The sequence below is a fragment of the Urtica dioica genome, chromosome 11 (genome assembly GCF_054948205.1).
Source record: "Urtica dioica subsp. dioica isolate 48M chromosome 11, U.dioica_male_clone48M_v1_H2, whole genome shotgun sequence".
Lineage (NCBI taxonomy): Eukaryota > Viridiplantae > Streptophyta > Magnoliopsida > Rosales > Urticaceae > Urtica > Urtica dioica.
Genome location: NC_142766.1, coordinates 9,161,905 through 9,222,689, shown reverse-complemented (window position 1 = coordinate 9,222,689; position 60,785 = coordinate 9,161,905). Strand labels below are relative to the sequence as shown.

The 60,785-nt window shown below is 37.5% G+C and overlaps 4 protein-coding genes across 4 annotated transcripts; 1 reads left to right on the top strand and 3 right to left on the bottom strand.

Moving 5' to 3' along the window:
- Positions 1–5,150: 5,150 nt before the first annotated feature.
- LOC149381058 (18.5 kDa class I heat shock protein-like) lies at positions 5,151–5,902 on the bottom strand. Its single transcript, XM_089630439.1, has one exon. It carries the CDS (start codon positions 5,782–5,784, stop codon positions 5,314–5,316), a length of 471 nt encoding a protein of 156 aa, XP_089486565.1. The 5' UTR covers positions 5,785–5,902; the 3' UTR covers positions 5,151–5,313.
- A 13,577-nt stretch (positions 5,903–19,479) lies between these two features.
- LOC149381057 (18.5 kDa class I heat shock protein-like) lies at positions 19,480–20,341 on the bottom strand. The gene has a single exon (XM_089630499.1). The coding sequence runs from the start codon at positions 20,174–20,176 to the stop codon at positions 19,706–19,708; it is 471 nt and encodes a 156-aa protein (XP_089486625.1). The 5' UTR covers positions 20,177–20,341; the 3' UTR covers positions 19,480–19,705.
- Positions 20,342–30,586: 10,245 nt separating this feature from the next.
- Positions 30,587–43,353, top strand: TTN7 (Structural maintenance of chromosomes (SMC) family protein). Its single transcript, XM_089630217.1, has 30 exons — positions 30,587–30,724; positions 31,000–31,040; positions 31,152–31,227; positions 31,790–31,828; positions 31,941–32,008; positions 32,119–32,190; positions 32,625–32,704; positions 32,783–32,861; positions 32,956–33,073; positions 33,256–33,431; positions 34,597–34,842; positions 34,984–35,105; positions 35,423–35,567; positions 36,468–36,640; positions 36,721–36,820; positions 37,497–37,633; positions 37,907–38,108; positions 38,763–38,850; positions 39,030–39,180; positions 39,519–39,669; positions 39,773–39,964; positions 40,045–40,228; positions 40,324–40,394; positions 40,461–40,612; positions 40,832–41,000; positions 41,076–41,222; positions 41,308–41,403; positions 41,685–41,859; positions 42,376–42,567; positions 42,965–43,353. The coding sequence occupies exons 2-29, from the start codon at positions 31,026–31,028 to the stop codon at positions 42,564–42,566; spliced, it is 3,615 nt and encodes a 1,204-aa protein (XP_089486343.1). The 5' UTR covers positions 30,587–30,724; positions 31,000–31,025; the 3' UTR covers position 42,567; positions 42,965–43,353.
- Positions 43,354–44,165: 812 nt separating this feature from the next.
- LOC149381055 (uncharacterized) lies at positions 44,166–48,362 on the bottom strand. The gene is made up of 7 exons (XM_089630147.1): positions 48,214–48,362; positions 47,772–48,019; positions 47,460–47,664; positions 47,287–47,377; positions 47,056–47,201; positions 45,269–46,005; positions 44,166–44,881 (listed from the first exon to the last, which is right to left on the bottom strand). The coding sequence occupies exons 2-7, from the start codon at positions 48,004–48,006 to the stop codon at positions 44,391–44,393; spliced, it is 1,905 nt and encodes a 634-aa protein (XP_089486273.1). The 5' UTR covers positions 48,007–48,019; positions 48,214–48,362; the 3' UTR covers positions 44,166–44,390.
- Between the last annotated feature and the right edge of the window lie 12,423 nt (positions 48,363–60,785).

Here is a 60,785-nt window from a genome sequence, read left to right as displayed (position 1 = left end):
GAGCCTGAGCATGATGAAGTTGAACAAGAGAGCGACTACGAAAAGAGTGAGGACGAGATTGAAGTCGTCGGTGATGCTATAGATGGAGGTCTACGATGTGTGCATGAAAAGGGAAAGGTTGTTCAATTAAATGGCAATGAAATTGAGTTTGATGCTAATAGTGATTACGATGATGAAGATGTGGTTGGATTTTCAGATACTTTCAAGTGCTGAAGATGAAGTGAGAGATGATGATGCCACAAAGTTTAGAAGGAAAAATGCTAAGAAAGTATAGCCAAATTTTCAAAAATTTAGAGAAGATACGAACTTGAAATTGGGTTTAGTGTTCCCGAATGCAAAAGTATTCAAAGATGCTATTAGATTACTAGATTATGTCAGGAAATGAAGTGTATTTTAGAAAAAAAAAAAAAAAAAAAAAAACGATCCTGATAGAGTGAGAGCTTAATGTGAAGACCCAAAGTGCAAATGGGTTTGCTTTGCTTCTACACATTCATAAAATCTTCTACTGGGATTGTCGTCGGTCCACGAAGTTCGCTCAACCGCCATAGTCCACAAAAGCACAGCGGTCATCGACTATCTCCACTTGAATCTCCTTCCTCTTTGCTTCCAAAATCCTCGACTCAATGTGCATGAATCTCGAGATCCCATTTCGCAGTGAAGAGAACAAAAATTGGTTTTGGATTTTAATTTAGAGCACCTCGTACGTTTTTTAGGTTCTCGACGTGTGGGGATCGGATCATCGTCCACTACTCCTCTCCACAGAAAGGATGACTCCTCCCCTATCCCTGCAGCCACGCGGAACTCCTCGTCGCTTTTTATTTGAAGCGGCTTGGTGTGAAGAGGTGGAATGTGGGGACATTGTAGCTACAAACTAGAGTGAGAACGCGCGCGTAGCCGTGGAAGAATGTGCGAAAGCGCTCGAGGTGTGTGGCTGCTCGAAGTTTTGCGAGCTCCGGAGATAAATCGAACGGCATCGCTCTATCCTCGAGAAACTCAACTCTCCGTTCTCGCCTTTCGACTCGGAGGCAGCGCACAGAGAAGAAAGAAGACTTAATGTGCTTGGAGAAGGAGAATACGTATTGGAGGCAGCGGAGTCGCATTGCATGGCTCCGAAGCGGGGACCGAAATACTAGCTTCTTCCACCGGAAGGCCACCAACCGTAGAAAGAAGAATTTTATTGTTGGGCTCTACAACGACGACGGAAGGTGGATCGATACACTTGAAGGGATCGAAGGTATTGTTTCTCGCTACTTCCAAAATATTTTCATTTCGTCTAACCCTCCTGCGAGCGCTGTGGATTCAGTGACTAGATGCTTAACTCCAGTGATTACCCCCGAGACCAACTGCGAACTCCTGAGGAAGTTTACAGCGGAAGAAGTGAAAATGGCCTTCTTTAGCATCGACCCCTCCAAGGCTCCCGGAAAAGATGGGTTTCCCGGACTCTTTTTCCACCGGTACTGGGCCACGGTGGGGAAGAGTGTTACGAAGGTGTGCCTTGGGGTTCTTAATGACGGCAACGATCTTGGAGCCTTAAATGACACGGTCTTGGTTCTAATTCCTAAGATCAAGACCCCCGAAGAGATTCCGGAGTTCCGACCAATAAGCCTATGCAACGTGATCTATAAAGCCATCTCGAAGTGCATAGCGAATCGGCGAACCAAAGCGCTCTTGTCGGAGGAAGGCAGATTTTCGATAACATTACTATTGGTTTTGAGGGCCTCCACACGATGAGACGGGGTCGTTTTGGGAACGGAAATTGTGGCGCCCTTAAGATTGATATGTCAAAAGCGTACGATCGGGTGGAATGGGACTTCCTTGAAAGGGTGATGCTTCGTCTCGGCTACGCTCGGGAATGGGTCCGATTGGTGATGCGGTGCGTGCGCTCGGTGAGGTTCTCTTTCGCCGTGAACGGGAAGCTAAGTGGCAACATCATCCCTCATCGAGACCTACGGCAAGGAGATCCGCTTTCCCCGTTCCTTTTCCTCTTTTGCTCCGAAGGTCTGTCGGCCTTATTCCGAGAAGGGGAAGCTAGATGGCTGTTCTCGGGGCTGGCCTTCGGCACGGCGGGGATTTCCATTACTCATCTTTTCTTCGCCGACGATAGCTTGATTTTCTTCAAGGCCAAAAGGGAGGAAGGGGTCGAGATCCGAAGATGCCTAGAGACATATGAGAGTGCTTCGGGGCAAGTCATCAACTATGAGAAGTCGGAGATTTGGTTCGGCAAGAACGTCAAGGCAGAGGATGGTGAGGCGTTGGTGAATCTCCTCGGGGTCAAAACCACGGAAGGCCACGATAGGTACTTGGGGCTCCCAATGACCATGAGTCGGTCTTCAACTATATCCGAGAGCGGATTTGGAACAAGGTTCGGGGATGGAAGGGCTCACTCTTCTCCTACCCCGGCAAGGAAGTCATAATTAAAGCGGTCCTCCAAGCAATCCCTAGCTACGTAATGAGTTGTTTTATCCTCCCGAAAAAGCTCGTTAAAGATCTCCATCGAATGGTGACCAACTTTTGGTGGGGGAGCACCGATGCGAAAAGGAAAACCCATTAGGGGAGTTGGGACAAACTTTGCTCCCGCAAAGAAGAAGGGGGCATGGGATTCCGAAACCTCGAGAGCTTTAACCAAGATTTGTTGGCAAAGGGAGTGTGGAGGGTGGCGAGATTCCCCGACTCCCTTGCGGCCCGGGTTCTCAAAGCTAGCTACTTCCCAAATTCGGATATCCTCTCCACAACTAACATGAATTACGCTTCTAGCACTTTGAGGGGTCTTATGTGGGGTCGGCTCCTAATCAACAAAGGATCGAGATAGAGGATCGGGACGGGGGCCTCGGTGGACGCAAAGACGGGGCGTTGGATTCCTAGAGCGATCGGATTCACTGTTCGCAACCCGACACTCCTCCCGGACGGGACAACAGTAGAGGTTCTGAAGGATCCGGGGGGTAGGTGGAATATTCCCCGGCTCCGTGAGGTCCTAACTGAGGAAGATGTTGAAGAGGTCCTACAAATCCCTTGCGTTACCTCCTACGTGGCGGACGAGCTATGTTGGCATTTTACCAAGGACGTGGAATACACAGTTAAAAGCGGCTACCGGGTGGCGCGGGAGGTCATCGGAAAAATAAGCTCGTCGGACCCAAGCGTGACGGAGAAATGGTGGGCCGAGCTTTGGAAACTAAAACTTCCTCCAAAGATGCGGGTCTTCCTGTGGAGGGTGGGGAAGAACTGGCTTCCCACCGTGGGAAACTTGGCGAGTCGTGGGATGGAAGTGGATCCCCGGTGCTCACGGTGCAAGGTTAATCGGGAGAATGTTTTCCATGCGATTTGGGGCTGTAAGGTGAACTCGAAGATTTGGAAGCTTACCGGATGGAGAGATATGATTAAGGATTTCTATGCCGGGGATACCATCGCTTTCCTTATCCGCATGAAAGAAACCTTGTCAACTTCAGACTTCGAACTCTTCGTGGTCGTTGCGTGGACTTGTTGGAATGCCCGGAACAATGAGCTCCACTCCGACAGAAGAGGGCAACCACTCGATAGAATTACATCCGCAATGCATTTTCTCGAAGAATTCCGCCAGGCGGCGTCTACTGGACGGCCCGAGAGTGCTGGACTGCGACGCGTGGACCGCTGGACTCCCCCACCAGCGGGAGTGACATCGGTGTGCGTGGACGCGGCTTTTTCACGGGAAAGGGGACGCTGTGGGGTTGGTGGTGTGTTACACACATCGGAAGGTTGGGTGATGGGCTCCTTTATCGCCCCTTCCCGTGGTCGTCTCTCCCCCCTCGTGGCTGAACTTCTCGCTGTCAGCGAAGGACCCCAGGTTGCCAGGGACCTGGGTTGCTCAAGAGTATGTATCCAGTCTGACTGTGCTACGGTCGTGAAGATGCTGAACAAAAACCACCGATGGCTCAAAGAAGAGGGTCTCCTAGTTCAGGAGGTGCAGAGCATCACCCGGTCTTTTTCCTCTGTCGATTTCTTTTTTATTCCTAGAAAGGGCAACGTAGTGACTCATTTGTTGGCAAATAAAGCCACTGTATTTGATGATCGTGTCATCTGGGTGGAATCTGTTCCCCCGGAGTTAAGTGATTTTTGCTTGGCCGACGTGCCTTAATCTATTCCTGGGTTTCCCCAGGTTTCTCTCAAAAAAATTGGGGATGAAGATAACTTAACGATATTATGAAATAATTTAACATGTATAGTCATCATGTTGCATCTTGTTGTTGCCACGTGTTCAATATTAGACGGTTTTAAACAAAATTAACATAAATACTATATTTGTAATTGGTTATTAGTTTAGGATGATTAGTTTAGAGTAAACGTTTGTTAACAAAATTTACTCAGGGGACATGTCACTACACATGTAAGAGTTCAGGGGCAATCATCTTTTTATTCTTATATTCTAACAAAAAAAAACACCTGAACAACATGGCAATAGAATAAAAAAAATACAGACAAAAAACAAAACATCAGATTTGCACACATTACACGTAAAGAAATTTATAAATAGCTAATCACCATTAAATGTATTGTGTGCTAAATAGTTAATTTTTAATTAATAAATTATTAATTTTATTAATAATAATTCATTAACAATTTTGTTCAAAATAACTCCCGTTCATTAATTGCCAATGAACGGAAATTATTTAAATAAAATTATCAATTAATTGTTAATAAAATAAGTGACTAATTAATTATACTAACCAAGACTATTATGCAATTAAAAATTTCTATACAACTATAGAAAAAACTAAATGATTAAAAAAAAATAACACTCGTCAATTACTCTCGAGTCTTGACCAGATTGGTATTTTTAGGGGGAGGTCAAAATTCTAAAGCATGATTTTTTATTATTATTATTATATATTGTATTTGTAATAGACTAGAGTAACAAGTGAGAGCAGCTTGCCGTCAAACCTTGCACTGCAAAAAAAAATTGCATATCCCTTAAAGTTAATCCTAAATTATATAATTTTGACTGATATCACGACATTTTTTATTTTATATATGCATTTACCAGTCGCAAGAAAGAAGCGAGGCGAGTTCAAAGGTTTTTATCTTTATGGCCTCGTGATATTATTATTCAATTTTAATTTTTAATTAAATTATTGCAGAAAAGAATGAGAATGAGACCGATGGCTAAACGCTATGGCCAATTTTGATCGGTGTAATTTTAGAAGATAAAGGAAGTCTTATATAACGAGAACCGAGTGCGAAACACAACTCAATATTACAACACTTTACTCAATACTTTTCATGAAACCAGACACACTCATTACACCTCAAACAAACGCGAATTCAACCATTCTAACGGCAATTTTAACCAGAGATCTCAATGGACTTCACATCAGGCTTCTTGACCTCTGTTTTCGGGACCGTAACGGTCAGAACTCCGTTCTCCATGGAAGCTTTGATCTCCTCCATCTTCGCGTTCTCCGGAAGCCTGAACCGCCTCTGGAACTTTCCGCTGCTGCGCTCCACGCGATGCCACGTGTCGGTCTTCTCTTCCTTCTCGAAGTTTCTCTCTCCGCTGATGTGAAGCACGCGATCGTCTTCAACCTCGACTTTGACCTCCTCTTTCTTCAGCCCCGGCAGATCCGCCCGGAACTCGTGAGCCTCCGGAGTCTCTTTCCAGTCCACGCGAGCGTTCACCATCGCCGAATTCTCGCGGGAAAGCTCCGGAAAATTGGCAGCCAAAGGGAAGTCCCTGAATGGGTCCCACACGTCGAGTGAGAACGGGTCGACGGTGCTGGATCGTCGGCCGCGGAAGAAGCTTGGAATCAGAGACATTTCTGGATCGGAATTAGACGATAGAAAGGAAAGAAAATCTGCTTTAGAGAGTATTTTTGTGTGACTTAAGAGAGATGTTGCTTTGTGCAAATTTTGTGTTGATACACACAAGGAATTGTTGAGCTATATATAATCCCGGACTGAAGTTTCTGGTGAGTTCTACACGCGGGAGTATAGACTAGAGAGTTCTACACTAATCATGGCCTCTCTCTCTATTTAGGGACCCTCTATTTATGGGCCGATGTGTTGCTTATTCCGTAAGCCCGACCCAAAACAATTGTGTATATGTGTGTGTTTTTAAGATATTAGCCGGGTACCCACACTTGAGCTTAATTTCTAAAATTGAACCCAAAATTTTGCTTCCAAAACTAACCATATTTTTTGCGCATTCTCTAATCTCTAGTTTGCTCTCATCGTGCATTCTATATTTGTGGGTAAAAAAAATGGAGCTTGCAGCACTTTTCCTTTTTTTTTTTCCCTTCTATATAAAACTAGTTGAAAAAACGCGCTATGCGCGAGTCAGCAATATTTAAAAAAAAAAAAATTAAAAAGAAAAATATGTAAAATAAAGTAAGTTTAGACTTGTATTAAATATAATATACATAAAAAAATTATACAAAATATATTGATAACAGAGGGAGGAAAAAAATTAATATACATACAAAAATTATACAAAATATATTTATGAAAGAAGGAAAAAAAATTCAAAATCGGAAGTAAAAAAAGAATCAAAATCGGAAGGGAAAAAAAAAATGGTTCCACGTGTCGCTGCCCAGCGGCACCAGAATTCAAGTTGAAATAAAAATATATACAAAATATATTGATGAGAGAGGGGAAAAAAATTAAAGGTCGGGAAAAAAAATAAACGATAACATATGTTATTGATATAGTATAATATAGTATTAGTATTATGATTATAATATACATAAAAAAAACATACAAAATATATTGATGTTTGGAAGGGAAAAAAAATCAAAATTGGAAAGCAAAAAAAAAAATCAAAATCGGAAGTAAAAAAAAAATCAAAATCGGAAGTAAAAAAAAAATCAAAATTGGAAGGAAAAAAAAATGGCTTCAACGTGTCGCTGCCTGGCGGACCAAGATTCAAGTTCGAAAAAAATATATATACAAAATATATTGATGAGAGAGGGAAAAAAATTACAAGGTCGGAAAAAAATAAATGATAATATATGTTATTGATATAGTATAATATATTATTAATAATTATGATTATAATATACATAAAAAATATAAAAAAAATCAAATTGGAAAGAAAAAAATCAAAATCGGAAGTAAAAAAAAATCAAAATCGGAAGGGGAAAAAAAATGGATTCCACGTGTCGTTGCCTGGCGACACCAGGATTCAAGTTGAAATAAAAATATATACAAAATATATTGATGAGAGAGGGGAAAAAAAATTAAAGATCGGGAAAAAAAATGATAATATATGTTAAAAAAAATTAGACAAAATATATTGATATTTGGAAGGGAAAAAAAATTCAAAATTGGAAAAAAAAACAAAAAAAAACAAAAAAAAACAAAAAAAACAAACAAACAAACAAACAAACCGGAAGGTTCCCTAAAAAAAACAAAAAACAACCGGAAGGCTCCCTAAAAAAAAAAAAAAAAAGAGAGCCACGTGTCGGCCCCTGGTGCCGCCACGTGGCGGCACCAGGATAAAAGTTAGAGAGGCATTGTCTCTTATTAACTATGTTATGGATTATTGAATTTTCTACCAGTGTATTTTTTTTCACCTGATAAAATTGTCTAATTAATTCTCTAATACTAATTGCACTTGTTCCCTTCTTCATCCTCCAATAAATTGTATAGATATATTTTATATCATGTATATTAATGTTATTGAGTATTTTTTACATAACGGTAAAGATTTTTGTCACGAGTCTCACGACTCACGACTCCCCAACAAAAGTAATAAACCCTAAAAACTGTTTAAAATTGTTCCACTTTTCACACAATGTGTGGATCGTCAAAAGTCGGCATCGTGTCAAATGACAAATATACGTAAACTTGACCGAAATACCCTAACACCCTCTCTCTCTCTCTCTCTCTCTCTCTCTCTCTCAATCACCGCACTCAACCGCATATCACCACTGACCACATGCGCTCCTAGTTTCGCAATCGACTCGGTCTTCTAAAGTGCTTTTTCTTATTTTTTAATCTCTTTTATTAAAGTGTACTTGTTGAGTTTATTATTGATATGACGAGTAAATTTGCCCGCGCGTCGCTGCGGGTTAAATGAACAAAAAATTACTTTCAATTTTGTCTACAAATATTATAATAGTGATTTTATTATAATAGATAAATATTATATAAATCGTATATATTAATTACATTTTTAGACTGTTTGATGCCAATTATCATGTCAACAGTTTGTTGGAAAGTATTGTATTTTCTATCACCATAATTAATTTACTTATAATGATGTAAATTCAACTCGAGAATATCGTATGAGTTGAATCTATGTTGGATAATATAATGCAAAAGATGAACCAGCAAGAAGAATATAATTAGGTTATCTCCACCCCAACTAAAAAAATTTAACAATGAGTCACTCTGAGCTTGAATCATGTTTCGGCATTTGTAATATCTGCTCGGCGACCTTTGTAAAGAAGGCCTCCATAATGACTCTATTATAGTGGGTGCTCTCGCTATGAACTTAGGAAAAATTCTTCAATATATTATAGTCACTCGCATCCCATTGGGGACGTACATCCTAGCTGCTACTCTTGCTGGCCTCAAATTTAAACTTCCCCCTTCATTCACATGGCATTTCGTCTATTTTATAAGGTTGGCTTAGGACCGCAGTTCCAACAATCCAATCAATCCAACTTGGGACACAAGCTTCGTCTGGCTCCTCATATCAATGAGGAAACCCAACTTGTGTCTTAGTCTGATCTGCTTGTGGCTCTAGGATTTCAAAGCTCGAGAAATCCCTCACAACTCGATTCGAGGGCGCCAATCCTAGCTTCCTATTTACTTATGGGAGGTGGCCCTCCATTTTGGAAAATTTTCAATCATGTCTCAAGTAACACATCTTAACGTACCACAAAAATGCGCGATGAGATTGAGATCCTTAAAAATTAGTGTTTCAAGTCACATTACGGACAGGTGCGAGCTATGAACAATTGGGTTCTCAATGCCACAAGTATGGCTCCATAAATCAATTAGGTGATGATGGAAACAAGGTGAACTTTGTTCATATGACTATTCATTGGTGTTTGCATAAAAAAATATCAAAAATGTGTCTCCCGCACTATGAGCAAATCAGTTATCTGAAAAGTGCATGTAATTTCCTTTAAGATTACTATCAAGGAGCTCACCTAGACGAGGATAAGAAAGACGTCGAATATTGTCGCTCCTTTGCAAAGCATTTCTCGATGATGGCCATGGAGTAGTTTTCCTCAATTACTATCATATTGTGTGGAACTCGATACATCAAATGTGGAACAGCCTTGCAAAGAAGTCTAAACATGTCCATCCATAATTTAATGATGTGCTTCCGAAAGTCACTAAAATTAGTGACGCCAAAACGTCTCTGGAAACCGGACCGCAACACACGTGTCAATATTTTTGGAGAATATGGTCGGGAATCGTCCGGCCACTACAGATTATGAATTGCATAGCTCGTTAATATCGGCGATTCACGAGGAAGAGCAAGTTATCTTGGCTAAAAATTATGAAGCAACTCAAACTGCTCAGAAATAGTTGGAAGTCCACCCCCTGTCAAGACCTTGTAATTTGACACCTTATCAACGAAGAGATCATCAAGAGGAAACTAGTGTTACAAGTAGTGATATTCACTAGTACAAAATATAGCATCAGGTGCGACTTTTTTCGCACCTGAAAGTACTTTCAGGTGCGACTTTAGATGCGACAAAGTCGCACCCGAAAGTTCGCACCTGATAATCCTATACTCTCTCTCTCTCTCTCTCTCTTTCACTTCTGATCTCCCTCTACCTCTCTCTTCTGCGTTTTTTTTTCCTTGTTCTCTTATCATCTGGTGGTCCTTGTTTTTAAAACTGAATGAAAAAATGAGGGGGAGAATTGGCCCGGTTAAAATTTTAAACAATCAGGTGCGACTTTGTCGCACCTGATAGTAATTTTAAACTATCAGATGCGACTAGTCGCACCTGATACTCAAAAGCAAAAAAAAAATTTAGCGAAATTTTTTATACTTCGGGTTGAGAATCTGGTGCGACTAGTCGCACCCGAAAGTCATTTAGATGCGACTTTTAGGTGCGACTAGTCGCACCTGATAGTCATGCGCATCAGAAAACCAAATTTGTAGTAGTGATTTATAAGAAGAACCGCAAAGGATCAACCCCAAAGTCTAACGTGCGGGCCAGCGATCCAGAAGCGTGGTTGACCACCGCAGATTGTCCAAGTGTAAAAGACTTGCCTCTAAATTTGCTAGTGACAACCTAAAGAGAACGATTCACAATTTAGAAGTGGACATTTCTCAAATAATGAGCAACACTGTATGAGGATAAAACTCCGCCACCTCCTACTCAAAAGAAGTGAATTTAGTTCACAGTGAACTCCATCAAAAAGATCAAATATTTCGAGCCGGCTTCCGTGGAAAATTCCCTGCTTTTTACACTCGTTATTTGAGACCCTATATCACCTCTTTTGAGGTCTATTAATCGAGAAATAGGTTTGATTATACATCTTTATGATATAATAGCTAGGGCATCCTCCAGATAATTCAAATAAAAGAGGAGACCAAACAGATTAAGAAGACCACCAATTTATGAAAATTACTTGAGCCATAGGTCTTGTCATTTTTATTATAAGAATGTCTCATTTATTCTGAAAATACTTCATCTTTTTAGTTTTTTGACATACCTCTTTTAATTTTTACAAGTTTTATTAGACTTATCTCTTTTAATTTTTAAAGGTTTAGTTCAACTTTTATTGGTTTTTGCATTTTCATTAAAAAAAAATGTCAGCAAAATTATATGAAAATAAAACGAGGTATTTATAGAAAAAAATTGAGATATTCAAAGAATCGACGTCTTCAAACGAGATATCTGTGTACGCTAATCACATTCGAGTAGCCCGTTGCAGTTTCCTTATATATCTCTATGTTTTATTTTGATAAACGTGCCATAATATATCTCATGAAGCAAATACGGCAGCTAAAAATTTAGTTTGACAGTGGTAATTAACTTGGTCTCTAATAGTAAGACACAGATTCCAAGTCTCATAAACTGCATAAATGCATACCGTTTTACCAATAATGTCATATGCACTTACATTATTAATATATAATGTATATTATATAATCTTGGTCAATAATGGTGCTTTAAAAAAAAGTCCGTTAGCATGTGCACAGTATATCCGTCTCTTCTTAACTACTATACAACACAAAACACGAGAAGAATAGTGCGACTTATGAGAAGAAGAAAAAATGAAAGTAGCTTGACTTATGAAGACGAAGTCGAATGATCGTATTGCTCTTATACTAGAGTCTTCTACACTAATCACGCGCTCTCTCAATGGGCCGAGTGCTGACGATGGCGATCTTTTGAAATCCCAAAGATTCATGAACTTTCTATAATCGTCTAAGATAAGACTAGAGAATCATTTTGTGAATTTCTCGAAATATGAAGGCCACTTACATAAGTATAGGAAACTTGAGTTTCCAAAGCTCCATATACCTTAGGACTCTTTAAAAAAATCAAATTTTTGACAATTCAAGAGTATAAGAGTTTGACTTCTTAAAGAATCCAAAGTAAAATTAGATTTACAAATGTGATAACATATATGAAGCTTGGAAACTTAAATTTTCTTATCCGAACAAAAATTTAATGTATAGTAAAAAAGTTTAAACTTAAACAACAATCCATTTTCAATTGTAAACAATGGAACATATAGATAATAATAAACATTTACCCATAGAATATAAACAACAAAGTGATAAATGCAAAATATGAGATTTTCTCATTTCAAAAGTTAGATGAATATTACTCTCCAATAATTTAGTTTGAGTGACACTATCGTTTGTTTGTAAGGTCTCTTCCTACGTAAAAATATGGGTAAGTTCTCGTAAACACAATTTGCAATTTTTTGTAATCTGAATTCAAAATCTTCAATGTAATCAAATATATCGTAATTTGAATTTTTTGCTTGTGTGCCAATTTTTTTTTATTCGTTGCATTTTAATCATCTGCTTGTATCGTAATGTCGAAGAAAACAGAAATTCGATAAAAATAATAAAGAAAATAAAAAAGAAGAAGACGAAGAAAAATATAAATTAGATTGATCGTTACTTGTTAGAAAAATATAATTGAGGACGGCAGAGGCAAATTCATTCTACGTTTGTTTCTATTAAAAAAAAAAAAAAAACACACACACACACACCCCAACATTTTCCTATATAATTATATGATAAGGGTGGCTTTAATAATCTTTATATATACCATCAAGTTCATGTCTAACGATTTCATTTTAATCGTGCTTTTAAAAATAATTGTTGAAACTAAATTCGATCATTTATTGATCGAATGAAATTTAGATCCTAATCCAATCCTTTTTTATCCATACCCGTTTAAATCAAGCCATTAATTATTCATGTTAAAATATTTATTATTGTTTTAATCATTTTTAGACATTTTTATTGTTGGACTAAGCTCGGGCCCAGAGAGTAATCTCAAGGGCCAAATATATCATGACCATCAAGCATCAGATCGTCCACGGCTGCGACGTCTTGATAGGTGCGTTAATCACGCGTAAACTCCTATCTCCCGAGCTTAAATCCAACGAGTTCTCAAGGATTTTGATTATCTCTAGAGTGTTTTTGATGAATTTTCAGGTCTATATGGGTTTTACTAGTGTTTGGGGTCTCAACATGGAAAAATATGCTAATCGGAGTCAAAACGGAGCAAAAACGAAGAAAAGAAGTGTCAAAAACATTTTTTTACAACTCCGCGCGCCGCGAGGTCCATTTCGCGCGCCGCGCGGAGTGGGAAGTCTGAAGCCAAAACCACAGAGTCTTCCGCGCGAACCGCGCGGAAGCGAAATGAAGGACCGCGCGGCGCGCAGGGTGAAGCGCGCGGCGCGCGGTCATTCTGACAGGCCTCGTTCATTTCGATTTTTGTAGCGAATCTCAGCCATTGGATGAGATTGGAAGGCTTAGATTGCTCCGAAAACAAGTCCACTAAACCCTAAAAAGACCAATACTTAAGGAGGAAGTGAGAGCTAAGGGTTTTAGAGTGTGCTATGAAGAACAACTTTTCATTTCTCTTAGTTTTTATTAGTTTTTCCAGAAAATTTCCAGCAGTTGTTCAAACTTTGTAGCTCAAATTTGAAGACAAGGAATTAAGTTGCTGAGTTCTACCATTGCTACGACTTTAAAATAGTGTTCTATCCTCTAATCCCTATCTCTTACTTTTTTTATTCAAGTATGATGTCTTTTGTTTCATTGTTCTTGTGTTCATCTTTATGTATGTTCATTGTCATAGTCAGCATTATGAACTAATTTCATGTAGGGCTATGGTGTAGTGGGTTCATTATGATGTAGGATTCAAGATATTAGAATTGTTAGGTTGTTGTTTTTCTCATCACTTTTTGCTTAATCCACAACTATGCTTAATGCTTGTATGAATGTCATGAACTCATACTTGTTTTATATTCAACTCTAATACTTGAGAAAGATTAGGTTGTCGTGTTTTTGTGTGGGTTACTAGAATTCATTCCTAGGCTAGATATAGCTAGGTTGTTCTAGACTCATGATAATATTCTTGTTCTTTAATGCTAGTCGTGCTCGTTAGGAGTTGAGATCGAGAGATGATATTCCGGTATCGGTTTAGGTTGTTCGATGCTTGAGAGAGATCTATAAATTCGATTAAAGTGAGTATGAGTAGTGAAAAGTGTGAATTTCAATAGCTTATTTCTTTTCTTAATTTTGCGAATCCAAGTTGTTTTGTGAACCCATGAACCATAGTCCTTCCCTTTATCCAATAGAAATTTTGTGCATCAAGTTATTTAATTTTGTGACGTGTTAGTTAAATTTTGTGACAACAATCTTATCAAATATATTTAGTTCTATATTAGCTTGTGAATCTTGAATCTTCAATTTAGCTAGTCCTCGTGGGATCGACTCGTTCTTACGATTTATTACTATTGCGACCACGTGCACTTGCGTGTGCGAGAAAATTCGCAACACGTCTCATCTTAAATCAACTAAATCTTATAAATAAAAACATATAGAAAAGCGGGAACTAAATAGAATACAATCAAACATATGATATCATGAGTGAGGAAAATAACATACATACAGCTAGTTTACTGAAAATCCAAATAAATTCTTTGTTTTTAGTTTACAAACTTTGAGTCTTATAGCGAACCACATACATAAGTTCATACCTTATTTTATATATATAGGCTATGGCTATGAAGCATAGGTAGCAATAAAGGTTTTACAAAATATTTTTAAAATAGACTCATCTTCGATTCGTGAAACTCCATCTAGCTCATAAGTCGAGGTATACATGTACGGTCTTAGTCTTCAACTAATTCTAATACATTCTTATGTGACATGCAAACAAACACATAAGAATGCATAATAGAGCAACATATGAAGCTAGAGATCTTATGCTAACTCTAGAGTGTGACTACAATTTGTGAACATACTCTACCTCTAAACTTGCCACTTTGCAATGTCGTTATCCTCCTCCTACAGCTAACACCCTTCAAGACAACAAGAAGCCAGCCTCAGATCTCGAGCAACAGTCTCTTGGCGACTTTGAGTGTTTTAAATATATAATTATTTTGTTAATAAAAATATAGATAATTTTATTCAATTGATGAATGAGTATTGAATTGATAAATTTTGTGTTTAATATCGGACATCTTATTGAGTTAATGTTAAATCCAATTTTTTTTCTTTATCTAGGGTTTCTAAGAATTTAGGTTTGTGCTTATTAAAACTCTTGAGTTCTTGTGTTTGGTTTTGAATCTCAAAATGTTTTGTGAGTTGTTTTGCCTTCGATCAAATATGAGATTGAGCACGAGTTCACGATGAAAAATGTGGATTATTTGATTTTGATTATGGATGAATGATACATAGTTATGGACAAAGCTCATATTAATTGGAGTATTGCTTGAGTCTTTGTTATAGTTAATTTTTGGATTTCATATTTGAGGCCCCTTTTATGTGGAATTGATATTGTGTTCGGTTTGAAATTACAACAAGTTAGTAAACAAGACGAGGCTATATGATGGTATTCATTACGAGTGAGATTTGGCGAGAGATTTTTGTGAAAGGAAATGAAGAAATTAGAGTTCAAGCTCGTGAGTTTACCTTAGGCAGTCACGCATCTAGATAGTTCACCTTCAAAGACTTTATAATTTTCGTGTTTGTTTTTGTATCGATGTTTCAATTATGCAATTTTTTATCATACTTTTACTTATGTTATCGAAACCCGGTCCCATTTAAAATTGTCAAATCGAAAAACTTGGATTTTAGGATTTCCACGTCTATTGCTATGATTAGATCTCTATAATCTATAATTTATATGAAGTCTTTAAATTCCTTATTTGGTGTTTATGCTTGTTTGGGATAAGCTTTTTTTTAGCATCATGTTTTATGGTACGAGACTATCGGATTCTTGACCAGGGAACTAAACTCTTGTATTATGTAAATATGAGCTAAGTTCTTGAGCCCGAAGCCCAGTATCTCTAGCAACAAGCCCAAGTCTCTTCAAGCTCTTCAAACTCAGTTGTCTAGCATATCACTAAAGGCATATTCTAATCCGCTCAACTTGGTAGTCTTTCTTCAAACAGTTTTGGTGACTGCGAGGGCGAGCATCGAGAATAGGCCGCAAGAAGTTTCCTATTAACCAAGAGAGTAAGATGTTTTATTTGCGTCTTATACGTTCCTAAGAAAGACTAAGTGAAAGCTTTGAAAACTGACACACTAATAAGATTAAGCTTCCAACCATCCTTCTCGCTCCATATTCCATTCAAATTTTGTTTTATTACGATTCTGCACATATGTTGCCCATATTTTGCCTCAAAAATTCAATAGCATACTTAAATTTAGGTAACATATATATCAAGTCAAACAAAAAGAAACTAGGTAACACATATATCAAGTCAAACAAAAAAATACGTGACCATATAGTTTCATAACTTAAAAACAACATAAGCCAACCTGATATACTTGAGCAGCTAGATATAATACATGCAAAAGTAAAATTTATAATAGATATTAAATGTTATCTTCTGATTAACAAACATTATATTACACTAGGACAAAAATCGCCATCTGGTGCGACGGATGTCGCACCAAATATGTCAAAAGTCGCACCTCATAGTTTATTAGGCGCGACAAAGTCGTACCTAAAAGCATGTCGCTAAAGACATTAGGTGCGACATGTCGCACCTAATAGTCATACTTTTAGGTGCGACATTTTCGGGTGCGACAATGTCGAACCTAATACGTTTTTTTAATTAAAAAAAATACAAAATCAGAAATTAGAAAATTAAATCAAAATTCATTTAAGCAGCAGCGGCTGGACGGGGCGGGGCAGCGGCTGGACGGCGACGTGCAGCGCGGCAGCGGGGCGGGACGAGGCAGCGGGGCTGGCGGGGCTGGACGTGGGACGGGGCGGGACGGGGCAGCAGGGCTGGACGGCGACGTGTAGCAGGGCAGCGGGGCGAGACGGGGCAGCGGTGCGCGGGAGGCACGGTGGCGGGGAGGGACGGCAACGACGGCAGGGATGGACGGCGGCAGCTGACTGGCAGAGAGAGACAGTGTGAGACGGTGAGAGAGAGAGAGACGGTGACAGAGAGAGAGACGTACTGGGGAGGGACGGCGGCGGGGAGCAGAGAGAGAGACAGATCGAGTGAGAGAGAGAGAGAGAGTGAGCGAGAATGAGTGAAAAAGAAGGAAGTTCGGGTTTAAAAACCTCAATTCATATTGGGTGCGACATTGTCGCACCTAATATTCATACTGGGTGCGACAATGTCGCACCCAATATGAAATCCCAGATCTAAAAAAATTCGGCGCGATTTCGCTGACAACTTTAATTTTAAAACCCATTGGGTGCGACATTTGTCGCACCTAAAGGTATTCGGTGCGACAATTTCATATTAGGTGCGATAATGTCGCACCGAATAACACTAAACATTAGCGAAATTTCTTTTTAATGTTGGGTTTAAAAACCTCAATTCATATTGGGTACGACATTGTCGCACCTAAATGTTTATATGAACTATTATTTAATTCGAAAAATGCAAAAAAAAAAAAAAAAGATCTTTCTTTTTAAATAATATTAACATAGTATAATCAAATTAACCAATGCTCATTATACTTTATTAAATGCGAATATATAATTATTTTGTTAATAAAAATATAGATAATTTTATTTAAAATGTACATTTTCGCAAGGTATTAACTTTAATTTAATTTAATATAGCGTACTATATATACATGATTTCATACGAGTTATAAAGTCATGTGTCGAGAAAAATAATTCGAAGAAATCAACTCAAACCAACCCAATTTTTTTTTGTTTGGTTTGGTTTCAACTCTCAATCGGATTGGTTTGAGTTTAAAAAATAAAACTAAAAAACTGATTTATCGGTTTGGGTTAATAACACCTAAAAAATCAATTGATCCAACCCAATTACACGCTTAATAAATAGGACTCTTAAAATTGAAACGAATATAAAAAAAAAATACATCCATAAAGTTAAGTTAATACACATAGAATGATTTTAATCCAATATTAAATACGATGAAAATTAATGATATGTTTGATGTATTCCATATTCCAATGTCATATTCTTGTTCCAATTTTATGTAGAAATGTGTTTGAATCTATACAATGTTAGTAAAATATGATTTGCATTTTAAATAGAAATCTAATTAAGGTCGTATATTAAAATATGATTTGCTTTCAGCAACTTTATCCATATCCCATGAATTTATGCCATGAACAAATCTTCCACGGATTTTGATCAAATTGAATCTCTCCTCTCATTAGATCTCCATCCTCAACCCTAGCAAGTCATTAGCCTCTTCCACATGAAGATACTTTTTGAATATGGATATACGCCTTTACGAAACCCAAAAGAATGCAAATGAATGCGCCTTTAACAAAATCCAAGACGTCAACATAGCATACAAAAAAGAAATGCATCGTATCCGTCCATCAAAACTTTTCTCCAAAAGTTTTGATATAGACTTGGCCATACTCCATAAACTAGCTCCTCTATGAGATGGAACAAATTCTCCTTAGAGCATCTTCAATGGTACATTAGTTTAATTTGTCAACATCAATTTTTTAAACTGCAATTTTTTTAAGCAACATTGCTCTCTATTGGTAAGCCAATCTTCATCTTGTTGCTTAAACATTAATCATATATTTTTTACATTTTATTGCATTCTCATTGGTTGAAAAATAAGTGGGACTCATTGGCTTAGTTTAGAGCCAATTTACTCTATAGAGCTAATCTGCTCTACCAAGGAAATAGCTAAAATGTGCAACAATGGTTAAGCTAATAGTTTAAACTTTTCATAATTGCTAGCAAGTCCATCTTTTTGCACCATTAAAGATGCTCTTACCATTTTTGCCCAGCTGAGCACAAATACCGCATATAGAGCTCACCGAACAATCTATTAAGAAAATATGTCCTTAACACCAACGAAGTCCAGCCCATCTATGTTTTGTCAATAAAATATAGAAAAATTGTCTCAACTACCACCATTTGATAAGTTTTTTCCAATTTCCCACCAAAAGCTTAATTTGACCAAAAATACTAGTAAACCACTTATACAAATACACTTTTACCCTCAACATGATGTCAACAATTGACATCTCTATGTCAACAATTGATATATATTGTTGATATCTGTGAGTTTTAAGTTCTCTGTTTGTTGACATAGATGTCAACAATCAACATCTATTGTTGACATTAATTGTTGAAGGTAAAATTATATTTGTATTAGTGACTTAGTAGTACTTTTGGCCAAATTAAATTTTTGGTGAAAAATTAGAAAAAAACTTATCAAATGGTGACAATTGAGACAATTTCTCTAAAATATACTCCTGCTTATGGTTATAAATTATATATTAATTCATGAATATTTTGTCGTGTTACGTTTACTTGGATTTATTGTCTCAAATAGGAATACATTTAGCTAATGTGCTTTACTCTCGAATCTCAAGTACCACAACATTCACTAGTTTTATAGCTACTTTCTTTGGCATGACACCCAATGTATAAATAAATGGGAATACATATTACATTTAAGCTAAATTACTTTATCTCGAATATCAAGTACCATAACAGTTCACTAGTTTTATAGCTACTTTCTTTTGAAGAGGCATGAGACCTGACCTTAATCTGATGGAAGGACTAAAATTAAAACGAAAAATTATATAAAATAATTATTTGAAACTTATTGATTAGCAAAATAAACATTTCAACTTTTTAGTAAAATAGGTAAATTTACGTTTTTTAAATTTTTTTGACAGTCAAAATTAAATTTTTTGACGATTATTTTAAGCAATTTATCACTTTTGAAAAGTAATGAAACTTGAGTTCAATTTTTTTTTAAATCAACTTATTGCACATTTTGACTATTTCACTAAATTAAGACAAATCTGAACTATTTTACAAATTAATAACTTAAATTGACAAGTACATTACACAAACTAAATTGTTAAATGTCGACAACATTTATTGTTTTAAAAAAGAAAAGGTAATTCATTTTCATTGTGTCATTACATTTCGCTTGCACAGACAAAGGAAGTTACTAAAACAGACACGCATATGTTAACATTTTTACGGAAAACATAATCGACTGCACTTCATTTTTCAAAAAACCAGAGACACTCACAAGTCACAACCTCCGTACAAACGCCGTCTTCAGAATCGAATTGACAATCTAACCAGAGATCGCAATGGACTTCACATCAGGCTTCTTGACCTCTGTTTTCGGGACCGTAACGGTCAGAACTCCGTTCTCCATGGAAGCTTTGATCTCCTCCATCTTCGCGTTCTCCGGAAGCCTGAACCGCCTCTGGAACTTCCCGCTGCTGCGCTCGACTCGGTGCCACGTGTCGGTCTTCTCTTCCTTCTCGAAGCTTCTCTCTCCGCTGATGTGAAGCACGCGATCGTCTTCAACCTCGACTTTGACCTCCTCTTTCTTCAGCCCCGGCAGATCCGCCCGGAACTCGTGAGCCTCCGGAGTCTCTTTCCAGTCCACGCGAGCGTTCACCATCGCCGAATTCTCGCAGGAAAGCTCCGGAAAATTGGCAGCCAAAGGGAAGTCCCTGAATGGGTCCCACACGTCGAGTGAGAACGGGTCGACGGTGCTGGATCGTCGGCCGCGGAAGAAGCTTGGAATCAGAGACATTTCTGAATCGATAAGGAAATAGACGAAAGTAGTAAGAGAATATAACTGCTGTATATCGTGTTCGTGAGATTGATTGATTGCGAATTTGTATTGAATCCCGGAGGAGAGTGTTGAGCTATAAATAATCCCCGCGCTGAAGTCTCTGGCGAATTCTATACTAAATGCCGTTTTGAAGACACTAGAGAGTTCTACACTAATCACGGACTCTCTCTCTCTCTCTCTCTCTCTCTCTCTCTCTCTCTCTCTCTTTTCATGGGCTAACGTTGATATCGCTGATCCGAAAGCCCATAAGAAGTTATGGAAGAAGTTACCTCCCATATTTTAATTTCAGGCTTAATTATACAAATACACTACTAATTATTTTTATTTCATGAATATCTATTTTTACAGTATTTTTCTTGTTATTAAAATGATAAAAATATTTCCTCAATTTTTTTTAGATAAAAATAGCACTAAAGAAAAATGCCGATGATTAGTTACTAAATCTTAAATCGCACATATGAACAAAAGTGAAATACTAAACGTGAAAAATCACCGAAAAGTTATAAATCATCAAAATGGAAACCGTGGATGGACGAAAGGTTCAATTCAATATTTGAAATTTTGAAGCATCTACAAACCGCAGCTTAATTAACAATCCAATTTTTTTAACGTTCATGAAAAGAGGTAAAAAAAAAAACGTGTTTTGGACTTGAGAGTTGAGACGAGAGAAAAAAATGAACATTCATAAGAGATAAAAATAGAAAAAACGATTTGGAATTAAGGAAATATGTTTGGTGATTTGCTTCTTAAAGAATCCGTGTAAAATTAAGTATTAACAGCTGTAAAAAAAAAGAATAGTATTTAACAAGTCAACAAGAAAAACATAATGTTGATTGTTGATTTAACGCAAAGTTCCTAATTAGCCTTGTAAAAATATCATCTAGAAATACACTGAATTATATCTCACTTCAAGAATTACTATATTATTATATATATTTTAACTAGATAATCGTATTCCTTAAATCTTGTATTAGTACAATTTTGATTTTCCTGTTATACCTATTTTAAGTTTTCCAGTTTTTTTATTGCTTGACTAATATAACTATTTTTCTATTTAATGTGAATTTCTAATTAAGCTGTTATCTTTGTGAGTTAAACTAACTTTTTCTATTTATTTGGCACTTTACTTTTTATAAAATTGATTAAAAATATAATTATTTTTTCTAAGGTGGTGGGTTGGAAGTCGATTGTGGCAACGGATGGGGAACGAAGACCGACGTCTGACACAGAGAGAGAGAGAGTATGCAATGAAATATATTGAGATTTTTAGAAGTTACATAGATCCAAAAAAACTAAAAACTAGGATATTTCAATTAGGTAATTTATGGAAGGTGAAGTAAAATAGCCAAATTAAGTTTGGCTACTTGCAAAATAGTAATATTTTGAAACTTTTGAATAAATAGAGGTGACTAAAATGTCATTCATTTCATTTTGAAAATATTACAATAAAAATTTGTGGTAATTAGTCAATTATTTAGATGCTTTTAAGATTTTAGCATAATTTTTATTTTATTAAATAAATAGCCCAAATGTAAATTTTTGTACTATTATACCTTTGTTTTTGTTTTTGTTTTTTTGTTAAACTCATACTATTTTTTTTCTTAAAAAAAATTAGATAAATAGCCAACTAAAACGTTTGGAATTGTTGTATACCTAACGTTTCGTAAATCTTAGATAAATAGCCATAAAAATAATGTAGCCTAATAAATGGAAGTGACTATTTTTCTAAAATTTACGTCTGTAAATATATTAAAGTGACTATTTACCTAAGATTTACGAAACGTTGGTTATTTAACAATGTCAAAGTGTAAGTGTGACTATTTACCTAATGGACCATTTTTTCATCATTCTCACTTCATCATTGTTTGTCACGATCCGCTACAAAGAGCCGCGACGTATTACTAACTCCAAAACCCCATTCATAAAAACTGCGGAAAATTTTGAAATTTTCAAGATAAACAATCATGCTTTCACCACAAATATCTGATCTAGTATAATCTCCTATATGTCAGGCTCGTACGTACAATTGTCACTTCCATGCAGTCACCGCTCCTCTTCACAATTCATTAAGCACTTCCCTACAATACAATTAAACTTATGATCGATGGCTCAGTAAATAGATGAGCAAAATTACCTGTAAATAAAAATGAATTTTGTAACTAACTAGGCTTAAACTCAAGGTTTGAGATTTAACCCACGTTTGAAGAGTTTTAGAAAAATACCAATTATATTAGGTGACACTAGAGGTAATGAGTTAAAATTTCATATTTGTCCTTAAATAAATATAACGTTTTTTTTTTCTAGATTCAAAATTTTCCCTCTCTTGTTTTTAATTCGTCACTTTCTCTCTCCTACTTTTTTTCAAACAATTTTTTTTTTCATCAAAACTTCAAAAATCCATATCTATCTCATACGAACTCGAAATTAAGTGATTCCAAATCTTACATATTCGTGGCGCCAAGATCTTCAAAAATAGACTCATTGTGTTTGATGAAAAATCATGTTTAATGCATAAATTTATATTTCCATTTATTTCCCGATGATTTCCAAAAAATTTCAGTTTTTTTCATGTATAAGACAGTAACGTGATTTTTCTACATCTATGGCATTAATCATGATTTTTCATCAAACACAATGAATATATTTTTGAAGATCTCGGCGTCACGGATCCGTAGGATTTGGAATCACTCAATTTCGAGTTCATATGAGATAAAAATGGTTTTTTTGAAGTTTTTATGAAAAAAGTGTAGGAAAAAAAAGTAGGAGAGAGAAAGTGACGAATTTGTTAATAGATAATGGCAAATCAGACTTTTTTTTTGCTTATCATTCCGTTTGGCTATGTTCCTAAAGTTTGGCAAACATGGGCTAAAACCAAAAAATGAGGTTTGCTTTTGGCCATATTTTTATAACGCCCAATAAAAATTGCAGTCTTCAAAATTTCTCAATTAATAGATACTGATATAATCAATAGGACATCACATCCTTGCTCACGTTAGAGTCAACGTCGACAATACACACTTGCTCAATCAATTAGACATCATGTCCTTACTTAATACTAAAGTTAATATCATCAAGATCACGCCATTGTTCATAGTAGAGTAAATATCATTAACAGATACTTATTCAACCACCGAGACTTTGCCTTGTAACTCATATTACAATCAACATCCGGATCCTAAAATTTTGTCTCACATTCTTTCAACTAATCATGTCTATTATTTATATAGACTTGGTGTTGAAATCTAGCTCGATAGTTCGGCCTTCTCTTGACACTTCGCCACCTCGTCCGAGCTAAGCTTCACCTCGTCCTCGTCACTTCGTCCCCCCTCTTCCTGTCAAGTGTGCCTTTGGGAACTCGCACCACTTGGCATTCATTTCACATGAGAAATTGTCGCATTTATTTCTCATGTTATTTTCTATGTCTTGTTCTCTGTGTAATATTTATTATTATCTATTTACTAGGCATTTTTATTACACATCTTTATTACTTCACATGTATCTAGACTACACTCATGTATCTACCATATGTATAAATAGGTGATACAATTTCATATCAAATAATAAGAAATATTCAAAAGTATCATAACACTCTCTCTCATTTCTGATTCTCTCTTTCTTTATCGTTTATACATGGTATCAGAGCTCAGAAATTCAATCATCATGAACTCCTTCGAAAACTCATCCGCCTTCAACACCACTTCGACCATCTCGCAAACCTCGCCCACTCAGTCTCAATCTGAATCCTTCTCCCAACATATCACGAGCCACAAACTCAATGGCCACAACTTCTTACAGTGGTCCCAATCTGTGCTTATGTTCATATCGGGACGAGGTAAAGATGACTACCTCACAGGCGTGGCTACATCTCCAAAGATCGAAGATCCAGCATTTAAAAGTTGGAAAGCAGACAACAACATGGTGATGTCCTGGCTCATAAACTCCATGTATCCCGAAATCGGGGAAACCTTCCTCCTTTACCCAACGGCAGCGGAAATCTGGCAAGCAGCTAGAGAAATCTTCTCCAACTCCGAAGATGTGTCCGAGCTGTTTGAGACTGAGAACACTCTCCACGACCTACGTCAAGGAGAGATGTCTGTTACTCAGTTCTTCAGCTGGCTCACGCATCTGTGGCAGAAGATCGACCTCTACGAACATCACCAGTGGACCTGCTCCGAAGACTCAAAACTCTACCGCAGGATAATTGAGACCAAACGTGTGTTTAAACTATTATCCGGGCTCAACCAAGACCTCGATGAGGTCAGAGGTCGGATACTCAGTACAAAACCACTACCATCTCTCCATGAACCCTTCTCCGCGGTCAGACACGAGGAAAGCATGAGGAAACTCATGCTTGGAGTTAACCAATCGAGCTCAATTCCGGGCTCATCCTCAGACTCATCCGCCTTCACCACGCATGGAGACGAAGCACATGCAGCTCGCGTCTCAATAGAGAGACCTCGCAAACCTCGCCCCTACTACGATCATTGCAGACGACCGGGACACCTCTAAGAAACCTGCTGGAAGCTGCATGGGAAACCACGGAGCTCGAAGTCAACCCGAGACACTAAGGATCCGAACGTAGCCGGAAACTTAGTATCCACCTCGTCCGCTGCCTCGACCTCGACCTCGGACTCCTCTCCCTTCAGCAACGACCAGCTCGCTATTCTCAATCACCTTATCCAACAAGTCAAACTCAGTGGAGAACGCTCGGGCATTGGTCCTCTAGGTAACTCTCCTAGAGCACTCCATGTAAGCTCTGAGAATCCCACAGCATGTATTGTCGACTCCGGTGCCTCTGATCACATGACTGGTAATCGAAGTCTATTCACAACTTACTCCGTTTGTAATAGAAGCATATCAGTCACCATCGCCAACGGAGCCAAGACTCAAGTCACTGGTATTGGCACCGTGGTCTTGACGAAGTCCATGAGGCTAGACTCGGTGTTCTTTGTTCCTCAACTACAGTGCAATCTCTTATCTGTGCATAAGTTCAACCAAGACTCTAAGTGCCGAGCTATTTTTTATGAAAGTTCATGTGTGTTTCAGGAACAGGTCACAGGGAGACAGATTGGTAATGCCGAGCTGAGTACCGGACTCTATGTCATCAAGCCAGATCAGCCCGCCATGTGTCAGCTCGCCCAACGTTCACCCCAATACAAAGAGATCATGCTCAATCACCTTAGACTAGGGCATCCAAATTTCAAGTATCTCAAAAGACTGTTTCCTTCTTTGTTTATCAATAAAAATATCAATTCCATTCAGTGTGACATGTGTGAGTTCGCCAAACATTCTCGAAGCTCGTATCACCCCACCTCGTACAAACCATCTCGTTCATTTGCCACAATTCACAGTGATATATGGGGGCCCTCAAAAGTTCCTAATATCACTGGAGTTCGATGGTTCCTTCTCTTTGTTGACGACCACACTAGACTCAGTTGGATATACATGATGAAACAAAAATCCGAAACATCTAATCTATTCAAAACCTTTCACAAAATGGTCCAAACACAGTTCGACACCTCCATTCAAATTGTCCACACCGACAACTCTCGAGATTACTTTAATTATGAGCTCGGCGATTTCTTCAAAACACATGGTATAATTCACTCCAGCTCGTGCGTTCATACCCCGCAACAAAATGGGGTAGCCGAGCGGAAAAATCGACACATTCTCGAGGTCGCCCGAGCCATCATGTTCTCCTCAAACGTCCTATCTCATTTTTTGGGAGAAGCAGTCCTCACAGCCACATACCTCATAAACAGAATGCCATATCGGGTTCTTGGTTACAAAATCCCGGCCCAAGTCCTTCTAGAGACATACCCATATTCTCTTCTTATCTCAACTCTTCCTGCGAAAGTATTCGGCTGTTCAGTCTTCACCCATTCTTATGACCAAGGTAAACTGGAACCAAAATCGCTCAAGTGCATCTTTCTTGGCTATTCAGCAACTCAGAAAGGCTACAAATGCTATGAGCCCCGGTCACGAAAATTCATAGTCTCCATGGATGTATCTTTTCATGAGTTCAGCCATTACTTCGCCAATCCAGTTCGTCAGGGGGAGAATAATGAAAATGACTTCCCAAATTGGCTCATCATAAACCCAGAATTCACTTCGCCTCTTAGTCCGCCTAGTTCACTCCCGAATCCGACCTCACATATCCAAAACATGATCACCTCGCCCCACAGTCCGACCTCATCTGGTCAAGAGATTCCCAGCTCGCCCAGTCCGACTCTGACTCCCAGCTCGCAAGCCTCTGAACCCTCTCCATGCGAACTGAACATCACCCAGAGTCCGGTACAAGCTCGCGAACAAAATGTCTATCCGAACCTGAACCACGACACTATTGAACAAGGTAACATCTCATCTCCAGACTTACCCATTGCATTGAGAAAACCTGTGCTCGGTTGTGTGGTCAATACAGGATGGAGGATTACGTGTACTATGGGAACCTATCTACGGGGTACCAAGCCTATGTGGCGAAGTTAGATGAAGGTAAAGTGCCACAATCCATCGAAGAAGCCCTCCAAAGTCCCGAGTGGCGAGATGCGAGTCATGCCGAGATCCAAGCCCTCGAACAGAATGATACGTGGGATATCGTCGAGCTACCACCAGGCAAGCGAACTGTTGGATGTAGATGGCTCTTCACCATCAAACACAATCCAGATGGGACAGTGGAGAGATACAAAGCCCGCCTTGTCGCAAAATGGTACACTCAGGCATATGGCATTGACTATCAAGAGACGTTCGCTCCAGTTGCGAAGTTCAATACCATCAGAATCATCATTTCACTTGCAGCCAACTTAGATTGGCCTCTCAGTTAGCTCGATGTGAAAAATGCTTTTCTAAATGGCGAACTGGAAGAGGAAGTCTACATGAACCTCCCACCGGGATTTGACAATGATCAAGGAGCCAACAAAGTTTGCAAACTCAAGAAGTCTCTATACGGTCTAAAACAGTCCCCTCGAGCATGGTTCGAAAAATTCACCAATGTGCTCAAGCGTTGCGACTACGAGCAGAGTCAAGCAGATCCAACACTCTTCTAAAAAATCTCCACACAAGGCAAGCACACCATCCTTAGTGTGTATGTGGACGATATAGTCATCACCGGAGATGACCTAGAAGAGATCAAGAGATTGAAGCAAACTCTGTCATCAGAGTTCGAAGTTAAGGACCTCGACAGACTACGATACTTCCTTGGCATGGAGGTAGCTCGGTCTGAGAAGGGTATCTCTGTTTCACAGCGCAAGTACACTTTGGATCTACTCAAAGAAACTGGCATGCTTGGTTGCAAACCAGTAGACACTCCGATGGATACCAATGTGAAACTTCTAGCTCGCACCACCGAGGCCGCCACTGACAAAGAAAAATTTCAGCAGCTCGTGGGAAAACTCATCTACCTCACCCACACGAGACCAGATATTGGATTCGCAGTGAGTATGGTAAGTCGATTCATGAGTAACCCTTCGAAAACTCACATGGATGCAGTTATGAGGATCCTCCAATATCTCAAAGCTGCCCCAGGGACTGGCCTCTCCTTCAAGAAAAGACGAAGTCGCGGTGTCGAAGTGTTCACAGATGCGGACTGGGCCGGATATGTTCCAGACAGACGATCAACATCAGGCATGTGCACATACGTCTGGGGAAATCTTGTTACCTGGCGAAGCAAGAAGCAGTCTGTTGTCTCAAGAAGTAGTGCTGAAGCCGAGCTTAGGTCTTTAGCAAGCGGAGTATGTGAAGGCATCTGGCTGAAGAAAGTTCTCGACGACCTCAAGATCATCATCGAAGGTCCAATCAAGCTTTTCTGTGATAATCAAGCCGTTCTCAACATAGCTAAAAATCCAGTCCATCATGACAGAACGAAACATATCGAGATCGACCGATACTTCATCAGTGAAAAGATTGAAGCAAAAATTATCGATATGGAATACATTCCGTCAGGTCTTCAACTCGCCGACATCCTCGCCAAAGCCCTTCCGCGAACTACATTCTCCGAGCTATGTAGCAAGCTTGATTTCCTCAATATATACAGTCAAGCTTGAGGGGGAGTGTTGAAATCTAGCTCGGCAGTTCGGCCTTCTCTTGACACTTCGCCACCTCGTCCGAGCTAAGCTTCACCTCGTCCTCGTCACTTCGTCCCCCCTCTTCCTGTCAAGTGTGCCTTTGGGAACTCGCACCACTTGGCATTCATTTCACATGAGAAATTGTCGCATTTATTTCTCATGTTATTTTCTATGTCTTGTTCTCTGTGTAATATTTATTATTATCTATTTACTAGGCATTTTTATTACACGTCTTTATTACTTCACATGTATCTAGACTACACTCATGTATCTACCATATGTATAAATAGGTGATACAATTTCATATCAAATAATAAGAAATATTCAAAAGTCTCAGAACACTCTCTCTCATTTCTGATTCTCTCCTTCTTTATCGTTTCTACACTTGGGCCCATATTCTACAAATGTCGACATAACTTCAATAGAAGTTAGATCCGCAGTCTCATCCTATGATCCATAATAAGTGTATTGTATCGAGTACTCGAGTGAATCATCAATCTCGTCATATCCATCGACCATATAGGGGATCTACAGTCCCTTTTCACCATTATCAACAATAATGTGGGGTCCTTAGTCCCTTTCCAAATGGTACCATTAATCAAGGAGAGTGATATCCACAACCCCATATCTGAAATACAAGCGAGATCCGCATTCTCACATAATATCATCAATAAATAATCAGATCCGCAATTCCTTCCCTCATGTACCCATCTCATACTCTCGGTCCACATAACCTAGTCTATAACTCACGTGATCTCGATCTGCACGATCGAATTTACAACTCACATGGTATCGATTTGACAACTGAATCTACACTCTCACGGTGTCAATTTGCACTCTTACAGTCATGATCATGTTATCACAGAATAAACTCGATATCATAGTGCCAATAACTATCTCACATCATTATGAAGTTAGCCATAAAGTTATTATCAGTATATAAACGCGTCTCTAGAATCATACGAATGCCCTCTGAACATAATATACAAAGTTAAACTGTATTGCAGATAAATATCTACTTACCTATTTGGAGAATCTCAAAAGATTCTAATTTATTTGGGCTCACACCAAAGAAAATTCCATGCCCAAGTTCGTGGCTTAAGATATAAATATACTCCAGCCAATATGAACTTCTCTCGTTTCGATATTGAAGTCACTCAGTCCGCCTAAGGCAAAGAAAAGCATACCACGGAGCATTCTTAGAATTTATGTCATCAATTCCCTATCCCCACATTCTCAAATAGAAGAGGAATCATAGCATATAGCGTAATGGTACATTCCTATTATATGCCACATGCACACCTTCTCAACCGAGAAAACAAAAATAAATAAACCAAACAGAGACACATAAGTGCCGATTATTTCCCTTCATTCTTGACCTCCCGAAAAACAACTCCTCCAAACATAATTTCTTTCAAATCGATGTTGCAAAATAGTCCTTCTCATTCCAAAACTAGTAATTTCTTCCAAGAATTCTCTAATTTGATTTAATTATTTCAAATTAATATTTTCTTCTCGAAATTTAATTCTCACTCTTGAGAATTTATTTACTCAAATATTCTCTATAATTCCTTCAGAAAGTTTAATTTCATTCGAGACAAAGTCGAAAATTCTATAACCCATTCCGAGATACTCACACAACCTTAAATATATATTTCTCACATTCAAGTAAAATATTTTACAAAAGTAATCCAATGATTTTATCGCGACGAAGATCGATGACTATAGTGATGGAGATTGATAACTACATAGATCGATGATGATGGTGATAGAGATTGATTGCGGTGTCTAAGATTTTGTTGGGTAAAGTTTTTAGTCGATGGACTAGTGTTTTGTCTAAGTGAAATTGAAGATTGGGCATTAGTGGGTGAGAGTATTTTTGTGATTTATGGTTATTTTTCTTTCAATTTAAAAATTAAGTTATTTTGTCAAACTTATAATTTAAATCGACTATTTAGTTCCATCACCTTTTTTTTTTTAAATAAGTTATAAGTTTAACTCTCTTTTTTAAATTTGAAGTGGCTTAGGCCAAGAATGAGTGATTTGAAAATTTAATTTAACCTATTGTTACATGTATATAATGAAAAAAGCAATCACCGGGTCTTAAACATTTTCGCGCGAGTTTATCAAAATAAAATGTAATTTTCCCGCGCTGTACACCGTATACTGTCTGTCGGATCAAATCCAACGGTCAAAAAGAATGCAGTTACATGGAATATATTCTGTGCTTGACCATAGGTAAGCGTCTATGACTAATCTCAATTTGGAGATTTCCTTTTTACATAACGATTTGAGTCCTCGGGGCTAAAGTTCACGGACAACGCGTACGATACTTAACATGCGCACCTTTCGTATTTTTAGTTTAACCGTCAAAGTCTCTCTCAGTCCAACATTTCACTGCCGCTTTCGAATCGCAGAGCATTACGCGTAGTTCAATTTCGTTTTGGTATGTCAGTTATCGCTCAACTATTTTGTGATTTTCTCTGTTTGGTTCACAGTTTTAGTGGGCTTAGGTCAAAATCCGAGCTTCAAATTTCGGTGAGAAGAAGTACAATTTTCTGTTGAGTTAGGGTTTCTTTGTTATTTCACTAGTTCCAATTAATATTATCGTTTGGAAAACCTGAATTTGATGTATGCCTTGACTGCTTCTGATAAGTTGAATATTTTATCGGGCTCACTTTGGGATTTTTTCGTTTTTGGTTTTACTTGTGTATACCACAGAAGTTGTATGATCTGGTCATTGCAAAATGCACATAAAGCAGGTAAATAACTCATATATTTGTCAGGTTTCGAGTTCAATTTCCCAACTGTCGCATGGTATTACCAAAAATATATCTGCCAGAATGTCATATTGCATGTATATCTTGGTGTAGGTACGAATTGAGGGGTTTAAGAGCTACAGGGAAGAAGTAGCAACTGAGCCTTTCAGTCCCAAAGTCAACTGTGTAGGTAATATGGCTATATAACTTATTGTGCCATGGTCTTCTGATGTTTTGGCTATGTGTTAATTCACCTCTATCAGAATATATTTTACAAAAGCTGTTCATTTTTTATTATCAGAAAAAGTTGTTCAGTAACATTTATGTTGTGCGATATATATGACATAATTAAAAAAACTAAGCATATTTTACTTGAACGATACGCAAAACATGCATTTCAAGTTTCTGGTTTACGAGGGACTTCTCACTTTTTTTTCTTCTCGAGGATACCTCATCTTCCTTAATGATGTAATTATACCAACAGAACGCAAAATATATGAAGACTAGATGGATTTCACTAAGAAATAGGATTCCAAAAGTAAACTCTACTGAAAAAAAGAGAGAACAAAGAGAGAGCTTCGGATAGTCCAAAAATTCTATTTGCAAATTCAGTCAACATCTTACTTCTAATAATTATATGATCTACCTGTGCTATATTTTGTTTTTCCCTATTGTTAGAAAACCCTGTATTATTTGCAACAACTTATGCAAATGACTAACTATGATGATTCTTGAACTGAATACTGTGACAGTTGGTGCTAATGGATCCGGCAAGACAAACTTCTTCTATGGTATGCCAGAACCACACTTGTATTCACTTTAACTTCAGTTTGTTGTTTTTGAATAAATGAAAATTTTTCTTGACTAATGATATTTCTTGGTTTTGGAATGTATATGTTACAGCAATCCGTTTTGTACTCAGTGACCTGTTTCAGAACCTACGGAGTGAAGACAGGCATGCACTGCTTCATGTATGTCTTGAATCTTGATATTAGTTGATTCACCTTCTGGATGATTTTGCATGCTCTGTTTTTTGGTAATAATTTGTTAATTGAACTTCTGTCCTTTCGTCAATGTGCAGGAAGGTGCTGGGTACCAAGTTTCATCCGCATTTGTTGAGATTGTGTTCGATAATTCTGACAACCGTATCCCGGTAAAGTCCTGAATGAACAGTTACTTTATATTAGTCATTTAATTATGTTACTGTTCATATTTTATTTTTTCTTGCATATATATATATATTTATCTGTGATTGTGTTCCCATATACAGAGATCTGTTTTTCAAAGTTTATGGCTTCTGTCCAGAAATAAGTTATAGCCTATAGGTTCTAAAATTCATCTAGGGCTCTCTTTTCGGTTGAAATCAGAATTCTGTCCACAGTTTGTTTATTAATGAGACGTGGTAATTTCTGTCAGCATAAAATGGTAATGTGAATTATTTATTTATTTATCTTTTCTGGTAAAGGATAATATCAATTGATATCCATTATTGCAATTAAACTTTTATATTTATTTATTGCTGCAAGCATCAAACGCTTATGGGTTGAAACAACTTCGAGCCACCTTTGACAGTTCTCTACGTTCCAGGTTGATAAGGAGGAAGTGTGCTTGAGGAGAACTATCACCGCAAAGAAGGATGAATATTTCTTGGACGGAAAGCACATCACGTTAGTTATATGAATTTTTGTTCTTTGTAGCTTTTTGGAGTCGGTTTTCAGGAACTTAATGTAACAACCACTTTGCAGGAAAACTGAAGTCATGAATTTATTGGAAAGTGCTGGGTTCTCCCGATCTAATCCGTACTACGTTGTGCAGCAAGGAAAGGTAGTGTTTTACTCCCGTCTTAGACTCTGATACCATATACTGAAAATTTAGAACTTTTAATGCATAAAATCTAATATTACGTTCCTTTCTACAGATAGCATCATTGACATTAATGAAAGACTCTGAAAGGCTGGATTTACTGAAAGAAATTGGTGGTACTCGAGTGTATGAGGAAAGACGGCGGGAAAGTTTAAAAATTATGCAGGAAACTGGCAAGTCAACGTTATTTTAGTTTTTGTTAATAATATGATGCCTTTCCTGTTATCAAAAGAGAACTGGGTGTGTACACCGGCATTTTTTATTTTTGCACGTGAATATTGACAAATCCGCTCTATCATATGCATTCAATTGTTTAATTTATTTCTTAAAACTACATTTTTTGTGTGTTAATCAGGTAATAAAAGGAAGCAGATAATTCAAGTAGTTCAATACTTGGATGACAGGTTAAAAGAACTGGATGAGGAGAAAGAGGAATTAAGAAAATATCAACAACTCGATAAGCAACGTAAATCTCTTGAATTTACTATTTATGACAAGGAACTGCATGATGCTCGTCAGAAGCTGGAAGAGGTTAGTTAATGACAATTATATTGAACATCTTAGTTGTGAACGTATTCCGTTATAGAGCCTTTTTTTGTATTATGATTTTTCAAATCTTTTCCAATGGTTTATATTACATACTTGATTGTAGTGAAGGATTGGGCAAGAAAAATAAAGTTAATGATTAATGAGTGCAGTGATTGGATTAAGCTAAAAAAATGAAGTAGTCTTTATGCGCCTCCATATTATATTTTATTTTATCTTTTATGTATTATAAAAATCTAGGCTCTTTCTGTATGGAATAAATGGTTGTGTCATCTTTCTTTAATGGAGTAAAATAGCTTTGATTTCTCTTCTGAATGTGATGTTTGATGTCCATCCTAGTGGAATTCTATTTAATTTTTCTGTTATGTTCTTTGAATGATAGCTTTGATATGTTATAAAATGATCTGGAAGGAGAAGCATGTCTGAAAATTATGTTGTAATGTATACTCAGTCAAAACCGTGTTTATTTTTATTTTATTTATTTATTTATTTATTTTTTTATGAGACATCTGATTTGAATCTATAAATGTCTACAAGAAACACTCAATTGCAACATCGCGCTTCGGTTACACAGCTATTGTAAAGAATTCAAGCTTTTTTTTTTTGGGAAACGAGACTATATATTAACAGGGCATTAAGCCTAATTACGAAAGCGGTGTGCGAAAGCACAGCCGGACCGTGAATTACCTCCCACAAAGAACCAGGAGGCCGGTCAAGATAAAATAAACTTTACAAAAGAGGGTGCGAAAGTACAGCCGGACCGTGTCTTACCTCCCACAAAGAACCAGGAGGCCGGTCAATATTAATATTAAACTTTACAAAAGATCTTTTTGGACCGAACCTATTGCAAAGAATTCAAGCTTTATTCGTTGGCGGATTCAATGAGATTGGGCTAGTGCTATTTAGTTTTGGGGGTACAGGGTGAGGGGTAACCCTTTTTTGTGTCTTTTTTCTGTTCTTGACCGTCCTCCGGTTTGTGGGAGGATATTTCGGTCCTATTTTTTAGCCCCTCTTTTTGTAATTAGGCATTAGCCTCTCTTTTTGTAATTAGGCATTAGCCCCTCTTTTTGTAAATAGGCATTCTGCCCCTGTTAATACAAAAGATTTTTGTTAAAAAAAAATCTATAAATGTCTACATTAATCTTCTCAGGTAGAAGAGGCACGAACCAAGGTGTCTGAAACATCTACAAGGATGTACAATAGTGTTCTGGATGCCCAAGATAAACTGAAGGACTTAGACGAGACAATGAAAGAAGTAAATATAGAACTTCGAGAATTAAACAAAAAGAAAGAAGCAGCAGAGGGCCGCAAAAGAGAAGCAATAAAGAAACACACGGAGCTTGAGCTTGATGTGAGAGATATCGAGGAGAAAATGTCTGGAAATATTCGAGCCAAAGTATATATTGTTCATCTCCAAAAATTGTTTTCTTCTGTTGGATCTCCATTTCTTCCCGTTCATCTGATTTATCAGATTTCGCTAACCTTGTGGACACCAATGAATGCTGCTAATATATCTGTTTGTATGATGTCCATCCAGGATGATGCAATGAAGCTACTCCAACTTCTGCACAGAGAAATTAATGACTCAATGGCTGAGCTTGATGAGATCAGTCCTTCGTATGAAAAAAAAATGAGTACGGAAAAGGATATAAGCAAAGGGTATGTCTGCAATGAAATAGATATGGTTCTAAGTAGATCTGTAGATTTTAAGAAACTGCATGGTTGACTAAATTTGAAAGCAGTGGAGTATTGGATCTCTCTTCCATACTGATAATTTACCTTATGTGGATCATTGATACATATATTTCTCTACTGTTGCATTTATTTACATCATACATATATGTCTATGTAGCAGTTCATATTACTTATCGAAGGCATTGCCCTTGTGCAAATATCTTCTTTTTTAAAAGAAAGACTCGAACTTCAATTGAACCTTGTGCAATTATCTTTACATGGTTGTTTTTGTTGCCATGTAGTATAATGGAGCGTGAGAAACAACTTAGCATTCTGTATCAAAAGCAAGGCCGTGCTACTCAATTTCCCAGCAAAGCTGCTCGTGACAAATGGCTAAAAAAGGAAATTAAGGATCTTAACGTTGTCCTTACTTCAAATTTGGATCAAGTAATTTATTCAATTTTCTTCTTGAAAAATGCATTTCTTTTTTCTGTTATAATTTTTAAAGGGATTGGAAGTCAAATGATATGTTGGAATATTGAATTAATGTATTTACTCTGGGTTAGTATTTAAGAAAATGAAAAGTTATATACGGGGCATCTGTGACTGAAGCTCATAATGGTTCTAGTGATTGAGATGCTGTACAGTTACTGCATAGTAGTTTTTCTTTTATGTACTTTTTTAAATAGGCATAGTAATTTTAGTAATCATCAAATAATCTGTGGTACGTTGGTCCCTGCTTTTTATGATTCTAACTTCATTTTAGATAGATTCTTCTCTTTCTGATTTTGAGAAAGAAAGATATGTGCTGTTCTAAGTAAGTTTGTGTTTTAAACTGACATAAAAAATGGAAAACTAGCTAGAGTAAATCAGATATTGTCTATAATGCTGGATCTGTCCAGCGTAGACACCTGGCTGTTATTTAAAAAAAAAAACAGATGATAAAAATATCCCAGCAGTGATCAGGTGAGTTTTTGCTATCTTGTTTGAATTAGGTGTTATTTGACTTGTTTGATTTCCTTACTAAGGATTTCGTGAATCTTCTGCTTTGCAAGCAATCTCAGCAAACTTATTTGAACTTTTAATCTTCACTGTTACTCTTTCCAAACTTATCTATTTCCTGGACTCTCGTTGGTTTTCCTGTGCCTCCTATATCTTTACTCTATATGTACAATATTTTTTTCAAGGCTAAAAGTGTATTATTTCAGCCTGTTAATATAAGATTCTTGTTTTAAAAAAAAAAAATGGCAAAATCCGGGGTACAAATGCTCTTTTACATCACCATGAAGAGATTTTTTTGTGGTTTGTGGAACTTATTAGAAATTCGTTTTACCATTTTATATCTAGGAAAGAAAACTTCAGGAGGAGATTGATCGCCTTAACTCTGACTTAAAAGAGCAAGACGCTTACATTGAGAGTCGAAGAAAAGAAATTGCAGATCTTGAATCCCTGATTAGTGAATCTCGAGAAGGTTTCAGTCATCAGAGATCACAAAGAGACAAGTTGCAAGATGAGCGGAAGTATGATTTTTGCAATTACATCCTAGTACTTAGTGGCAGTTTCTGGGAGCATTTAAATAAGTTAATTGTTTGTTTCCTAGGTCCTTATGGGGAAAAGAAACTGAACTTACGGCTGAAATTGGAAAGCTCAGAACAGAGCTTGACAAAGCAGAAAAGAACCTAGATCATGCAACTCCTGGTGTAAGTATCCCTTTTCCCCTAAATCCATATTTATGAATGTTAACAGAAAAACGGTGTTTTCTTAAATCTAATAAATCGATATTTTTATATTGGAAATTAACGAAGGTCTTCAGACAACATTTTCAAAGATCAATTAGATGTTGTACAAGTAGTCCAGTTTTGGACTAAAATGTTGTATTCTAAGGTCTCATGTGTACATGTTACAACGACAGAGTTAGTGATCCTTTCTTATTTGTTCTTTGAGTGGCACACCAATTGAGTCGTGATTCCGATAATTTGGAGATGGAACTTCTTGTGATGCAAATTCGATAATCTGTACTTGGTTGCAGATCAGGATAGAGCTAGCCATGGGCCGACTGGCCAGGAAAGTTAATAAACCAAAAATCAAAATTTTGCAAATATATCTCCTGGCAGAGAGTATAATTTGAACCCCTTGCACGCGGCTAATATCAAATGGTTATTGGGATGCAAATATATCTTTGGTATAGTTTTGCTGGTTTCTATTGTCCAGGCTTTTGTAAACACGTCATACAGTGGGTTTAGTACAGTAATTTTCTGACCATTCAATTCTTCATGTTCTGGTGGCTCTGCATTTGTTGTGACATTCAATATGAATTGAGAACATATGAAAATTTTTCCCTTTTATTTTGGTGTTCCTCTGACTATTTTGTTACAGGATGTCAGAAGAGGACTAAATTCTGTACGGAAGATTCATAGAGAGTACGGAGTTCCTGGGGTAATTGGTCCAATCATCGAGTTAGTTGAATGTGATGAAAGATTTTTCACTGCAGTGGAAGTTACTGCTGGAAACAGGTGTGTTAAAATACTCATATTGGCTTTGTCTTATACATGGGTGTGATCACAAACGAATGAATGACGTGTCACTACATAGACCCAAAAAAAAAAAAACATAGAGAACTTATGTTATTGAAAAAAAAACTACAGAACAAGACTAGGATAGTCTCCACTTCTTTTAAATAGACTCGTGTCAAAAGACAAAATCTTTGAAAATGTTTATACCCACGTAAAAGTTTATTTTCTTTTGTTCCCACCCTTTCTATATGACTTATCTTCTCTATTGAACAGCTTATTTCATGTGGTGGTCGAGAATGACGAGGCATCAACCCAGATAATTAAGCACCTCAATTCAATGAAAGGTGGCCGAGTTACATTCATACCACTGAACAGAGTAACAGCACCACGGATTAATTATCCACAAAGTTCTGATGTGATACCTCTGTTAAAGAAGCTAAAGTTTCCTCCGAATTATGCCGCAGCCTTTGCACATGTTAGCTTCTTACTGAGCCCGTCTTTTTCAGAATTTCCAGTAGAACTAGATATTACTTTAAAGATACTTTGCAGATATGCGATTATTTATGTTTAACTTCTTTTGTTGCATGGAATATCTGTTCCTCGTATATTGCTTTGTATGAAAATTCCAAATATCAGTCACTCTGTTTCACGATTATCACTGCATTAACGCCACTGTGATACTAGATTTTATTGAAGGTCTCTCTTAGTAAGGGCACTGATCAGTTGATATTTAGTAGGTGGAGTTGTACTGTCTCCTGTTGTGAATTTTGTAAACGAAGATTGAAATTTGCTTGAGCAATACTAGGTACGAAATAGGCTAAATAATGGTAACAACATTAATAATAAAAAATATTTAATATCATTATTCCTATTTTATATTCACATTTTGAGCCCATGCGCCCTTCAGGTTAAAGGAGACAACTAAGATTGATTCAACTCTTAGTAATCGAACTTCTGACATCTGCCAAAGTCCGACCTCATAAATTGAATCCATACGATTGAATCCATGCCTCGGGGCAGCTAAAATATAAATAAATGTGTATACTGTAGCTTTGTTTTCTTTGTTTAAATCTTAATGGCACTGTTCTGTATTTTTGAGTTCCATATTCACTTTTATCTTTATGTATAGGTATTTGCAAGAACTGTGATCTGTCGAGATCTGGATGTAGCCACAAGGGTTGCTCGTGATAACAATTTAGACTGTATAACATTGGAAGGTGCACATTAATTCTGATAATTTCTTGCAAGTTCTTCCATCCATATCTGAGTCCTTCACAAGACAATTTGTCTATATCTGATAATTTCCTCTTCCATCCATATCCATATCTGATAATTTCTTGCAAGTTCTTCCATCCATATCCGAGTCCTTCACAAGACAAAACTAATCCGTTGACAGGTGATCAAGTCAGCAAGAAAGGTGGCATGACCGGTGGATTTTATGATCATAGACGGTCAAGATTGAAGTATATGAATGCTATCTTTCAAAACAGGAAATCCATAGATGCAAAAGAAAACGAGCTCGAAAATGTCAAATTGAAGCTTCAAGATATCCTTTTGGCCATTTCTTTTAAAATGTGAATTTATTGTTGATTTTTCATACTTTCTTCTCACTTTTAAAAGCTTCCTTCTGAATCCTTTGAACTTGTCTATAATTAGCAAAATCACATGTTTTAGAGCGTTATATTTGAGTTTTAGGTCTGACTGTCTTTTATATTCAGTTTTCCAGTGAGCTATCCTACATTTGTTAAACAGCAGAGGGTGGCTTATTGAAAGTAGTAAATGTAGAGAACCACAATAGGTCGTTCAACTATTGTTGCTCAAGTGATTTTAAATGATTGTTTGTACAAATTCCTCTGTTCTTTTGTTTTACTGAATTGATCCCACAGATAGACCAGAAAATCACAGAACTAGTGACTGATCAGCAGAAAACTGATGCTAAGAGATCTCATGATAAGTCAGAATTAGAACAGCTTAAGCAGGATATTGCAAATGCTAACAAACAGAAACGGTTGAATTCCAAAGCTCTTGAAAAGAAGGTATTTCCTGGCTTTTCCTACCTTATGCATGTTAGTAATATGTTATCAGCTCTCAATCTTATATTTTGAACTTCTGCTGCTTCCATTCTTATTTTCTTTGTAGGAAAAATCAATAGCAGATATAAAAACTCAAATCGACCAGCTTAGAGCCAGTGTGGCCATAAAAGAGGCTGAAATGGGGACAGAGCTTATTGATCACTTAACCCCGGAGGAAAAGATTCTTCTCTCGAAATTAAATCCTGAAATTGCAGACCTCAAAGAAAGGCTTATTGCATGCAAGACTGACCGTATCGAGGTAATTTGTAAGATGAATTGTTGGTAATTTTCTATTTGTCATGTTTATTAGGTTTCTTATGTGCATCTTGCAACTGATAGACTGAGGCAAGGAAGGCTGAGCTTGAGACTAACTTAACAACCAACCTTAAGAGGCGGAAACAAGAGTTGGAGGCCATAATATCTTCTGCAGAGTCTGATGGTTCACTGAGTGAAGTTGAACTCAAGAGACAAGAACTAAATGATGCCAAACTATTGGTTGAGGAAGCAACAGAGCAGCTTAAAAGTGAGAGCCATGTTACTCTACTGTTGTTTTCCAGCTCTCCTTTTATCTCACCCTCGATCTCCTTTTTGTATTTACTCTATAATTTTACTCCTCAGGAGTGTCAGACAGCATAGCTGATAGAACAAAGCAGCTCAAGAAGATCAAAGATGATAACACCAAGCTAAAGGTTGATCTTTTGGGTGGTTGAGTCATTTTGTGTGTGTTATTACTAATGATATGTTTATTAATACAGAGTTTGGAGGAAAATTATGAGAGGACGATTCAGGAAGAAGCCAAAGAGTTTGAGCAACTAATTAGCAAAAGAAACATGTTGCTCGCTAAACAAGAAGAGTTCTCGAAGAAAATCAGGGAATTGGGTCCATTATCGTCAGATGCCTTTGAAACGTAAATGTTTTACTATGATCCATCTGTTTAATCTTATCTGATAGCTTGGTTACATATCTGTACTGTGTTCCGTATAAAGTTAAATTTACCCCAGGTTCTATCCTCGGTTATGATATAAGTTGTATTATTTTACTTTTTAAAAATATAATTTATACTTTTACCGCTGTTTACCTTCTCTAATTCCCAGTAGAATTGCTCCCAATTGTATTGTTGTTTTAGGTATAAGAGGAGAAGTGTCAAGGAGTTGCACAAAATGCTGCATAGGTGCAATGACCAACTCCAGCAGTTCAGCCATGTCAACAAGAAAGCATTAGATCAGTATGTGAATTTCACCGAGCAACGAGAAGAGCTTCAGAAGCGGCAAGCTGAGCTGGATGCTGGTGATGAGGTAATGAATGCTACATTGACTTCTCCACTGAGGATTCACCCTGGGTTGTGCTTGATGGATCATTAATTCTTTCAGAAAATTAAAGAACTCATATCAGCATTAGATCAGAGGAAAGATGAATCCATAGAACGTACTTTTAAAGGTGTTGCTAGGCACTTTCGAGAAGTCTTTTCCGAACTTGTGCAAGGGGGTCATGGTCACCTGGTTATGATGAAGAAAAAGGTACGTGTTTGTTTTTCTCTGCTTTGTATCTATAAGTTTCAAGTATCTAATGCATGACCTGTCTAAACGTTGTTTATACTTGTAGGATGGCGACCATGGTGATGACGATAATGACGATGATGAGCCCCGTGAGGCAGAAGCAGAGGGTCGGGTTGAGAAATACATTGGTGTCAAAGTGAAGGTGTGTGTTGTCTATGATAAACATCTGTTTCCTCAACTAAGTCCTTTGGTGGTTTGATGTATTGGAAATATTATGAAAACAAGAGAAAACTAAACAAGTTACAAAGAGCCATTAAGTCAAAGCTAAAATGTAACTGTTAGATTCATCTCGACCAACTCCATTCGATATGGATTTGTTATACTTGGGCCGAGTATGGAATTGTAGCTAAGGTTCTCCGTGGTTCAGATATATGTACACGACTATTTTCTTATGTGTTTTTATTTTTCTTTTCGCGTGAGCAGGTTTCTTTCACCGGACAAGGGGAGACTCAATCCATGAAGCAATTATCTGGTGGCCAGAAAACTGTTGTTGCTCTTACGCTTATCTTTGCTATCCAGCGCTGTGACCCAGCTCCATTCTATCTTTTTGATGAGATAGACGCAGCTTTGGATCCCCAGTACAGGACAGCTGTTGGAAGTATCCTACTTTTGTCACACTTTCTTTTAGATGCAGGCTTTATTCGTTTTCTGTATTTATTTATTTTAAAAGAAATGATCTTCATTGAAACTTGGGGCACGGTCCCAGATTCGATTCCCCAGACTCAAAAACTTGGGGCAACTGGAAAGTCCCTCGGTTGAATTTGCCAGTGCCTCATGAGCTTGGTCGGGTAAAGCTGGGATACCCACGGTTATAAAAAAAAAAAGTAACGTACATAGAAGTTTCTAATTAAGCCTCAGCTAGGCTAACAAGCGCGACCAAATTTTAAACTAGGAGGTCCTTTCAGATTATTTCCATTGGCTCCTTGGGTTTTCTTGGATCACCTTTTTCTTAAATGAATTACTGCTGGTTTCAAGTTGTCACATGCATTGATGAATCTTATTTTGGTTATAACAAATTACTCATCTACTTTGACTTGATAATCATCATATGATTGGCTTGGCTTCTTGTAATGGTTCTGGTATATCTTGATTTCCTTAACACTTTTGATTTTAGATATGATTCGTCGTCTTGCTGACATGACAAGTACTCAGTTTATAACCACAACCTTCAGACCAGAGCTTGTGAAAATCGCTGACAGGATATATGGGGTCACTCATAAAAACAGGGTGAGCACTGTCAACGTCATCTCCGAGGAAAAGGCGTTAGGCTTCATAGAGGATGACCAGTCTCATAATACTGACTAAGGTAAACCCGTAAGCCTATATTTAGTTATTTCCAAGTATCGAGTGACTTGTGTATCACTTAACCCCCTCTTTCCCCCGATGTAAGCAGCTAAAGTTTCATACTCTTCAAAATGCTTAGACGACAAATGCCCTGCTTTGTTTAGTGATGATGCGAATGTAAATACTTTTTTTATTTTTTATTTGTTTATTTGTTTTGTTTTGTTTTGTTTTTTTTTGTGAACCAGTATAAAAAATATCTAGTCGTTCCTAATGGACATTTAACGGTTTGCTCGACGTTGAATAGCCTATGATTTCAAAATCTCTCTTCGATGGCCCCGTGTCCAATAATTTTTAATATTTAATTTATTTATTTATTTATCTACAATTGGGTACTAAGTTTTCTCTATATTTTTGTGCAGTATGTTATTATGAAGGAAAAAAGACCAGCCTGGGTCTAGTCTGATAAATATTACCAATCTGGGTTGCGTTGTACATTCTGAAAGACCTGAAGTGACTATCCCAGATGATTTGTATGCTGTGTCCACGAGACTCTGTATAGATGTTACAAACGAGGAAGTGTGTCGTTTGGAAGAAAAAAAAACCCATCAAATTGAACCTTTAATCCGGTATTGCTAGTTTCGACTGTTTTGGATGTACCAAGTCAAATGATGTCTGTAATTAATATTTTAGTCGTAGATGGAAAATGCACTGAAATGCTAAATTAGCTCGATGAAATGAATGTAACTTAGAGAGTAGAGTGGAACACTGCCCTTCATCTTTTGGTTCATAAACATTTGGACTCTTTTGATATCTTTTAAGCAGATATGATAGCATGAAATTTAGTACGGCCGACGTAAGAACAGTCCAATGTTGTGCTGTTAGCTTGATCCAAGTTTGTTGAGAATGATCACAAAACAGGAGTTGGCGGCGCAAATAGTCCTGATAATTTTATAGCTTGGTCATTTTCTCTTTTATTTAATGATAAATTATAATACACAACTTAAACTAAAGTATTAAATTGTTTGTAAAATGTATAATGTCAATGATTTTTTTCTCTTAATTGTTGTGTATTTAGTATTTTTATGGTTATGATATAATATAATTAATTTTTATCGTAAAATTAACAAAACATCTTAGTTTGTAAATACAATTCAAGTATTTGAATTGTTGAGTTTCATTAAAAATTAATTATTTTGATCCAAAAATGATTAAAATGCTACAAAATCAATCAAGTCCTCATGGGACTAAAATAAATGCTGACGAAAAAATAAAGAAAAAGTTATGAGAACTATGGAGTGGACTATTTGTGCAATTGTGCCCAAAGGGAGACTCACCCAATTAAAAAGATGAAATCTTTTTTTTACAAAAAATGGGATTTCCTTGATAAGAAATTCATCAGTTTACTCAATTTTATTTTTTAAACGAAAATACCCCGACAATTTCTGGATGTCTCGGAACGAATATCGAATAAATCTCAGACTGGGACATAGATATTTCGTAGACTGGAATATCGAATAAATATATATATATATATATATATATATATTTTATTGATATCGAGGTTTCGAACAACGGAATACTGATTTTGCAGAGGATATATCCTTCCTAGGGAAAGGCAAAGGCTAAAAAGCTGGTATCAAAATTAAGTAGCAGAGCACCACAAAATCCTCGAATAAAAAAGACTAGATAAAATAATTTTAGTAATTCCACTTTGAAAGTTTCAGGAACGAGCCGGTTGTAGAAATGCTAAGCCTAATCGTCACTCTTACACATCCCATAAGAATGACCAAAACACAGACAAGAGATACACATTCATATATAACTTAACATAACATATCATTGGATTCATTGCGCTACTCCGAGGGGCTTGGTGGTCAATCCGAAGCCGAAGGGAAAGAGAGGGTCGTAATGCTTGTCTCCGACGTTCATGGGAAGCTGGTCGGGGGACTTGAACCACGTCCTGGCGAGCTTTCCGGTGAAGCCGTAGTCTCCGAAGAGGAGGTCGGTCACGCCTTGGCCTTCGGTGCCGGGGAGCCAGGCGGCCACGAGGGCGTCCATCCCGGCCAGGTAGGGCTGCACTACAACGGGGCGCCCCGAGACGACCACGACCACGCACTTGACGGCTCCGCAGACGCTCTTAATGGTCTTGAGGCCCGGCTCCGCTATCGTCAGATTCATGCTGTCCCCGAACGTCTCTGCGTACGGCACCTCTCCCACCACCACGATCGCGTACGAGAATTTGTTTGACTTCACGAACCCCTCGTCCGGCTCTTGGTTGAACACCACTTGCGTCGACTTGTCCACTGCGCTCTGAACCGCCTTCAGGATCGTCGTCCCTGTTCGTCGTGTCAAAAATGAAGTAATTGAAGTCAAGGGCATTCCACAAAAACATTGTAAAATCGAAGTACGTGAAGTTTCGGTATTTTGATCCGAAAATGAGTCTAAAGTCTATTTTTAGGTAATAGTTCGAACATCAAGCTTGTATATTGTATCAAAGTATCTGGAAAAAAAAAAGGAAGCGTGAGTAAAAATAGAGTTGAAAATGAAAATATTTGTAGTTAATATTTCGAAAATGGGTCAATAGTCTATTTAGGTAACTGTTATTCGAACACCACGCTCTTATATCCGTCTAAATATATTCTAAAACACAAGAAAAAAAAATTGAAATTAGGGACAATTTGGTCCCAAATTTAGTATGTTAGGTAACTTGTGTGATACGGTACCTTGAGTAAGGTCGTTCCCGCTCTGTCCCTGCCACGTGATAGTCCATCCTCCGCACTGGAAGCCCAAGTTGTCGGCGTGGCTTCCGGCCACGAGGATCTTCGGAGCTTTCTTGGAGAGCGGAAGCAACGGATATTTCTCGGATTTTCCGTTCTTGAGGAGCACCAGGGATTTGCGCACCGCTTCCCTGGCGAGCTGGCGGTGCTCGCTGCTTCCGAGGTGGTGGGCGAGCGAGAGGTCAGAAATAGGGCTCTCGAACAGACCCATCACGAATTTCACCCTCAGGATTCTCTTCACGGCGTCGTCGATCCTGCTCATCGGGATCGCCTTGCTCTTCACCTGGGAAGTCAAGATGTCGATGAACTCCGTGAAGTTGTAAGGGACCATGATCATGTCGATCCCGGCCCCGACCCCGGACAGGACCGAGTACGAGTAGTTTGCGTGCGGCGGGGACGTGATCCTGTCGATCCCTTCCCAGTCCGATATCACGAAGCCCCTGAACTTGAGCTTGTTTTTGAGGAATCCGGTGACGAGCTCTTTGTTGGCGTGCATTTTGAGGCCGTTCCAGCTCGAGTACGAGACCATGACTGTGGCGACTCCTTTGCTCACCGAGTTGAAATAGGCCGGCATGTGGATGCTTCGGAGGCCGTCCCAGTCGATCACCGTGTTGTTCTCGTTGATTCCCTTGTTCGTCCCTCCGTCCCCGACAAAGTGCTTCGCACAAGCCGCCACTTTTTCTCTGTTCCCGAAAAAGACAATTCATGAGGAAGATTCTAGCTCAAGCAATGCCGTGGAGTGGAGGGAAACATTTTTTAAAATTCAATTCGCTCTTTATTATTGTCAGACCCATGTTTATTTCATTATCAATTACCTGTACTTGCTTAGATCTACCTACTATATAAATTACATAAATATATTGATACCCAATGGGATAAGTTTGTGTGTGAGAGAGAAAACAAGATATATCTTAGATTTTTAGGCATCAAAATTGAACATAGTAGCAACAAACACGAGAAAAATTTTGTAGCATGTGAAGAAAAATAGCACGTTAGGAAGATTTTTAAGCAAGCAATGTAGGTATATCCTGGAGGGGAATTTATTTTTCAATTATATTCATTTTTTATATTATTTATAAGGACTAGGATCACGTGAACAGTCCGACCAACCCTAAGTTTAATAATCTTCCCAAATGTTATAAAATATTTATTTCTTCCACAGATCTTCCTACTTAATAAATTAAATAAATGTTGATACAAAATACATGTTAGTACAGAGAACTCGACCACATTTTTTTTTGGTTTTGTTACATTATAGGACGACAATGGTGAATCGACTAATCAAATGAATTAGTGGAGAGCTCATGTTCTGCATTTTACTTACCAAAACACTACCACCTAATGAATGTACTATGAACCAACATGGGTAGCTTATTATTATTGACAGCTTCACATTTATTAAATGTAATGGCCAAAAAAAGGGCAGAGTGGTCCACCACTTAAGCCTGTCTTCATACATGAGTGAGTCTTTTTTTTTTTTTTTATTTTAAAAAAAGGACCAAAAATATCAAAAAGATGTTATGCTTTCACAAGTTAACTCTTTATGGAAATCCAAAACAAAGATAATTGACATTCATTAAATTAATCACATGTAGCTGTCACATGTTCAACGCCAAAATAGTTGGTTACAACTTACATGAAAACACGCCGTTCATTCTTTTTTCAGGTTTGTGACAAAGTTTGATTTCAAATCAAGGAATTTTAATAGAAAGAAAAAAAAAAAGAAATCTTACTTTCCGGCGACGAAAGGCACGCCCTTGCGAGAGTTGAGAGGCAAATCTCCTTGCAAGCCGGGAATGATCTCGGTCATGGCTTGGACGATCCGACGGTCCTCGCTGTAGCTCTCGTAGCACCGACCCCATCTCGGGTCTCTACACACCTGTCCATTCCATTCAAAAACACACACTCTCTCAAATCTCAAACCATTCATTCTCTTCTTCCGTACAAAGAAAGAAAGCTCTTACCGCGATACACGGGGCAAAGGCGTAGGGGATCCCGGTAGCCCTGACTTCCAGCGCCGTCGCTGCTCCGATCTTCTTTATCAGTTGAGGATCTCTGGAGCAAAACACACCCAACATAAGCACACAGACACACACATATATACACTAATGTGGGTTTTGATGATCATAAGACTTGCCTGGTGACACCGAGGCCGACATTGTGAGGGAAAATGGTGGCATTGTAGACGTTGTTGTGGCCGTGAACAGCGTCGATGCCGTAGATCATGGGAATCCCAAGGCGAGTTGAGAGAGAGGCCTTTTGGATCTCGTTCACCGCGTTCACCCACGTCTCTGCCGTCGCTTTCGGAGCTGGGACACTACCACCGCCACTCAGAACACTCCCTGTTCAGTTGATAACAACAAAAATTGATCAAAATCCACAAGAAAGAAGAAAGTAAGATCAAAATGACTCATGGAATATTTTTGTTTTTGTTATTTTGGTTGATTACCGATGAAGTACTTCTTCATGTTTTCTAGGGTGGCGACAGAGCGTTCGACTTGGATCATCTGGCCTATCTTCTCTTCAAGAGTCATTCTTCCCATCAGGTCTTTGATTCTGGCGTTCAATGGTTGTTTTGGGTCTTTGTATTTCGGGGTTTGGGTTTTGGCCTCTGATGATGATGAAAAGCATAGTAGTAACGCCGCTACAACCAAACCCAACATGGGTCTGCCTAAACTTCCCATTTTCGGATCAAAACTGATGCGTTTCAAAACCAAACCAAAGCAACGAGTTAGTGTGATATGATATGAATGATGGCTTGAATGAAGAATAGTAAGGGATTGGTGAGAGAGAGAGAGAGTGTGTGTGTTCACATCACTCGGAAAAAAGGAAAAGAAAGTAACAAATAAAGGTTTGAGCTTTGAACTTTTGGTTAAATGAAACGAACTGACCCTTTCTTCGAGCAGGTTTCTATGTAATTTTGTTGATGTTTGTATATGAGAATTCTGACTTCTCTGTCTCTTCTCTCTTTATTTCGAAAAGGGTGTTGGAGAGAGAGAGAGAGAGAGAGAGAGCAGGTTTAGTATCAGAGTATGAACTCACCGGGTTGGTCGTCAATTTATATAGACGGACACGGACGTTCTTGTTTTTTTTCGTACTATTATTTTATTTGAAATACTCCTCCATTGGTTTGTTGTTTACATTACTGGTTTATTTATATAATAGTTTTATTTTTTTTGGCCTGAGATGAGATGAGATGCAAATTGAATTTATTACGTGCGTGCCTCACAATAGATGGCATTTCCAGCAATAAAATCTTGTAATTAAATTCGCCTATTAATGTTGTATCTTATCTTATTATAATAATTCATAAAAGATTATTCAACTGTAAAATTTAAAACCAGTATTTTGATAATATACTCTTCTTCAATGCTGGTATATATACTTGAGATAATCGTTAAAACAAAATCCATCATAATCTTCTGTTTGGGATTTAACAGGCTTTCTTTAGTTGATGACAAATTTTTTTTTTTTTTTAAAAACCCGATCAAAGAGAAAAAAAAAAAATTCGCTCGAATATCTATCTTTAAGACAAAAGGATAAGAAGTTAAAAATTGCACAATACTATGATATAATAAGCTCATATTTAAGATTTGAAAATAAGAATGATGTTCAAAGATGCGTCTAAGTGACGTGCCAACACAATAATGAGTATTGTGAGAATATATATATATATATATATATATATATATATATATATATATATATATATATTATTGAATTCATTTAAATTTATGGCCCTACATCTAAAGAGCAATGCTTAAAATTTCTGACCGTAACATATTTTGTAATGATTAATATATCAAATTAGACATTTTCTTTAAAATAAATTATATTGAACATTTATAAACTTAACAAATTAAAATTAAACTTAAAATTTAGATATTTTTACGCTACTACAAATCAAATCAACCTCGTTCCTTATATGAGGTAAGTCTAATTAGCATCATTTTATGTTATTTTATATATAATTGTAAATCTTTTGATAATTGATTCTTAGGAATATTATATAATATAAAAAGATATTACTTCAATTATTTTCAGAAATTACAAATAATAAACCATATTTAAAAAAAAAAATTAAAATTCAATATGCATTTTTAAAGAGAATGTAAATATATCCTTGCATATTAAATGTTTTTTAAGGAACATATATATATGTATGCTGTGACCTAATATCCGAATTCTTTATCTAGTTACTCAACTTGCTTACAGAATTTAATCACCTTTTATCTTTATTTTATGATCGAAGTCAAGTATATACTTGAAAGTTGTGAGTCGTGACAGATATATTAGCCATATATTCCGCAAATTATTGATACCTTATTGCTTTGCTAGAATTTACGGATCATTGTAGATTACAAGAAGAGCTGATATGGCACGGCTTACTATATAAAAGCTGTGGACAGATGTGGGGTCAGTTTATGAGACGTTCGATTGCCTAATTTAAAAATTAGTCAACATATTACCGTTGCCGACTAATCTCAATAATGTTTTTAGCTTTCCTCTTCATTTTTTCGCTCTTTAAAAAAAGAAATGCTACCTCCAAAAAAAAAAAAAAAATGCCAAGTATTCGAGAAAGACATTTTTTTTGGCTCGGAGTCTAGGGCTTGCAGACTTTTATTTATTCCGTACTCTTTTTTTTCCTGCTCTACGGTTAACGGCTAGAAAATGAAGAGAATAAGCATATATCCATTTGAAAGTTAGATTTTTTTTAAACAGATTTGAAAGTTGATCTAAAAATAAAAATAACGTCCTTTTAAATTGAATAATGCATGCGTAACATAGAAATAGTACAAAATTTCTTCTATCAAGTCCTAGCCTTATGTATAAAATAAAGACTAGAATAAATGATAAAAATATAAATAAAAATTGTATGTGATTGTACTATTTTGACATTAGTTGTACAAAAAAAGTGTGTTTAGAGTTTTATCACAAAAATAGTTTATTTATTTATTTATTTTTTATAAGGAAAAGTAGTTATTTTCAAGTTGTAAATGTTATTTTCTTAATTTTATAGCATTTAAAAAAAGCGTGTTTACTATTTTATACTTTATTTATTTAGCCTTGTTTATTGAAAATGTTTTCAGTTTCATTTGTAAAGAAATTAGTATGTACAATTTGAAAAACACCTATTATTGTAAAAATATTACATGTTGAAAACACTAGTCCTTTAATTTTACATGTTGCATAATGAGTTGCCTACTTAATCAAGCCATGGATAATATTATAGAGTTAACTCTTCATAAAGTTTTGGTTTAAGACAATCAAATTCTTACAAGATTTTTAAAATCTTTAAAAGGTTAAATGTAAGGTTACTCTTTTTATATATAAAAAAAAAGAAATTAAGATTATAACTTAATAGGAAAAGATTCGTAACCATTTATTATTAGAATATCAATTCTTATATTTAGACTATATTATGAAATAAAATCCTTTTAAAGAACTGTCCTTTCTTGAATTAGATGACTATTATTAAAATATTAATTTTTCCTATAATATATTTGACATTTAAACACGCATTATAATTTCAATTACATGATCTAACATTCAAGCTTGAACATGTTTTGTTTTGTTTTTGTTTTTGTTTTTGTTTTTGTTTTTTTTTTTGTTTTTGTTTTTTTTTTTTTTATAGATCATATGAATTGAACCTTCTCCATTTGACAAATACATGTCTTGCAACTTAAACAAAGTCATCGTGAATTGACCCAAATTTGTTTGGACTAAGTGATAATACCACTTTTTTTCCTACAGATAGGACGCGTGATCGAATCTCGTAGGACATGTTGTCCATATTTATTTAATTTTGAGATGTGTTTGTGTGGTACAGTATGTACTTATTTGTATATATATATATATATATATATATGTATATATATGTTTTTATGTAATTGGTTAACTATGCTCTCCTAAAAAAAGTAGTCGTGAATGGATGGGTTCTTTAAAAATGTGCAATAATCAGGTTTCATGATTTTTTAACATAAGATTGATTTTTTTAAAAGTGACAGGCTATTAATAAATAGTCATAATTTTTTTAATCTTTGTGTCAAAAAAATTTCGACAACATAATATTAGCTATTTTGCTAAAAATTTAAAATTTTAATTATTTTATTAATTAATTTCAAATAACTATTTTGTATAATTTTTCTTTTTATGAAACCATTTGACTAATAACTTTTCCTTCTTTTATTATTTAGCATCAGATCTAAAACAAAAAACAAATGGTCTCTAGACTCTATTACGTTTCTACTCGTAAGTAAAAATGAAAGAAGAAACAAAAAGAACGACAAGAATAATGACAATAAGAGATCACCAAGGACTTTACCTTTTAAGATCAGAAAAAGTAAAGCAAATTGGATGGCACGCCTGTTATGATTTAAATGGATTACGATATATTTTGGTTTCAAGATTTGGCCTTGATTTGATTGTGAGATCCTGATATTTTTTTCTTTCTACTTATATAGATAGCGAATTTAAATAAAGAAAGTAGTAACTAAATGTTCGTCAAATCCATTCAGAGAAAAATGTATACCAAATAGGAGTCCGCATTTTACGCATTAGGCTGTCAAGACTTACACAATTACGTGGGAAGATAGGATTGAAATTATCATAGCTAGTTATAGATTTAGACGTTTGTTATCTCATTTGTAGCAACTGATTATGTTAGAAAATATTGAATTACGTATTTACACAAGTAGTTTGAGGTTGGAAATTCGATGGATTATCAATTATCTTCACCGTTACATTAAAGGTATTGTAGATTTGTAGCAAATCCTAATAAGTGATTCAGTCCAGCTCTAAGCAAAAAGCCCAAGCCCAGCTCACTGAAAGAAGAACAAATCGCCCGCGTTGGTCCAATCAAGGAACGAAGTCGTAGTCAAGCTGAAACCTCGCCGAGAAGATCGGATCTAAGACTTGACCATTCTGCGATGTGGCGAGGACGAGCTGATCAACACGTGTCCAAGAGATGATCATTTCTTCGCCTATAAATAACGACTATTGTATTCATTTCCGCACACACAAGCTTTCACTCTGTCTCTCATTTTTTTTTTATTCTCTCAGTCTTTTGTTCAGTTCGCCTTCTTGAGCTCGGCACTTCGTCCCTTGTAAATGATCATTATTAATAAAGCTCATTTCTTTTATATTTCGCTTTTGAATTAAATCGAGATTATATTTTTGTTTCTTATACGAAGTCTTCTAAGACCTATTATTAAATCAAACAAATATATTGTATATTTATTTGTGATTGTTGACGATCCCGAAATCGACATCAACAATTTGGCGCCGTCTGTGGGAAGCTTCAAAAAGACCAACATCGAAAGAAACAGCTCTGCCAAAAAAGAAATATCATGTCTTCCACCCCGACTCATTATGAATCAGGAGAGAAAATCCCTCCAGGCATCCAACTGGACTTTACTGAGATTCAGATCTCCCGAGGGTTAGACCAGACCCCCTGTCCGAGCTTCCAGCTCGGCGGGACTTCAGATGAGGCTGCCCCGGAGGCTCAAAATGATCCGATCGGGTTGCCCCCGCCGGCAGGAGCACCCTTCGGGCCCTTCCCAGCGAACTCCGGACGTCGTCCCTCAGTGACCTCGCAAACATCCGCCGCCAGCTGTCATGGCAGATTCAGGGTCGACGTTCGATATTTTGGATAGTACCTCCTTGTAACGGACCATAAATTCCTTCAAGAGTTCACTTTCTTTTTTGCTGGACTCCCATAGGTCTGCCATCGTTAGTTCGTACTCGACGAACATCGAGTAATGTTTCAGGAATACTGTAGATAGTTTCGCGAAACTATCAATAGAGTTTGACTCCAGTCTGGAAAACCACTCTAAAACGGATCCAAATAGGCTTTCTGCGAACAATTGGCAGTAACCTGCTTCTTGCTCTATCTCTGTCAGCATGACTCGTCCCATAGCTATTATAAAGGATAGAATATAGGCATTCAGGTTCGAGGTGCCATTGTAGCGCGAGAGGCAAACTTTCCCGGCGTCGCCAATGAAACGTCGATAATGTTTTTAGCGAATAGAGTCCTTCCTATTTCGGCGACGAGTCGGTCTATTTAAAGGGACGAACTGGTCGCACTATGGAACTTTGAATGGACAGCCCTCAGTTCAACTACCATAGACTCTTTAAATTTTTCAAATTCAGCCATGCTGGGTTCGTCACTCTGAGAACAACGAAGTCCCGTGTGCAGTGGTGTGATGGTTGTGACTTCGACCGAAGTTGTTGTGGTCAAGAACGGACTATGGCACGAATCAAGATTCAGGTTAGAGATGACCGTCAACCGACCCCCCACTTTAGAAGATGCCATCTATAGGGTTGCAAACTATGCTAGAGCAGAAGAGGAACTCACCTCTTTGGCCAAAAAGCATACGGTCGAAAAGAAGCCACACTCGAACACCTGGGTACGACATGAAACAGTGAAAACAACCCCCGAAAGGTCAGTCCCCAAGACGCCGGACCGCAAGTCAGGAAGCAACATGCTCTACCTGGTTTCACTTTCAACATTGGAGATGAAAGCAAGGAGGGAGGACCCCAAACGAAAAAATGGACGAGGGATCCGAATGCGTATTGCGATTTCTGATGATCTCGAAATCGACATCAACAAGTAGTAGACAAGATTTTTCATCCAGCACAATAAGTCTAATTTTGAAGTCTCCTCGTCACAAATCCATAGGATTTAGAATCACTCAATTTCGAGTTCATATGAGGAAGATATTGATTTTTGAAGTTTTGGTGAGAAAAAAAAAATTATTTGAGAGAGAAAGAGTGACGAATGTTGCACCTCATATGTTTGACTATTTTTTAATAAGTTTCCAAATGTTGAAGATATCTTAAACGTGATGTTTGCAATGGCCTAGTAAGTTACAACTTTCTTACATTAATTTAGCATTTCATGAGAATTTGTTACCAGAAAGTTTGTGTTCATATAGGGTTACTCCTTTTATTGTCAATTAATTTTAAGATGAAACACATGATACTTTAATATGATATCAGAGTCAAACCTATTCTCGATATTAGGCCACCCATTTTTACAAACTTCACGTTCCAATTGTTCAACCCGAGAGTGAGTGAGGTGAATCAAGAAGTTCCACATTGACTGTGGAAGTATGCTTTTTGCTCCTTATAAAAGTCATAAGTTACTCCAGCTGTCAATTAATTTTAAGATGGAACCATGATACTTTAACATGTGTTATTATATATTTATTATAAAGCATACAAATGAAATGAAAGTAAATTGATAAAACCAAATACTAGTTAAATCACAAACTTGTACAAAATTCCTTAAAAATAATGAAAACTTGATCGCAAACACATTTGTAGGATTTGCATTCATATTGTTGTTTTAGGACTTTGTCCTCCCAATAAAATACATTTTGGCCTTAAACATGGTGTATTACGACCCAAAGCACGATCGAGGTCTAGCCCAATATCAAAACATCTAGTCCAACCTTGTCCTCGACGTGACTCGCCTCGACGTGCTCAACCCTACCTTGACATGCTCAAAATTGCTCTCGACACGCTTAACCTTGTTCTCGACCTGCCTCGCCTTGCTCAACACTGCCCCTGCCTTGCCGGGCCTCGCCCCTGCGATTGTCGTATGGCCAACTTGTGGTACGGCAAGGTTGATGCCTTGCCCCTGCCGTACAGCCAACCCGTACAGAAAGATCCTTCCCATGCCCTTATCGTATGGCCAACCTGCCGCATGGCAGGGTCATGTTGGAATTGATCTAGGGTTTAAGAAAAAGTTTAACGCTTCGGTAAGCGGCGAAATTTTAAAAATTTTATTTTTCAAGTAAAACGTTTTTATTAACCTAGACAAAGAGCAAGCACATGTAAATAAAAACTAATATGAGCATTAAAGATTACTAACCTTCTTAGAACCTTGAACGTTGAGAAGCCTTTGGAAAAGGTTGCAATGTTCATCTCCCTCGCAGCACGTCTCTCTTCCTTTCCTCGTTAACTCGAGCAACCACGAAAGTTTCTATCACTAAATCACTCAAGATAAAAAGGAATTAGTGTGTGAGCACTTTTAAACACTACGACTTAAGAACGAGTCTTGAAGTCGAAGAGCTAAACACTAGGTCAAATGAGGACCTAGGTGCCAAAACAAAAAACCGAAATTGAATAGAGAGAGAGAGAGGAGAGGGGTGGCCAAGGTTCTAGAGAGAGAGTCTCTCAAATCTCTAAAACTTGGATGATTGAAATGTGTGGAATGAGGCTCCTATTTATATGAGAGGTCTCACCTTCAATAAGGTAGTTTCCTCTTCTATAGAATATCACATATTCATGAGTCAATTTCCCATTTTCCTTCATAGAGTCACACGGCCAAGACTTGCCAAGCAAGTCCTTGAATTTGTTTCCTCTTTTATTTGCTTCTCCCTTGACCCATATGGCCGAATTCCCTCTTGCCTCTTTGAGGAAATTTGTTTCATCTTTTTCTTTTGGCAAGTATCTTGATACATTTATGCACAAAATATTCTCTCTTTCTCTTGGGTAGTAGGCGCCCAACATGCTTCTAGAAAGGGCTTCTAGAAGCTTTTCCACTTGTTCATGACAACATGAAAAAGGCCCATTAAGAATTTTCAATAAAAATTCTTATGAAATGAAATTAATCCACAAGGCCCAATAAGACTAATATTGGCCGAGTGATATATGTCATTAAATGACATTGTCAAAAAATTTATTGACATTCATTTCATCCTATGTCTCAAAAGACAAAAATACATTTTTTGACAATTTTCGTAAAACTTGTCTCGTTTTGTTTTGACTTAGCTTCTAGTTAAACTATTTCTACTCGATGTGATTCGTGACAGTGACCTCATGGATCCAAATGAACAAAGCTTGAGCTAAACACTTGGACTCAAAAGTTCACAAACCTTTTCCAAGTTTAGCTTAATGTCAACTGACTCCACTAAAGAGTTGACACTGAAAATCTCTCGGTCCAAATGAATTTATTTTCTACTCAAGAATTCAACCTAATTGTAATGACTGGATCCACAGAATATTATCAGTGTTTACCCTTCATGAATATCATCAGCTAGTCGGGATTTACAAAATTACCATTTTACCCTTCCAGCTGTTATTTCCTCAACTCCTTTGTAGCTTGTGAATAAGTTAGAAACAATGTATTGACGAGGAGCTAACAAGTCACATTGTTTCATCCAAAAGAGTCAAGACTCAATTTGGACACTGGCCAGTTCATTTATTCACATTCCAACGAACAAAGCATGAGGTGATATACATTGCATTTCAGCAATCTTGTACATGAATTCCATATCTATGAGAACTTCACAAAGTTACTCATGACATTCTCACAACTTAGTATTTCACCAATAGGCCTTGTTCGGAATCACATAGTGAGTCCGAACTCTGACTTTCTCAAATGAGAATACATAAGGTGTGAAATGACATGTCTCATTTCAGGATTAAGGTAAGCACGATGCAATTCATACGTAGTGAATTTGAGACATAAGAGGTTAAATGGTTTGTTCTTATCTTGTCTCTAGAAGTGCACTGGTCAATTCAGTACCTTCGGAAGATACCTAGAAGAACTATAGAGTCTCCAACTCTCAATGCCTCATAACCAGACATCATAGATTCTTCTAACAATCATACTGAGGTCAATAGTCCTTTGACCCTTAGATTGCGAATATATCGTTTTAAGCAAACTGCGAAGAGTTTGTTCATGCAAATCTACATTTGTCTCTTCGTAAGTTGTTTAGTTTGTTTATGGACTAAAGACTAATGTTTTATCATAAAGCTTCAAACAGACAAGGAGAAATGAATGAACGTTTCAACTTTTTATTAATGAATAAGCAATTACAAGCAAGAGTCTTCATGAGACTTTATTACATCAAATGTACAAAATAAAGACTACAACTCTTCTTGTAGGCACCATTGACAACAAACTCCCACTTGACTCAAAGAAGATGTGTGTAGTCCTTCATGCCTAATCCCTCTCGATGTTGGTCGAAGACCTTGTTCGCTAGGGCCTTGGTGAGTGGATCTGCTAGGTTGTCCACCGTTGAGATCTTCTTCACTTCCACGTCTCCGCGTTGCACGATCTCTCGAATCAAATGGTATTTCCTCTCAATATGCTTAGAGCGCTTATGGCTTCGAGGTTCCTTTGAGTTAGCGACAACCCCACTATTATCACAATAAAGGGTCATGGGCTCGTCGACGTTTGGAACAACTTCCAAATACTTAAGGAATTTTCTAAGCCATACAACCTCTTTGGATGCTTCACAAGCAGCCACATATTCTGCTTCCATTGTGGAGTCAGCAATGCAATATTGCTTAATACTCCTCCACACAACGGCTCCACCATAAAGGATGAACACAGATCCCGAAGTGGATTTCCTGGAATCCTTATCCGCTTGAAAATCGAAGTCGGTATATCCTGTCATAGTCAGGTCAGTACCTGAGTATGTAAGCATCAAGTTCCTAGTTCTTCGAAGATACTTAAGAACATGCTTAACAGCAATCCAGTGCTCGGGTCCAGGGTTGGATTGGAAATGGCTAACTACGCCAACGACGAAACAGATGTTAGGTCTGGTGCATAGCATAGCATACATGAGGCTTCCTACAGCAGAGGCGTAAGGAATCTTCCTCATATCTTCAATCTCTTGTGCAGTCTTGGGAGACTGGTCCTTAGAGAGTGAAACTCCGTGCCTAAAGGGTGTTTGGCCCTTCTTGGAGTCTTGCATCGAGAAGCGATCCATCACCTTATCAATATAAGATGCTTGAGAGAGCGACAGTGTCCGGTTTTTCCTATCTCGAAAGATTTAGATCCCCAGAATGTACGCGGCTTCTCCTAGATCCTTCATATCGAATTGCTTTGCTAGCCAGACCTTAACCTCAGATAACTTACCCACGTCATTACCTACGAGTAGTATATCATCAATATAAGATGCTTGAGAGAGCGACAGTGTCCGGTTTTTCCTATCTCTAAAGATTTGGATCCCCAGAATGTACGCGGCTTCTCCTAGATCCTTCATATCGAATTGCTTTGCTAGCCAGACCTTAACCTCAGATAACTTACCCACGTCATTACCTACGAGTAGTATATCATCGACATATAGCACCAGAAACACAACTTTGCCTTCATGTATTAACTTGTAAACACAAGGCTCATCTATTGACTGTTCAAAGCCGAAGCTTTTCACAGTTTCATCGAATCTAATATTCCATGACCTAGATGCTTGCTTTAGTCCATAAAAGGATTTAAGCAACTCACAAACCTTGGTCTCTTGACCTTCTTCCACGAAACCGTCTAGTTCAGCCATGTAAATGCGCTCGTCAAGATTGCCATTCAGGAAGGCTGTCTTGACATCCATTTGCCAGATCTCATAGTCGAGAGCTGCAGCTATGGATATGAGTATGCGGATGGATTTAAGCATTGCGACTGGCGAGAAGGTTTCTTCATAGTCAATCCCTTCTTGTTGGGTATAACCCTTCGCCACAAGTCGTGCTTTGAACGTCTCGACGTTCCCATCCGGACCCCTTTTCTCTTGTATATCCACTTACACCCTACGGGTTTAATCCCTTCAGGAAGGTCTACAAGTTTTCAGACTTTTTTGACATATATCGAGTGCATCTCAACTTTCATGGCGTCAAGCCAAATGTTTGATTCAGAACAATCCATCGCTTGGCTATAGGAAACAGGATCATCCATGTCAGAGACGGCTACGAGAGAGTCTCCATAGGACATGTACCTGTCAGGCTTTTGAGTAGCCCTCCCACTACGTCGAAGTACTACTTGATGAGATTCTGAAGAGTTAGGTTGTGTTTCACTTGGGGTAAGAACAGTTCTTACAGATGAGGTAGAAGCTTCCTCACCCAACTTTTCTTCAAGCACAATTTTGCTTCTAGGTTTTGCATTCTTCATAAAGTCCTCCTCAAGGAAACGAGCATTCGTGCTAACGAAAGTCTTATCGTCCTCGGGACTATAGAGAGTAAAACCCTTGGTTTCCTTCGGATATCCAACGAACAGACACAATTCTGACCTACTAGCCAACTTGCTAGTCTTTTTCCTTAGCACGTGTGCAAGGCAACCCCAAATTTTGATGCGGCCAAGATTCACTTTACGGCCAGTCCATCGTTCACAAGGAGTACCAGGAACCGTTTTGGACGGAACTTGGTTCAGAATATAGGCGGCTGTTTCGAGGGCATATCCCCAAAAGAAAAGAAGGAGTGATGAGTAACTCATCATTGATCTAACCATCTCCATAAGAGTTCGGTTCCTTCTCTCTGACACTCCGTTTTGTTGAGGTGTGCCAGGTGCGGTAAGCTGAGAAGCGATACCTTTTTCTTTAAGAAAGTCATCGAACTCTCCAGACATATACTCACCACCTCGATCAGATCGAAGGGTTTTGATCACTTTGCCAGTTTACTTTTCCACTAAAGCCCTAAAGACCTTAAATACGTTAAAGGTCTCGGATTTGTGTTTGAGCAAATAGACAAAACCATATCGCGAGTAATCATCAGTGAAGGTAACGAAGTATTCGTATCCTCCACGTGCCTGTTGGCTGAACGGACCACATACATCAGAATGTACTAGTTCCAGCAACTCAGTGGCTCTTCGACCCTTATCGGAGAAAGGTCGCTTAGTCATTTTTCCTTCTATGCAGGATTCACAAGTAGCTAGTGAACCTATTGCAGAGGCTTAGAGTGGACCGTCCCTCACAAGTCTCTTAATCCTATCTAGACTGATATGACCAAGTCTTAAGTGCCATAGGTATGTTGATTTTGTTAGATCGGAGGATTCAGAAAGTTTGATCCTCTTTGGCTCCCTAATTAGATCATTATCTATTTCGGTGTCTAAAAGTGAAGGTTGAGTGGGATAAATGTAAAAAAAGACCATTCTTCATACATGCATCAGTGACAAAAGAATTAGAAAAAGAAATACGAATTCCATTCTTTATAAACTTTAAATAATAATCTTGCTCTAAAAGTTGAGCAACAGATATTAGGTTTTTCCCAAAGGAAGGAACATAATAAACATTATTCAAATTTAAAGTGCGATCTTCAAAAGATAGCGTCACGGATCCCACAGCCTTTGCAGACACCACGCTCCCATCACCCCACTTGAAGCAAAAGTCGCCATCCTCTAAGCTTTTGCTTTTCCTAAAACCAGTTAAGGAGCATCAAATATGGTTAGTAGCAGCGGAGTCAATAATCCACGATGATACATTATCAGCCACTAAACAAGCTTCAGTAATAAGTACAATACCTTTTACTTTGGTTTTGAGGTAGGCAGGACAGTTCCTACGCCAGTGACCAGGCTCATTGCAGTGGTGGCACTTGTCGTTAGACTTGTCCATCTTCGGAGCCTTTGGCGTCTTCTTCTTCATTTGAACCTTAGGTTGGTTCTTCTTCTCGGCCTTGTGAGGTCTCTTCTTAGATCCAGAGGTGGAGGAAGTAGCATGTACCTCTCCTAGAGCCCTCTTTTTCTTAG

Bases quoted from the DNA above. Each gene is read 5' to 3' on its own strand.
- TTN7 (XM_089630217.1), top strand. The intron at 39,965-40,044 runs GTAATTTGTAAG...TGCAACTGATAG, and splicing joins GCAAGACTGACCGTATCGAG to ACTGAGGCAAGGAAGGCTGA. The intron at 40,229-40,323 runs GTGAGAGCCATG...TTTACTCCTCAG, and splicing joins AGCAACAGAGCAGCTTAAAA to GAGTGTCAGACAGCATAGCT.
- LOC149381055 (XM_089630147.1), bottom strand. From the start codon at position 48,006: ATGGGAAGTTTAGGCAGACCCATGTTGGGTTTGGTTGTAGCGGCGTTA. The intron at 47,665-47,771 runs GTAATCAACCAA...TCAACTGAACAG, and splicing joins CATGAAGAAGTACTTCATCG to GGAGTGTTCTGAGTGGCGGT. The intron at 44,882-45,268 runs GTACCGTATCAC...CACGACGAACAG, and splicing joins CGGGAACGACCTTACTCAAG to GGACGACGATCCTGAAGGCG.
- LOC149381057 (XM_089630499.1), bottom strand. From the start codon at position 20,176: ATGTCTCTGATTCCAAGCTTCTTCCGCGGCCGACGATCCAGCACCGTC.
- LOC149381058 (XM_089630439.1), bottom strand. From the start codon at position 5,784: ATGTCTCTGATTCCAAGCTTCTTCCGCGGCCGACGATCCAGCACCGTC.